Source organism: Chiloscyllium plagiosum, unplaced genomic scaffold, assembly GCF_037043375.1.
Source record: "Chiloscyllium plagiosum isolate Xiang-an unplaced genomic scaffold, Cpla_swu_hap1 HiC_scaffold_2, whole genome shotgun sequence".
Lineage (NCBI taxonomy): Eukaryota > Metazoa > Chordata > Chondrichthyes > Orectolobiformes > Hemiscylliidae > Chiloscyllium > Chiloscyllium plagiosum.
This window is the reverse complement of record NW_028270140.1, coordinates 46,453,605-46,525,693: the sequence shown is the minus strand read 5'-3', so window position 1 is coordinate 46,525,693 and position 72,089 is coordinate 46,453,605. Positions and strand designations below refer to the sequence as shown.

General features: G+C 42.9%; 1 long non-coding RNA gene across 3 annotated transcripts; it reads right to left on the bottom strand.

Annotated features, from left to right (window-relative positions):
• Positions 1-34,829: 34,829 nt before the first annotated feature.
• Positions 34,830-62,582, bottom strand: LOC148151887 (uncharacterized). 3 transcript variants are annotated; one of them, XR_015760171.1, is made up of 5 exons: positions 62,300-62,582; positions 61,948-62,028; positions 59,199-59,407; positions 39,678-39,762; positions 34,830-35,677 (listed from the first exon to the last, which is right to left on the bottom strand). It is a non-coding gene; the product is annotated as an uncharacterized LOC148151887 (long non-coding RNA). The 3 variants fall into 3 exon arrangements; XR_015760175.1 differs by lacking the exons at positions 61,948-62,028; positions 62,300-62,582 and adding an exon at positions 59,568-59,612; XR_015760172.1 differs by lacking the exons at positions 61,948-62,028; positions 62,300-62,582 and adding an exon at positions 59,552-59,597.
• Between the last annotated feature and the right edge of the window lie 9,507 nt (positions 62,583-72,089).

Below are 72,089 nucleotides of genomic sequence, written 5' to 3'. Positions count from 1 at the left end.
TGTCTCTACTCCCCTTCTTAAGCAAGGGAACAACATTTGTATCCTTCAGTCTTCTGGCACTTTTCCTGTAGATATTGATGACATAAAGATCAAAGCCGAAGGCTCGGCAAATCTCCACCCTGGCTTCCTAGAGAATCCTAGGATAAATCCCATCCGGCCCAGGGGACTTATTTATTTTTACACTTTCCAGAATTGCTAACACTCCTCCTTGTGAACCTCAATCCTATCTAGTCTAGGAGCCTGTATTTCAGTATTCTCCTCAACCGCATTTTTTTATGTGAATACAGACAAAATGTATTCATTTAGTGCTTCCCTTATTTCCTCTGACTCCATGCAATTCCCACTACTATCCTTGATTGGTCCTAATCTTACTTTAGTCATTCTTTTATTCCTGATATATCTAGAGGAAGCTTTAGGGTTTTCCTTGATCCTATCTGCCAACAACTTGTTATGTCCCCTCCTGACTCTTCTTAGCTTTCTCTTTAGGTCTTTCCTGACTAATTTGTAACTCGCAAGCACCTTAAATGAGCCATCATATCTCATCCTAACACAAGCCTTCTTCTTCCGCTTGACAAGATATTCAACTTCCTTAGTAAGCTCTGGGCTCCCGCACTCAGCAACTTCTTCCCTGCCTGACAGGTACATACTTATCAAGGACCCCCAATAGCTGGCCCTTGAATAGGCTCCACATTTCAATTGTGCACATCCCCTACAGTTTCTTTCCCCATCCTATGCAGACTAAATCTTGCCTAATTGCATCGTAATTGTCTTTCCCCCAGCTAAACTCTTGTCCTTTGATATACAGGGGAAACTCGACTATCCGAACGTGATGGGCGGGCACTATTTCGCTCGGATAAACGATTATTCGGTTAATCGATTAAATGCCTTTCCACTGAGGCTCGGAGTTTTTAAAATCTGCTGCCCGTTCAAGAGACTGCAGCAGCACACAGCGTGTCAGACCCTGTCCCCAACATGACCCACCGCCCCCAGAACCCTGTCCAACACCGCTCTCCGCCTCCGACACTGCCCTCCCGACCCCAACACCGCCCTGGCCCTGACACTGCCCTCACCCCCAAACGCATCCGACACTGCCCCACCGCTCAAACCCCTTCCAATATCGCACCCCCACCTCCTACCCCATCTCATACCGCCCCCGCTCCCAACTTGAAGAAAGGATTGCGAGGATGATTCAGGAGAAGTGTGAAAGTAATTGAGTGGTTATTATGGGGGACTTTAACTTTCCAGATATTGACTGGGAAAGCTATAGCTCGAGTTCGTTAGATGGGTCGGTGTTTGTCCAATATGTGCAGGAGGGTTTCCTGACACAATATTTAGACAGGCCAACAAGAGGTGAGGCCATACTGGATTTGGTTCTGGGTAACGAACCAGGCCAGGTGTTAGGATTGGAGGTAGGTGAGCATTTTGGGGACAGTGACCACAATTCGGTGACTTTTACTCTAGTGATGGAGAGGGATAAGTGTGCACTGCAGGGCAAGAGTTATAGCTGGGGGCAGGGAAATTAAGATGCAGTGAGGCATGACTTAGGATGCGTGGCTTGGAAAAGTAGGCTTCAAGGGAAGGGCGCAATTTATATGTGGAGCTTGTACAAGGAGCAACTATTGTGTGTCCTTGATAAGTATGTACCTGTCAGGCAGGGAGGAAAGGGTCGTGAGAGGGAGCCGTGGTTTAATAAGGAATTGGAATCCTTTGTTAAAGGGAAGAGAGCCGCCTATTTAAAGATGAGGCGTGAAGGTTCAATTGGGGTGATTGAGAGTTATAAGGTAGCCAGGAAGGATCTTAAGAGAGAGCTAAGAGCAGCAAGGAGGAGACATGAAAAGTCCTTAGTTGGTAGGATTAGGGAAAACCCAAAGGCTTTCTATAGGTAAGTCAGGAATAAAAGAACGACTAGGGTAGGAATAGGTCCAGTCAAGGATAGTAGTGGGAAGTTGCATGTGGAGGCTGAGGAGATTGGGGAGACACTGAATGAATATTTTTCGTCAGTATTCACTCAGAAACAGGACATTGTTGCCGATGTGAATACTGAGTCACAATTAATTAGAATGGACGGCTTTGAGGTATGTTGGGAAGAGGTGTTGGAAATTCTGGAAAGGGTGAAAATAGATAAGTCCCCTGGGCCTGATGGCATTTATCCTAGGATTCTCTGGGAAGCAAGGGAGGAGGTTGCAGAGCCATTGGCCTTGATTTTTATGTCCTTGTTGTCTACAGGAATAGTGCCAGAAGACTGGAGGATAGCAAATGCGGTTCCCTTGTTCAAGAAGGGGGGTAGGGATAACCCTAGTAACTATAGGCCGGTGAGTTTCACTTCTGTTGTGGGCAAAGTCTTGGAGAGAATTGTAAGGGATAGGATTTATGAACATCTGGATAGGAATAATGTGATGAAGGATAGTCAGCATGGTTTTGTGAAGGGCAGGTCGTGCCTCACAAACCTTATTGAATTCTTTGAGAAGGTGACTGAGGAGGTAGACAAGGGTAAAGCGGTACATGTGGTATATATGGATTTTAGTAAGGCATTTGATAAGGTTCCCCATGGTAGGCTACTGTAAAAAATACGGAGGTATGGCATTGAGGGTGAGTTGGAGGTTTGGATTAGGAATTGGCTGGCTGGAAGAAGACAGAGGGGAGTAGTTGATAGTAAAAGTTCATCTTGGAGTGCAGTTACTAGCGGTGTTCCGCAAGGATCTGATTTGGGACTATTGCTGTTTGTCATTTTTATAAATAACCTGGAGGAGGGGCTAGAAGGTTGGGTGAGCAAGTTTGCGGATGATACAAAAGTCGGTGGAATTGTTGACAGTGAGGAAGGATTTGTCAGGTTACAGTGGGATATAGATAAGCTGCAGAGCTGGGAAGAAAGGTGGCAAATGGAGTTCAATGTAGGTAAGTGTGAGGTGATTCACTTTGGTAGGAGTAACAAAAAGATGGGGTACTGGGCTAATGGTCGGATACTTGGTAGTGTGGATGAGCAGAGTGATCTTGGTGTCCATGTACACAGATCTCTGAAAGTTGCCAACCAGGTAAATAGTGCGGTGAAGAAGGCATATGGCGTACCGGCTTTTATTGATAGAGGAATTGAGTTCCGGAGTCCTGATGTCATGTTGCAGTTGTATAAGACTCTGGTGCGGCCGTATCTGGAATATTGTGTGCAGTTTTGGTCGCCATACGAGAGGAAGGATGTGGAGGCACTGGAACGGGGGCAGAGGAGGTTTACCAGGATGTTGCCTGGTATGGTCGGAAGATCATATGAGGAAAGACTGAGGCACTTGGAGCTGTTTTCATTGGAGAAAAGAAGGTTTAGGAGTGACTTGATAGAGGTGTACAAGATGATTAGGGGTTTAGTTAGGGTTGACCATGAGAATCTTTTTCCACGTATGGAGTCAGCTATTACAAGGGGGCATAGCTTTAAATTAAGGGGTGATAGGTATAGGACAGATGTTAGGGGTAGATTCTTTACTCAGCGAGTCGTGAGTTCATGGAATGCCCTGCCAGTCGCAGTGGTGGACTCTCTTTATGGGCATTTAAACGGGCATTGGATAGGCATATGGAGGATAGTGGGCTAGTGTAGGTTAGGTGGGCTTGGATCGGTGCAACATCGAGGGCTAAAGGGCCTGTACCGTGCTATATTTTACTATGTTCTATGTTCTATGTTTTATGTTCCACCCAACATCGCCCTCCCATCCCTTACACCGTCCCCACCCCAACCCAGTCTAACATCGCCCCCCTCCCCAATACCTACCCCCGCCCCCAACACGGCCCACAGCCCAAATCCACCCAACACCGCCCCGCCCCAACACCAATCCCGCCCACCAACCACATCCATCATCGCCCCCGCCCCTAACTCCATTCGCTGCCCCAACCCAATGCAACATCGCCCACCTCCCCCGCCCCAACACCACCCCACCCCCAGCACGGCACCCCGCCCCAACCCCGCCCAACATCACCCTGCCCCCAACATCACCCCGCCCCTAACACCACCCCTGCCCCAACACCGTCCAACACTGCCCCACCTCAACACCACCCAACACTGCCCCCCTGACCCAACACCAACCCCCACCCCCCAAATCCAACCAACACCGCCCCCCGCCCCAACCCAGTCCAACATCACCCCTCACCCCAAACATCACACCTGCCCCCAACTCCGCCAAACACTGCCTCCCGCCCCGACACCAACTCTGCCCCACAACACCGCCCAACACCGCCCCTCCACCCCGACACTGCCCCTGCCCCCCAACAATGACCAACACGGCACCCCCGCCCCTACACTGTCCACAACCGCGACACCGCCCAACACCGCCCTGCCCCAAAACTGCCCCCACCCCCAACAACGCCCAACACCGCCCCGCCCCGAAACTGCCCCCACCCACAACAACGCCAAACACCGACCCCTGCCATGACACCGCCCCGCCCCTTCACCGACACAGCCCCAACCTAAACCCTGCCCAACACCGACCCCTGCCCCAACAACGCCCCGCCCCCAACTCCGCGCAACACTATACCCCCCGCCCCAGTCCAACATCGCCCCCGCCCTCAACCCTGCCCATTACCGCCATACCCCCAACCCCCTCCAACATCGCCCCCGCCTCCGATTCACGGAAATTGGTATTCAGATAATCGAGGTTCCTCTGTATACCTCCCTCTTTCCATTGCTAAAGTAAGCATAACCGAATTATGCTCAATATAAATCGAAATAGAAAGCAGGAGACAACAGCTTCGCTTCACTTGGATGTCGCCACTGATTATATTACCTAGTCAGGTAATGAAACATCTGGATATCAAACCTACAGCTCAGTGAGCAAGCCAACACCCTAAACCTCAGCCTGAGCTCCAAACCTTCACTAAACCTTGCAATTATGCTCACTATCACGACAGTGATCACCTCCAAATCTAACACCTGGCCAGGTTCATTACCAAGTACCAAATCTAATGTAGCCTCACCCTTGTTGGCCTGTCTACATACTGTGTCAGAAAACCCTCCTGCACACATTGAACAAAAGTTGACCCATCTAAAGTACTCAATCTATAGTATTCCCAGTCAATATTTGGCAAGTTAAAGCCCCCATAACAACTACCCTGACACTCTCACTCCTATTGAGGATCATCTTTGTTATCCTATCCTCTATATCTCTTCAACCATTTGGAGGCTTATAGACAACTCCCAACAGGGTAACCTCTCCTTTCCTGTTTCTAACCTCAGCCCATGCTACCTCAGTAGACAAGTCCTCTCACGTCCTTTCTGCAACCGTAATACTGTCCCTGACTAACAATGCCTCTTTTACCATTTTCTCTGTTTTTACTGAAACATCTAAATACCGGAACCTGCAATAACCATTCCTGTCCCTACTCTATCTGTGTCTCTGAAATGGCCACAATATTGAAATCCCAGGTATGGGAAGTTCACCCACCTTATTGCAGATGCTCCTGGCATTGAAGTAGATACACTTCAAATCAACTTCTTGCTTGTCAGTGCCTTCTTGCAACTTTGAAACCTTAGTTCTAACCTCACTACTCTCAACATCCTGTATACTTGAACTATAATTTCAGTTCCCATTCCCCTGCTGAATTTGTTTAAACCCACCCGAAGATCATTAGCAAATCTCCCCTTTCAGGATATTGGTACCCCGTCACCAAACAGGTGAAGACCATCCTGTTTATAGAGGTCCCACCTACCCCAAATAGAGCCCCAATTATCCAGGAATCCAAGACCCTCCCTCCTGCCCCATCCCTGTAGCCACATGTTCAACTCCTCTCTTTCTCTATTCCTCGCCTTGCTAGCACATGGCACAGGCAACAAACTAGAGATAACATCTCTGTTTGTTCTAGCTCTAAGCTTCCATCCCAGCTCCCTGAATTTCTGCCTTAAATCCCCATTTGTCTTCCTACTTATGTTGTTAGTGCTTATGTGGACCATGAGTTGGGGCTGCTCCCCTTCCCCCTCAATGATCCTGAAAACACAATGAGAGACATCACAAACCCTAGCACCTGGGAGGCAACACACCAACTGAGAGTCTCTCCTGTTCCCACAGATCTGTTCCCCTAACTGTGGAGTCCCCAATGACTAATGCTCTGCTCTTTTCCCCCTTTCCCTTCTGAGCAACTGGGACAGACTATGTGCCAGAGACCAGTGCCCATTGCTTACCTCTGGTAAGTTGCTGCCCCAGCAGTATCCAAAACAGTATCCTTGTTGTTGAGAGGAATGGCCACGGCAGATCCCTGCACTGCCTGCCGATTCCCTTTCCATCCCCTAACGTTAGCCCATCTACCTTCTTTGTTTACCTGAGGTGCAACTACCTCCCTGTAACTCCTCTCAATAACCTCCTCTGCCTCTCAAATGATCTGAAGTTCATTCAGCTCCAGCTCCAGTTCCATAAGGTGGTTTTTGGTTATGGACTAGTGACCAATTGTCAATGACGCAGTCCTTTTGTCAGTACCTTCCCCTGCCACTGCAAGAGGTGTAAAACCTGAGGCCACACCACCCGCCTCATCCAAGGCCCCAAAGGATTCTTCCACATATAGCAGAGATTTTCCTGCACATCTAAACACCTTATCTACTGTGTCCGTTGCTCTCGATGTGGTCTCCTCTAGACTGAGGACATAGGACACCAACGTGGAACATTTCAGAGAATATGTTCAGGACACACACGCTAAACATTCCCACCTCCCTGTGGCCAACCACTTAACTCCTCCTCTCAAGTCCTGGGCCTCATTCACTGCCAAATCCAAGCCACCTGATGACTGGAGGAAGAGCACCTCATGTTTCACCTCAGGACCCTCAAACCACATGGAATCAACTTCATTTTTACCAGTTTCCTCATCCAACCTCCCCCCATCTTATCCTAGATTTAACCTCACAACTCGGCACCAGCCTCTTGACCGGCCCTACCTGTCCATCTGCCTTCCCACGTAACTGCTCCACCTTCCACTCTGACCTATCACCTATCACCAACACTCCCCCCACCTGCTGTGGTTGACTTAACAGACTAGGTAAGGCCAGCAGATTGCCTTCCTTAAAGGATATTTGAAAACAATGGGCTTTCATGACAATAAAGGATAGATTCACAGTTACGACTGAAAAATTGAGAAGGGTGGTCATTCAGTTCTACATACAATTTTACTGTTTTCTCTACAGATTTCATAATTTAGGTTTGAACTCAGGACAGAATCTTCCAATCACAGCAGAGGATGAAAAAAAATGATAAGCAGAGGAGCCGAGTTGGGTAAAAGACCAAAATTCAATGGCAGGGTGAAATTTTGCAATGAAATTCTCTGAAATTAAGAGTCTCATCGACTCTCCCAACAGCCAAAACTGAAACAAAAGCAAGTTGCTGAAAAAGCTCATCAAGTCTGGCAGCAGCAGTGAAGAGAAATCGAGTTAACATTTCAGGTCTCGTGACTCTGCCTCAGAACTGAACTGAACAGCCAAAACTGGAATAATGTTTCCATCTTATTAAAAGACCAGCTCACTGAGAGTATGTAAGCTTCTCAATTACATTCTGTCCACTCAAGAAATATGTGCCTTCAAATGCCCAAGAGCAAATGAGAGACATGCAGCTGGTGAGATATAATTCTTCTTAAACTTTATAGTGAGTATTTGTGGTTTTGTCCCAGTGATATATTTTCTTAACAATGTCTGTGATTGAGTTCCAGTGCAGCCATTCCAAGTTCTCAGCTGTGGAGACCTGATCTCCAGAGCAGAGTGGAGCAAAGGAGACAAAAAGAAGGGAGGGTCAATGTATAAGGAAGAAGCACTATCTGGGTACGGGTAGAACATTGACAGCATCAGATGGCTGTCATCCATTCAAAGCACATGTACCATATGGTGCTGATGCTTTCTTATGACTCCTCCATCTATCTTATCAATATGTTGACCTATCTCAACTGAGTGATCCCAGTATGATTGTCATTTTGCAGTGAGCAGAGGGTGCCACTGACCTTTGCACAGTTCAGAAGGTGGTTCATTCTTTCTGTGCACGAGTCAGATTCTTTTGACTGATCCTCTCGGCTTGTATTCAAGGTAAAGCTGATCCACTACAACATGACCACATGATAAAGAAAATTAGTTCCCATCTGGCAGAGACTCACATTCGGAATTGAAGTTTATGAATGCCCAGTAAGTCTGGGAGCATATTCATTTTCAGTTTTTGTTACAATAAGATATATGATTTTCACAAGTGGTTCCATTCTCGAGATTTGTTCTGACAATGATTGTTCAATTTGGAATTTTCCAGGCACTTGAGATGCCTCTGAGTTTGGCCAGAAATTGCTAAGCTTGCTTGAACCTTAGCAACAATTCCTGAAACCTTCTTGTGTCCATTTTTTAAAATGAAAGACAGTTCTAGACAAATTTATACTGAATGCAGATTGTTTTTAAACTTATGAATATGAAATACCAAAGAATGTTGAAGGGATTTAGTAAGTCAGCCTGTAGAAATGAATCAGGGTCTTCAGGGGGCTCAGTAAAGAGAGAAAATGAATGAAGAGAACACAAACTATCAGATTGTTAAAGGATAAAATGTGATCTGATTACAACCCACACACAACTTAAAAAGGTAGATGCAGGAATGATGTTATCCCTGATTGGAGAGTCTAGAACCAGGGTACAGAATTCAAAATAAGGAAGAAGCAATTTTAGACTGAAGTTAGGTGAAATTATGTGGAGTTTAGGGATAGTATGAGTGAAAGGCATTAAATTAGCTATGATTGTACTGGATAGTAAAGCATATCCAATGGATTGAATGGCTAATTCCTGCACCAATTTTGCAGTGTTCCTTAATGCCATGATCTGTATATTTCTGGTGGATATTTCCTGTTTAATAACCAAACAGCCTCACCCAGATCTTGAGCTGGGTATATCAGCCACACATGTCTTTTGGGAGGCAACGCAGCACATAAATCCCCAAAATATTTAAACAGTATGTATCCAAATTCCTAAGGTGGTTTAATGAACAGTGATTACATATATGCATTTCAAAAACTGAATGTGATGTGTCATAATGTTTGGGGTGGATTGTTGCTCGAACAGTTTTCTTCAGAAAATAAAGCAACACAAAACTTGTTGAGCTACGGTTTTTTATTACTCTTACCGTTGCTGTCTGGATGTCCTCAACATGAATACCACTAATATTATTTTACTAACATCTACATTTGAAGAAGTTATTCTCTGGTCACGTCTCATGTTGTAATTTGAGTACCCGAACACCAACTGCCAGATTTTCCAGCCATCATGGGTTGGAAAATCCTTCAGGATCTGCTGACCTCTGATTCCTGATTCTGAAAATTAGTTGCTGCAAGTTGAACATTCTTGTCAGGAGCCTGAAACCATAAAATGTAATGTTTTGCGTTGACATTTGACTCTCTGATTCCTTGTCTATAGATCAATTTGCAAGCTCAAAGGTAAAGTCAATGTCGATTTATGATTGACATTTTGCAAGTATTTTCACTGCAGTGCAGCTGCTGGAACAACATTTTTCAGCAAGTGCAGAACCTCTTCGAATCCTGTGGTGTAAACCTCTTTGAAGAGAGGACAGCATTGTGTCATCCTTCTTCGTCTTGGAGATGAAATCAGTAAAGGCATCAGCTAACTGCAGATTGTAGTCATTGTCAGTGGGTTCTTGTTTAAAATCCAACACAAACTCTTCAATCCTCGATCTGTCCAACAACATTTTAGATTAGATTAGATTACTTACAGTGTGGAAACAGGCCCTTCGGCCCAACAAGTCCACACTGCCCCGCCGAAGCGCAACCCACCCATACCCCTACATCTACCCCTTACCTAACGCTACGGGAAATTTAGCATGGCCAATTCACCTGACCTGCACATCTTTGGACTGTGGGAAGAAACCGGAGCACCCGGAGGAAACCCACGCAGACACCGGGAGAATGTGCAAACTCCACACAGTCAGTCACCTGAGGCGGGAATTGAACCCGGGTCTCTGGCGCTGTGAGGCAGCAGTGCTAACCACAGTGCCACCGTGCCGCCCAATCTTTGAGACTTCTTCATCTCCATTTTGTCGAGGTAGCCATATACGTTGTCAGATCTCATAAACTCTGAAAGAGATAGAATTCCATCTGTGAACACTGAGAATTGTTCAGATTGACCATGTACTTTTTGGGATGAGACCATTCGCCACAGCAGATTTGCTGCCGCCGATGAGCCACTGCGCTTTAACCACCGAGGACGCTTAGTGACTGCCCATTGGCCACTGAAGATGATTCACCACCAAAAATAAGTCGTATATTTTGAAGCACTCGCAGATGTTTTTGCTTCAAAAAAAATTGTTCTTGAATACGGTGAAAGAGATTGTTTGGAATATCTTAAAGGAATAGCGCATAACTATGAAAATAACTGAAATTTCATTGTTTAATATTAATGTGATATTTTACTGCCATTATAAAGATTTTTAAAATATATTTCCTTTTTCTAGTTAAAGTTTGTAACTCATTTTTATATGTAAGCCAATAAAATGATATTTATTTTACCTGTTTTTTTAATCAATATGTTGTGTGTAGTTGTATAAATAAAGGGCCTGAGAAGTATGAAAGAACAGGCGGGAGGGAAAACAATCTGTACATTTATATATTTCCGGTGGCAAATAGTCTCCAGAGGACAACCGACCCCAGTGGAGAAACGCTGATGGAGACATGGCAGTGGCTAATCATCGGCGGCAAATCTGCCGTGGCGAATCGTCACCAACCCGTACTTTTATCCCCCTGCCATACTGCACTCTCCCACTCTCTATATCAGAAGATGGGTTGTTGTGACCCTAACCCTGCACATGCAATTGCTCAAATACAAGACTTCACATCTTCAGTAAAGTGCTCAGTTCAGAAACCGACAGCCTGTTCTCCATTGTAAGCAGCTTGCTGTATGGAATGAAAAGGAATTTGCAGGTGTTGGTTCTTCCCATGCTATCCTTGTTCTTCCACATGATACAGGTTGTATGTTGTGAAATGTGCTGTCAAAGGAGCATTGTTAACTTGCTGAATTGCATCTTTCAGATGATACACAATGTGAATTGGTATTGGAGGTTTAATGTTGAAAGTGGTGAATAATTTTCTGTAATCTTCAGACCTGAGCAGTTTAATTCTAACTTGACTGACTGTGCCAGCCAGAATTTCATTAATTCGCTTTTTGGTGTATTGTGTATTCTAGTATATATTACTTCGATTCCAAATGGTATTTTGTTTTTAGACAGCTTTCCCGTGTTGAAGTGCAAGGTAGACATGAATGATTAGAAAATAAATTTGATCACTGTCAATGTCTTCTGATCAACCTGTTCAGAGGTATCATTACCTCCTCAGGAAAAATTGGGCCTTCAACCCAGGCCTCTAAGTTCAGAAGTAGGAACATTACCACTGTATCATAAGAGCTCCCTGATGTAGATTTTGATATAGTAATCAACCTGTCCAGAGATGTTATGACATAGTTCTGGAGCAGGTGGGACTTGTACCTGACCCAGAGGTCCATCCTGCTCTGATTCCCTGGTCCATTGATCAATAAAAGCTGTACAAATTAATATACGTAACAGATAAACTGTCACTTTGTGAGAGATCAATGATTATTATTTAACCCCAGAGGCAATGGAATGAAGTTCAGTACTCACCAAAGTCAGAGAATGAATGAGTAGTAACGATATTGCAGACACTAAGGAATGTTCGGAGACGATCCCGTCCACAGAGTTTTGTGAATATTTCAGTAAGAGTCTGGTCAGCAGCCTTAACACAGGTCTGTATCAGACCTATTGTCAGGAAGATCACCAGATTCTTCATTACAGCTCACAAGTATATCAGTTTCAACCTCTGACTCTGTGAAGGATCCTACAGACAATTGCTCCTCTCGCTCGTGAATAATTTCACTGTACAAATTATATGATCAGTTTTCATCTGATCTAAACTCCTTTTTTTCGCTTCAGAGTGGGTTCTCTGTATTTTTTCAGAGTATCATGCTGAATCCTCTTTGGCCGTAACTTCTGTTTCAACTGCATCTTCTTCCTTTTGTCGTAGCTTTTCTCCATCACTGAGAATCATTATTATCTTGCATTAACTTTTGGTAATCATTTACCGGTTGTAGGGCCTCTTTCTGTGCTACCGTATCTGCATCAAGCACTTATCCACTTGACTCCCATCTCCCTGCACTTTGCACACAGTCTTAGCCCCGTATGCCATGATGCTTCAAGTACTTACTGAAACACTTCTTCAAGATTGTGATGTTTCCTGCCTGTACTGTATTTGCACCCAATGAGCTCCACTGTCTCTTTTTCGAGTGGCTTTAGAATCTTCTCCAATATCTCAATTCCATAATATCGGATCTATACATAACTATAACCTTCTCTTGATGAATGTTATGCTTAACCCATTGGTGCTTGGATTTGATTGTTAACAGCTGTAACACCAGGAGTAGATGAACTCGCTCTTAAGAGGCATTATCAGGGATTTCATAAATATTACTGCATTATTGCTAGTTCAGATTTTCTTCATCATTAGAGTAAAATGTCAACCTAACATTATGGGCTACAATTTACCAGAAATCGGCTAAGTGTCAGTTTTGGGAGGTTAAAACAATGCCTGCAAACCAGATTCTGGATTAGTGGTGCTGGAAGAGCACAGCAGTTTTTAGCTCGTTGATTTTGACCCTACTGTGAATCCTCTTGCAAGGATGCCTGCCTTGAAGAAGTTTTCCTCCTCTCTCTACAAGAATCTCAGGGAGTCCCTCTCACACTGCAGCTCCCAGGTCCAAACTTCCAGCTCAGCACTGCCCCGATGACTTGTCCAACCTGTCTATCTTCTTTTCCACCTATCCACTCCACCCTACCCCCCCCCCCCCCACCCGCCCTTGACCTATTGTACTCTATGCTACTTTCTCCCCACCCCACCTTCCTCTCACTTATCTCTCCATCCTTCAGGCTGTCTGCCTGTATTCCTGATGAAGGGCTTTTGCCCGAAACATCGATTTTACTGCTCCTCTGATGCTGCCTGAACTGCTGTACTCTTCCAGCACCACTAATCCAGATAAGTATCAGTTTTGTCAAGTTTCCCACAGGGTGTCTCTCTGTGACCCCTTGCAAGCTTTTTCATGCTGTTCTCTGAAATTTGCCTCTTTAGTTATGCACCATGTCTCTATTGATGGAGCACTCATCCTATGCTCGCTTTTGGCAGAAGGGCAAGTACTCACCACTGAGAGGATCTGCGGGGATTCCTGGCATTAGCAATGTTTGTGAAGCCCAACTATTTACTTGGTCAAGCTTTTTCAATCTTGTGTAGCCCTTTCACTTTACACATAGTTGGGGTGTAACTGAAAAAAAACACTTCTGAGAGCACATAGATGACAGGGCCTACACTTCATTGTAAATATAAGTGCACATAATCTAAGAATCAAGTCACACAATTTGTTCGACCTTGGCCATCTTGGAAGTCTGTATAAGGGGGTGCTCCTCTCTCCCTAATGCCCAGTTCATCCTAACATCTTCTCATTGCTCAGTATGGGACCATCAAATACTGGAAAGCCTTTAAACAGGTGAAAATATTCACTTTTATTCAGTAACAGCGGATGCTACTCTGTTTTCAATTGCTTCTTCTTTCTTTTGAAATTATATTCCCCAACCAGAGGAAACATCTTACTGGCATGTATCTTGCGATCGCTTTAAGTATTTTGTAGGTTTCATCGAGGTAACTTCTCAATATCTGGAACATCAGAGAATACACAGCCTATTTGCTCAATCTCTCCTCATTGGACTCTTCCACCATCCTCAGCAGGGATCTGGTGAATATTCGTCACTCTCACCCAGTGACAAGAACATTGAGCTAAGGTAAAGGGATCAAAACTGCACAAAGTTCAACCATGGTTTTGTACAATTGAGCATGACTTTGCCGCTCTTCTACTCAATTCCTCTTGGAACAAAATTAAATACCATGAGCTTTCCTAATATCACTAGCCTTCCACACCTTCACATTAGCCTTCAGTGATTTATTGACAAGTTGATTCAGGCCCTTTTGTATATCTACATTTTCTAATCTCTGGCTATTTTTGAAATACTCTACACATCTTTACCTTTTGCCAAATTTGAAAAACTCAATTTGTGCTTATTATTTCTCATCTTCAACATTTCCACTCCTAAGCCTGTGCAAATCTGTTGAAGCTGCTTTGAATTTTCCTCACACCCAACATCTCACCAAGTTGTTTGTCTTCCTCAAACTTGGAAAAATTACATTTGGTGTCCATCGTGGAATCATTGATACATGTTGTCAACAACTGGGGCACATTGCTGACCCTTATGGTATCCCATTAATCACAGCTTGCCAATGTGACTCATTTATTCCAACACTTTATTTTCAGCCTGTTAGTCATTAATCTATGCCAGCATTTTATTTCTGTCCCATGTGCTTGGTTACTAACCTCCTGCAGGAGACTTTTCCAAAGGTCTGATGGATATCCCAATCATACAGCATCCACTGACGTGCCTTTATCAGAAAAGAGTACTTTCCTTTCATCCTGGAACTCCCTATTGAGCACATCAATACTAAACTGCCACATGTTCCCACATATGTTCTTGTATTCTAACTTCATCTTCTGACATCAACCCCTGAGGCTCAACCTTCATCTCAGTCATAGAATATCTTACTGGACTGTCCCTCCAATAAGGTCAGGGTGGCTGTGACCGTAGATGAACCTGTCCCACAATATCCCATGAACTCCATTGCGCTTCCATCTCACCCCTGTAAAATGTTGAGTTTCCACCCCTTCACAATTGTTATGCCTTATACATTCGAGCATCCTGCTCCCTATTCCGTGACTTTCCAGCACAGATGTGGTCCTGATAATCCCCTTGGCATTCAATGATCTAACCCTTGGGAGTAACCATGGTCACACTTTCGCCCTTTCCCTCTACACCTTCCCAAAGTGCTGGATGGAGAAGCCTGACTGATGTGTGTCAGGGTCCCATGTTGTAGAAACATAGAAAAATAAAAATTGGGAGCCTGCTCTACCATTCAACATGATCATGGCTGATCCTTTATCTCAATGCCAGCCTCAAGTCCCTTCGCTGTGTTGCCACTGTCGCCATTCTTCGGAGTCATCTTGGCTTGACCGCCACTGACATGAAACTGTGCTGGGCCGGTCTTAGCAACGCAAGCTCCACTGTAGCTGCTAGGTCCTGCGGTGGGCAATGGGCCCAAACCTGCCTCCCTCCACCACCATCGAAAACACAACATTGCCTCCTTCTGCTGCCAGGAACAAACCTTATCTCCACCGTGCTGGATGCCTTGGTACTATTTAAGCTGGGTGCTGACATACCGCTGCCGCAGTGCTGCATTTTGAGGGTGGAATCCTGAAAAGTGGGGGCGAGCGAGCAAAACCAAAACCACTTGAAAGCTGGCTCAGAATCTTGAGAATGACCACAGATTCTTCAGTTTCCCCCAAGTACTGAAGAGATTGTTCCTCATATCAGTCTAAAATCCCAATGCTGTACTCTATCCAAGCCCTTGACACAACTGCGAAAGTATAGCGTGGAAAACTAAGCACAATATTTCAGTTCAGGACTAACCAATGATCTATAAAGTTTTCACAGTCCTTCCACATATCCCCACCCGCTCCAACTATTTGGATGACTAACATCTTCTTTGCTCATCTATTGCGCCTTTTATCGTCAGCAATCTCTATAATACTGCCCTGTGAATTCAAGCTCAGTTTTCATGTAAGCCAAAAAGAGCAGAGTGGAGTAAGGCAGATTTTAACGGTATCTGACAAGAAATTTCAAAAGTTGACTGTTCGCAGGCAAAAGGATGTCTGACAAGTGGGAGGCTTTCGAAAGTATAATGACAAGAGATCAGAGTGATTGTGTTCCTGCTGGAGTGAAGGGTGATACTGTCAAGATGAAGGTACAATGGATGAACAAAAATATAGAAGAAAAATAGAATCTTGTGTTAGAGACAGACAACTTGGTTTAAATGAATATCTTAATTAATATAAAGAATGTAGAGGCATTCTTAAGAGAAAAATCAGGAAGGCAAAGAAGGCCGGTAAGATAGAATTATCAGATAAGTTTGTTGAGAATCCAAAGAGATTCTACAAGTACGTTAAGAGTAAGAGGATGTTGTGAGAGAGGGTAGGGCCCCTTAAAGATCAAGGTGGTTGTTTTTGTCTTGAACCTCAGGCAATGGGAGAGATCCAAAATGCATACTTTGCATCAGTTTTTAGTGTGGAGAAAGAAATGGATACACATGAATGCAGAGAAATAGATTTTGATGTTTTAAAAACAGATCATTTAACGTTGGATGCGTTTCTAAGGTCATGGAGCAGATAAAAGTAGATAAATCTCTGCAACCTGATCTGATGTGTTCCAGAATATTGTGGGAAGTAAGGGAGGAAATTGCAGAAATACCTGCACCATCTATAACTATGGGTGAGATGCCTGATGACTGGAGGCTGGCTAATGCTGTACCTTTGTTTAAGAAAGGTTGTAAGTAGAAACTGGGTTACAAGAGACCTGCATGTCTCACTTCAGTTATGGGAAAATTTATGGAGGTGATTTTTAATGGTCGGATTTGTGGACATTTAGGGATGCAAAAATTGGTTCAGTATAGTTAGCATGGTCTTGTGTGAGGAAAATTATATAATTGGCTGGACAGCAGGAGACAGAGAGTGGTGGTAGAAGGTTGTTTTTCAGGCTGGAGGACTGTCACCAACAATGTTCCACAGGGATCGGTTCTGGGTTAGATTAGATTAGATTACATTACAGTGTGGAAACAGGCCCTTCGGCCCAACAAGTCCACACCGCCCCGCCAAAGCGTAACCCACCCATACCCCTACATTTACCCCTTACCTAACACCAAGGGCAATTTAGCATAGCCAATTCACCTGACCTGCACATCTTTTGGACTGTGGGAGGAAACCGGAGCACCCGGAGGAAACCCACGCAGACACAGGGAGAATGTGCAAACTCCACACAGTTAGTCGCCCGAAGCGGGAACTGAACCCGGGTCTCTGGCGCTGTGAGGCAGCAGTGCTAATCACTGTGCCACCGTGCCGCCCATTTATGTTAATGATTTGGATGAGAGTATAGAAGGCATGGTTAGTAAGCTTGCGGGTGCCCCCAAAATTGGTGGCCTAGTTGACAATGAAGAAGCTTTTCTAAGTGAACAAAGGGATCTTGATCAAATAGGTCAATGGGCTGAAGCCTTATTTGGATGAGGGGCAATCAGGTGATGCTACCTCGCTCCTTGTTCTGGAGCCAATAAGGTAATGACATGCAACTAACAGATGAATGTGAGCCAACAGGAAACAGACACCACAACTCGAGAAAGATAAGGAAAGAGAATAAAAGAGGACCCTTGTGGTATACAGGCAGTGATAACTCTGGAGACTCACCAATACAAATCAGACCCTATGTCAGGCACGTGGAGATATGGAGAGAGAGAGAGAGAGAGAGAGACAGCAGCATGTGGCCAACATCAGCCCTCCTTGGCAAAGCAGAACAGTTGTCCAGATCCTTCTGTGACTGCTCAGGGAGTGTCAGTGGACTCGAATGGATGAAAATAGGTTTTTAATTCAGTTTGTGGGAAAATATATAAGCTCTTGTTTGTAAGAGAATGTATAAGAGATAAGTGCCTCATTTAATATATTAATAAAGTAACTTGTGTAGTTATAAGAACTGACTGTTCTCCTCTCTGCACACACCAGCAGCTGCAGTCGGCACGTCTCCACTCCAGCATGACATTTCTTTGGAAACAGGCTAAAATGACTCTTTGTCACTGAGTCAAATTTGTATTAATGTCTCTTTTGTCTCTAATGTTTGTTAAAAGCAAGCTGATAAATCATGACTGTTTTGGAAGGAGCCAGCCACATCAAAATTGCAGGTGCTGTCAGTTTTACAGCCACTGGGAGAGGGTAACCTCCCTCTCCAGCAGACCTCAGGTCCCATTCCTTCATCCAGCAGAGTTCCTTCTCAACATCACAAGACACTCAGAGCCTGTGACAGCACTGTATTTCACACATCCCCAAAAAAATGAAACCAGGGCCAGTAAACACTGGGCTTTCTGTGCAACTCACTGCATCTGCATGAGAGGGGAACTTCTGGTCCTTTATGTCGGCCTGCTGCTGCTCCTGGGCTTGCCAGCACCCCTGATCCTCTTGTATTTATTTTCACTTTTTTAGGAAGGCAATCAGAGTGTCCAGCTTCCCACCAGCAGCTGGGCACAAGACTCTTGCTGGAAATGACCTCTGTTAGGAACATGAAGAGCAGAAACGTTCCTTGTTCTCAGAAGAGTCAGTGATGGAATACACTGTGAATGAGGGCTGCATACTCTCCTCCACAAAGTGATTCCCCTGACTGCTGGTTGTGGAGCTACAGCACTGAATGTTATCCATTCTCCGATTTTAGTTGGATATATCTCTTAACTATAAGAGATCCAAGTGGATAAGTAAGTATGGCCGAACCCCTCAACGGTGTGTTGCCATTTCTCCATAACTGCCAATATTGGAACCCCCTAACAGATAAATGTTGAGATCACAGTGTGTAATTCATAAAGAGACCTTGGAGTGCAGATTCATAGTTCCTTGAAAATGGAGTCACAGGTAGACAGGACAGTGAATAAGGCATTTGATATGCTTGCCTTTATTGGTCAGTGCATTGAGTACAGGAGTTGAAAAGTCATGTTGTAGGTGTACAGGACATTGGTTAGGCCACTTTTGCAATACTGCGTTCAATTCTGGTCTCCCTTCTATAGGAAAGATGATGTGAAACGTGAAAAGGTTCAGAAAAGATTTACAAGGATGTTGCCAGAGTTGGTGGTTTCAGCTGTAGCAAGAGTTTGAACAGGCTCGGGTCACTTTCCCTGGAGGATCAAAGGCTGTGATGTGATCTGCTTGATGTTTATAAAATCATGAGTTGGAATGGATAAGGTGAACAGCCAGGGTTCTTTCCCCAGGGTAGTGGTGTCCAAAACTAGAGGGTATAGGTTTAGGTTGAGAGGGGAAAGATTTAAATGGGACCTGAGGGACAACTTTTTCACACAGCGGGTGGAGTCCACGTATGCAACAAGTTGCCCGAGAATGTGTTGGAGGCTGATACAATTGCAACATTTAAAAGGTGTCTGGATGGTTACATGAATTGGAAGTGTTTGGAGGAATATGGATAAAATACTGACAAATGCGGCCGGATTAATTTAAAATATCTGGTCAGCGTGGGTGTGTTAAACTGTTTCCATGACTCCATGACTTTATGTCACCTGCTCACCACCCCAACTCCTGGACAGATCTTTAATAATGAGATATCTCCAAAACATATCATATAGCAGTACTGATGGCTTCAGGCCCTGCCTGGTGTGCCAACATGCAAACAGACATGGCACAACAAGGCACAGCAAGGATGCTGTGAATATTGGGTAGATGCTGAGTGACCATGAAAAGAGCAAGTGAGTGGCACTGAGATGCAGCCTTGTCCAACCTGTGAGCTGGGTGCCTGTCTGTGAGCACAAAGTTTCTGCAATGCAACCTTTCAATGCTAGTTGCAAGTGCACCCTGGAATGCAAGTCTGGATTCCAGAGCACCCTGCCAGTGTATCAGAGAAGTGCCATGATGGTCATGTTGGGTTGGCAAATGTCAGATGCCAATATCTGTAGATGTGAGGTGTGTGCAGCTGGTGGCCATGGATTGTGCCAACATGGAAACTCCTCACAGTTTGCGAAGGTCACCAGGAATCCAATCTAATTTCCATGTTGAGATTTCTTGATGTCTAGCTTGTTTGGCACATTTGGTAATGTAGGAAGCTCAATGTTAACAAGGTGATTTGTACTGTTAGTAAGCTAGAATCCTGCTTCATTGACAACTCACCACTGCCTAGTAAGAAACTTTGCCACTGCCAAAAAGATTCTGTAAGTTTTTCCTGATTTCAAGATCGACCTCACCAGACTTCTTGCCAGATTGTTATTGTGAGTCCAAAACATAGCCCATTTTGCCTCGGCAAAATTGCTATTCCAGATGTTGTTTTTATTCATCTGGTTGAAATTCTAACAGGTATTGTGGTAGAATTTGAACTTGCCCTCAGGACATTAGTCTGGAGCCTCTAAATTTCTCATCCATTGGCTTTAGCATGATACCACCCGAGAACAAAGAAAGGTACAGCACTGGAACAGGTCCTTCACCAAGATTGTGCAGACACATGATGCATTTCTGATCTAAAAGACCTTTCCTCTTTATGGTCCATATCCCTCAATTCCCACCCAGTGCATATGTATGACAAGATGTTGTGTCCAGCTCCTCCACCACCTCAGGCAGCACATCTGAGGCACTTGCCATTCCCTGTGCTAAAATCATTCCTATCACATCTCCTTTAAACTTGTTCCCTTTTAACTTTAACCTATGAACCCTAGTTATAGATATTTCTACTCTCAGACAAAAGGCTCTTACCATCCATTCTATCCCTTGCATCACCTCAGGGAAAAGGTCACTTACCCTATCCATGCTCCTCCTGATTTTATAACCCTCTTTAAAGTCATCCCTCAGTCTCCAATACTCCAGGTAAAGCCACCCCAACCTATTCAGCCTCTCCCTATAGCTCAGACCTTCTACCATTGCATCATCCTGGTAAAGCTTTTCTGAATCCTTTCATGTTTCACAACATCCTTCCCTGAGGGATGGGAAGAGCTCATGGCCATTTTAGCAGAGGACATGTGCAGATGGGGAGACCAGGCTCTGATGAGAGCAAAGCCAGCAAACCAATATGCTGCATGGAGGGAATGGGAGTGCGAGACATGGTACAAACTGAAGAGCCGATGGCAGGCATCTCATATTACAAAGGGGACAAGATCTCCAGCATTTGAATCAAGTCTACTAATCAGATCAAATCGTCATGAATAATTAGTAACCTGCTACTGAGATGCAGCATGTACCCGACCTGGTCAATCCTGACCCGGGGCAAGACAAACAGAATAACTCTTATGGCATCAGGTCAAACATAGGCAAAGAAAATTCCTGCTGATGACCACTACACAACATTGCCTTACCTTGCCCTACTAAGGTGATGAATCAGTACTCCTCCATGTTGAACATTGCTGGAGGTTACATTGATGCTGAAAGGTTACACAAAGTAATAGAGTCATAGAGTCAGACAGCATGGAAACAGACCCTGTGGTCTGACTTACCCATGCCGATAAAGTTGCCCAAACTAAACTAGGCCCACTTGCTTGCATTATCTTGAAGGGGAACTTCAATTCCCAATCACCACACATGATCTTGTGTCACCACTACTGTTTGAGCTGGCTGAGTCCTAAATGGCTTAGATACTACATTGGGATTACAGCAGCTGGTGAAGGGACAAAGAAGGATAAACTTATTTGACTTTATCCTCACCAGTTGTTGAAATGTGTGGTCTCACTTTCTCCTAGTTTATCCTCACCAGACTACTTGCTGCTGATCCATCTGTCCATGGCAGTCTCAGTATGTGTGACCATCGGCCAGTAGTGTAGAGAAATTCCATTTTCATCCTGAGGATTCTTCCACGGTGTTGTGTGACACTAACATCATTCTGAATATTTTGGACAAATTTAGCAACTTAACAGAATTGGCTCAACCACAATCTGTAACATGGAAATAAAACAAATAACTATAGATGCTGGAAATCTGAAACCAAGGCAGAGATTGCTGGAGAAACTCAGCAGGTCTGGCAGCATCCATCGAAAGAAAGCAGAATTAATGTTCTGTTTCCAATGAGAGAATGTCAGTTAGACAGAGAAAGGGAGGGATTCTGGTAAGCCAGGGAAAAAGAAAAGGTGATAATGGCACCCATGTGTAGGTAAAAATAGATGGGCCGCGTGAAGAACTTTCCACGCATATCTCTCCTAAACCTTTCCCCACTCACTTTGAACTCGTAGCCCCGAGTAAATGAATCTCCCACTCTGGGAAAAAGCTTCTTGCTATTCTCTCTGTCTATGCCTCTCATGATTTTGTCGACATCAATCAGGTCCCCTCTCATTCTCCATCGTTCTGATGAAAATAATCTTCATCTACTCAACCTCTCTTTGTAGCTTGTGGCCTCCAGACCACGCATCATCCTAGTGAACCTCCTCTGCACCCTCTCCAAAGTCTTATGCATCTGTAAAATGACCTGCTAACTCTTGTACTCAATACACCGATGAAAGAAAGCAGACTGTATTCCTGACCAGTCTGTTGACTTACATTGCCACCTTCAGGGAACAATGCACCTGAACACCCAGATCTCTCTCCATCAATTTTCCACAGAACTTTTCCTTTTACTGTATAGTTCACACTTGAATTGAATCTTCCAAAATGCATTGCCCCATATTTGCCCGGATTGAACTCCATCCACTATTTCTCTGCCCAATTTGCCATTCTATCTATATTCTTCTGTATTTTCTGACAGTCCTTTTCACTATCTGCTACTCCACCAATCTTAGTCTCATCTGCAAACTTGCTGATCAGACCAGTTATACCTTCCTCCTCATCATTTCTGTATATCACAAACAACAGTGGTCCCAGCACAGACCCCTGTGGGACACCTCTGGTCAGAGTTCTCCATTTTGAGAAACTTCCTTCCACTCCTACTCTCCGTCTCCTGTTGCCCATCCAGTTCTTTATCCATCTAGCTAGTACACCCTGCACCCCATGCGATTTCACATTCTCCATCAGCCGACCATGGGGAACCTTATCGAATGCCTTACTCATGTCCATGTATCTGACATCTACAGACCTTCCCTCATCAATCAGCTTTGTCACTTCATCAAAGAATTTTATTAATTTGATAAGACATGACCTTCCTGCACAAAACCATATTGCCGATCACAGATAAGCCCATTTTCTTCCAAATGGGAATAATCCTATCCCCCAGTAGCTATTTTCTCCAGCAGCTTCCCTCCCACTGATGTCAGGCTCACCAGGCTCAATAATGATCTGGATTATCCCTGCTACCCTTATTTAAACAAGGGCACATTAGCCATTCTCCAATCCCCTCGTGTTCAAGGATGCTGCAAATATATCTCTTACGGTCTCAGGTACTTCTCCTCTTACTTCCCACACTAACCTGGGATAGATCCCATCCGGATCGGGGGGTTTTTCCACCTTAATGCCTTTTAGAATACCCAACACTTCCTTGTTCCATGTGCCAACTTGACAGAGAGTAAAATGGCATCTTGATTAACTGGGCCAAAGGGCTGAAGGATGGCAGATGGAGTATAATTCAGACAATACAAGTTGCTACATTTTGGTAAGACAAACCAGGGCAGGTTTTTGAAAATATTTGTAGCTTGGTGAATCTATATTTGAATCTATGTGATCTCACATAGATTCATTCACCTTGCTTGGTGTTTAAACGTCTGCAGAAAATCACTCGGCAAACAAATCTGTGACCTCAGTTAATGGTAGGATCCTGGGGAGTGTTCTTGAACAGAGACACCAGTGGGTTTGGCATGCTTTCCTGCATTTGTAAGAACATTTCATACAGGAGTTGGGCATCATGTTTCAGCTGGAAGGCCACATTTGCAGTATTACATACAATTCTGGTTGCCTTGCTATATGAGGAATGGTATTAAACTGGCAAAGGGTGCAAAAAAGATTTACAAAGATATTACTAAGACTAGAAGTTTTGAGTTATCAGGAGAGATTGGATAGACTAGGACTATCTTCCATGGAGAATAGGAGTCTGATGGATAACCCTCTTGAAGTTTATAACACCATGAGGGGCATGGATAAGGCATATTACCAAGGTGTTTTCCCCCAACATAGGGAAGCAAAAACTAAAGGGCATTGGTGAGATTAGAAAGATTTAGAAAGGACCTGCGGGCCAACTTTTTCACACAGTGGGTTGTGCACATATGGAATGAGCTCCTTGAGGAAGTGGAAGAGTCGGATACAACTAAAACATTTAAATGCCATTTACACAAGTATATGGACAGGAAATATTTAGAGGGATATGGGCAGGGAAATAGGTCCACTTCTGTTCAGGAAACCTGGTTGGCATAGACAAGTTTGTTTCCATGCTATAGAACTCTCCGACTCTCTGACTCTACGATATTGTCCTCACACATGTGATTAAAGTTCAAGCAATAGTGAAGGAAAACAGATTTGGCTGAAGACCATTTACGTCTTAGTGGTCAGGTTTACAGCTGAAAAGGAAGATTGCAAATTCAAGTCCAACTCCAGAGATGTTAAACAATAACGTTGGGTTGACAATGTACTGTAATACTGATGGGAGTCTGCAGCAGCAACAGTAATGTGTTTCCTCTGAAGACCCAGTCATGTAACATCCCAGCAGGCTAACTGACTATCCATCTACATCAGAGCCATAGATCAACTGGGGAGATCAAACAGTCATTGATAGAGTTGTTGATCTGTTTGTTTTGGATATGATGGAATTAAGGAGTGGAATGAAAGTTTCAAAAATCATGAGAAATAGTGACAAGGAAGACAAAGATGAGTAAATGAGTAAATCTGAAAACAAACAAGAAAAGCAGGCCAGAGAAAATGTTAGGAATTGCATATGTCCAACAAGGTATGCTGAAGAGATATGAAAAACAGTTCAGTGGAAGTTTGAGACAGAAACAAAGATATTTACAACAGCCTAATAAGGTTTGCCTCCTACTCCCTTGAATAAATCCTGACTCAACGACAGACAGTGCTTCCCCATTAACCCATTCCTTTCCCTTTCCAATTTCTCCAAACTTTTTCCTCTATGCTGCACAGCTAAATAATAAGCTGCAAGTTTCCCTGCTGGCTGTGTAAGAGTCAGCCACATTTAGGAGGAGAAAGTGAGGTCTGCAGATGCTGGAGATCAAAGTTGAAACTTTATTGCTGGAACAGCACAACAGGTCAGGCAGCATCCAGGGAACAGGAGATTCGGCGTTTCGGGCACCGGCCGAATGAGGAATGAGGAAGGGCCTGAAGAAGGGCCTGTGCCCGAAACGTCGAATCTCCTGTTCCCTGGATGCTGCCTGACCTGCTGTGCTGTTCCAGCAATAAAGTTTCAACTCAGCCACATTTAGGTTGGACTCATAGTTGTGCTAAAGAATTTAATGTGCACACTTAAGTAAATTATCCACACATTGCAAAAATAATTGGAAGGGGACGTTACTGGCAAGTTGCAAAGATAACGAAATATCCATACATCCACACCAAACGATGAAAACTTCTTTCAAGTAGCTGTATTATCTATTCTTAATGTTAATTAAAATATTGAACTTTTTGATCACCTTTCCCAAGGCTTGAGACTTGATGAAATGGAGGTGCCATTTTATAGGCATGAAAAGAAGATGATGATTGTTTGTCCATCATTGACATGGAGATGCAGCAGAACTGCAGCAGAGATTGGCAGTATCCATGGCCCATTTGTTTTCCACGAAACAAGTGCAACGTATGCATGAATTCCTTGTGTTTGAAGTTATATCCTGTGTGTCACTGAATGTATTGTCTACCAAGTGCAAATACATCAATGCAAGCTTGACGATCTTAAATCTGTTTCTACTGTACTTCTTAGCATAGTCTAAATCATTTTATAAACATTGTCCAGCAACAGAATTACATCTGATGTTGAATGTAGTGTTCTGAAGCTTGCATGTATGTGCTGCTTGAGCACACTGCCTGCACTAAATACCCATGGTCTTTGATATAGTCCATCTTTTCTCAGCACTTTCTGGTCTTGCTATATTTATTGGTGTGCCTTTATTTCCAAGTTATTACTTCCACTCTGGTCCTGGATTGAGACAAAGAGCTTTGAAATCTTAGCTCTTGAAAGCCTTTTAAATTCTGGACTTACTCTTTAATCACATGCTTATGACATCAATCTCTGATAGTGTGTCAGTGTTCCAATGCCTGTGGGATTGCACTGCTCTTTTCAAAGTGAAGGGAGGGATGAGGAGATCCTCCAGCCCAGTATCTCTGCATGACTTAAGATCTCTTGCAGAGCTTATTAATGAACTGCTAAGGTCGAGACGGCAATTTTGAAAATGCAGATAGGTGAACCCATGCAATCAGTGCACAGTTGTTGCCATAATGCAGGGAGCCACCAAATCATGGTATTGCTGAAGAAAAGGTTTTGGCAGAAATAATTGATTCTGTCAGAGTAGATCGGCCACCTTATCAATTGCCATTGGTCATTTCTTTGCACTGTGAGGCGGCTGGCTCTCTCATCCCCTGGATCCTCTATTTTGTAAGACAGTGCCAGGCACAGCATATAGAATCAGAATAAGATAGATCGTGGGATAAATCAAAAATAATGATCAGAAAAAAATTCAGAAACCATGGTTAACCACGATGATATTATCCTTTATGATGCAATCCTCCTTAGTGAATAAATGTTAATTTTAAATCAGCATTGGTGTGCTGGAAACGAGAGATGGAAATGTGTTGCTGGAAAAGCGCAGCAGGTCAGGCAGCATCTAGGGAACAGGAGAATCGACGTTTCGGGCATTAGCCCTTCTTCAGGAATGCTGGAAACAAGAACTGGCTCTGAGGATTGTACTCAGGAATCATTTTCTGTTTCCTGTCAACAGCCAATGTTTGTTTTTCTTTAATTGGTTTGTTGGATATGGGAAACGCATGATTTATTGCCCATCCCTACATTTCTTGAGAAGCTGGTGATGCGCTACCTTCTTGAACTGCGGCAGTTCATGCACTGGAGGTATGGCCAGAGCCTTTAAGGAGTGAATTCAAGCATTTTCACCCCATGACACTCAAGGAATAGTGATATATTTCCAACTTAGGATTGGAGTGGCTTGGAGGGGAATTTACTGGTGGTTCCCATGTATATGAGGGACTGAGCCCTTCTCAATGGCAGTAGTATGGTGTGGAAGGTGCTATCTAAGGATCTTTGGTGAATTTCGGGAGTGCAACTTCTAGATAGTGCACTCTGCTGCTACTGAGCATAGGTGGTGGAGTGAATCTATGTTTGTAGATGTGGTCCCAATGAAATGGGCTGCTTTATCCTTCTTGAGTATTATTGGAGCTGCATTCGCCCAGACAAACGGGGAGTGTTCCATTACTCTCCTATGATGGGCGGCACGGTGGCACAGTGGTTAGCACTGCTGCCTCACAGCGCCAGAAACCCGGGTTCAATTCCCGTCTCAGGCGACTGACTGTGTGGAGTTTGCACATTCTCCCTGTGTCTGCGTGGGTTTCCTCCGGTGCTCCGGTTTCCTCCCACAGTTCAAAGATGTTCAGGTTAGGTGAAATGGCCATGCTAAATTGTCTGTAGTGTTAGGTGAAGGGGTAAATGTAGGGGAGTCGGGATGGGTGGGTTGAGCTTTGGCGGGTCGGTGTGGACTTGTTGGGCCGAAGGGGCTGTTTCCACACTGTAAGTAATCGAATCTAATCTAATCTAATCATATCATGTGTGTTGGACAGTAACAGGAGGTGTGTGTTACTTGCTGCAGTATTCCTCGCCTTTGACCCACTCTTGTAGCCATTGTATGAATATTGCTGGTCCAGTCCAGTTTCTGGGCGAAAGTGGGGACTGCAGATGCTGGAGTTTAGAGTCGAGAGTGTGGTGCTGGAAAAGCACAGCAGGTCAGGCAACATCCGAGGAGCAGGAAAATCGACGTTTCGGGCAAAAGCCCTTCATCAGGAATCATGCCAGGTCACAGCTAACATCTGAAGCATTTGGATTGCTATGCTCGCAAGCTGGGGTGAGAATGATTTTCTTTCCTCACAATCCATTTCTCATACCCAAAATTTTGATTTCTCTCTTTGCAGAAGAAATGAGCTCAGAACTGCAGGGAGAGACTGAGAACCAGGGGCTGATACTTCAATCACAGGCACCTTGATCTCAACTGACAATGTATGTCCAGCTGGTCCACTGGGAAGGAGGACTTGCTGCTGGAAGTTGCAGATATCAGCATTGACCTGGAAGGACTGAGAGACATGACAGACTGAGCCTTCTGACACATTGGGAATTACACATGTTGAGAAAGCTAACCCTCTGTGTGTAGACCCTGTATTGAGTCTCACCACCTGCCAGCTGGATCTCAGTGCCTTTTGGAGTGCCATGTGGCTGTACCCACATGGTGGTGAATGCTCCACTGTGAACCTCTGATGAGGAGCAAGATATGTCGCAAAAACAGCACCACACAACACCAGCAGCAGCAGCAGAGGCAAAGCCAGCAGGATCAGCAGCTGCCTCCTCCTCAGCCACTATTAGCAGTGAAGTCAACTCTTCAGTGAACTCTGTGTTGTGTACACTTGTGTTTACCAACTGTAACAGTACAGAGGTATTGGTGATTAGCATGACATAAAAGCAATGTAAAAGAAAACTGTGAGCACTTCTTCACTACCTGTTCAAACTGTATTATGCCAAGAGAAATGAGGTGAGTATCATAGAGTTCCACTGAGGCTGAAAGAGGTCACCAAAGTTAGAGAAACATGTAGTGCTGTGGATGCTTGTCCGATATGTCCAAACTAGAAGTCAGCCAGTTTATGCAGACAAATTCCATTGACTGAGCAACGACGGCATCAATGCTGAGATCAAAGTAATGGTGGGGTCAAAGGTCACCAAATAATCTGTACCAATCAAGATAACATCGTCATTTTAGTTTGTAATCTGCAGGCAACATCCTCTCTGGCCATTTTAAGAGATCAAAACTAGTCAAGAATCTACCCATGCCCCGATTAAATTAGAGGGTGCCAACCCCTGGTATGAATGGATCCCTACTCCAGCCAGAAACAAATTCAGTCTTTAATCTTGCCGGAACATTAATGAGGCAAGCTTTCAAAAATGAGTTGGACATTTAGTCCAGAAGTCTAAAGTTCTTGGGAAAAGCGGGACCCTCCTAATATCTCGCACAGTCCGACTCTTACATAATTTGTGAAGGTGATTCTGGCATCTCAAATGAACTAAGTTGAAGCAGCTTTGTTTTCTCAAACTCAAACTTGCCCCTTCATACTTTCAGAAAACTCAATAAATTCACCACCTTCTAAAGTATTAGTCCTTGCAGGTCTTTGAGACTGTCTGGATCGCAAACATATTGCAATGCAGTAAGTAATCTTGTGACCTTCCCTGCACCCTTCGCAAAAACCTGAGTATCAATATGTGTGAGGAAGCTGAAACAGACCTCACCGTATTCTTACTGAGTCATTTACAAGGACATACTAGTGTTCTTTATCGTATATTGAATTAACCGTCTAACTGCAACTATGTACCCTCTTCTCTTTAATCGATTTCCGAATATTCCTCCTGATATTTTAGCAATGAATATACAAGAACATCCAGACCAATTTCTTTTACAGTTGGCCCTAGTTGTTTCCATTGAAGGGTGCAGACATGTTTAGTATCTGATCTGTCATGTGATTAACAAATGGGATTTCCAAATGCCTTCCCAGTGCCTTCTTCGTGAGAAGATTGTTAATATCGATGTAATGCAAGTACCGTTATATTTCTTAGCCTTTAAACTCACCTTCCAAGTGTCTGCACAGTGTACAAGTCTCTCACACCTGGATTATATTACTAACCTCCTCATTGCTCACAACATCTCTGCATTTTGGATCCTCGGCAAACATTGCAAATACACCCTATAACTTCAGGATTTAATGCATTTCAAATGAACTGTTTGTTGTGACATAGCCCCAGGGAGTAAAATAAACTTCCAGCCAGTTCAAGAAGCAAACGTTCACAACTGATCTCTGCTTTATGTCCCTTAACAGTTTTATATCAAATTCCCCTTTACCTTTTACTTTTGTTAACTAGTCAGTTTTTGTAATGATCTTTACATAGAATGATCAAAGGCAATAATGCCTGCAACTGGACGAGGGAGGGAGACAAATGGCACCTGTAGCAAATCCAAATGTTTTGATCTGATGAGCAACAAACACCATGTTCTTCAAAGCTTCACATGATTGCATTCAGCACTAGTTGTAAAGTAATGTAGTGCACTATTCCTCCAGTTCTCAGTACAGGAACACAATGAGTGAACCTGAACTAAAAAGACAGGACGTACCATGTCACCCACAACCACCATTGTGCTTTGTGTAACACTCCAGCATGTTTTCTCTCCGTGGATGGGATTTAGGGCATCATTGAGAAGGCCAGCAATAATCACCAATGGTGATGCTAATGGAAGGTTTATTGGGCCATTTCAAAGGACTGCTGGGCATCAACCATACTGTTCTCACATAGGAACAATAGTAGCCCATTCAGCTCATCAAACCTGCCCTGCTATTGAATACAATCATTGAACACTTCAATAACTTTTATTCACTCCATTCCAAAACCTGATATGCCACTGATAATCAGAACTCTATCAATCCATATCTTAAACACACTCAAAGACACAGCCCTCTGTGGTAGAGAATTTGAAAGGTTCACAACCCACTGAGTAAAATAATTTCTTCTTTTTCCAAACCCCTAATTGGCTTTGCCCTGTTTTTAAATTTTCTCCCCAGTCTACTTGTCTTCTCTTCTGGTTCCCAGTCCCCTGCCACATTAGTTTAAAACCTCCTCAACAGCAGTTGCCAACACTCCCCCAAGGACATTAGTTCCAGTCTGGTTCAGGTATGGACCATCCAATTTATAATAATCCCACCTTCCCCTGAACCGATCCCAATGTCCCACAAATCCGAACCCCTCCCTCCTACACCATCTCTCAAGCCATGTGTTCATCCTGCCTATTCTTTCATTTCTCCCCTGACTAGCACGTGGCACTGGTAGCAATCCTGAGATCACTGCCTTTGAGGTCCTCCTCTTTAACTGCTCTCCCAGCTTCCTGAATTCTGCTTTCAGGACCTCATCTCATTTTGTACTTACATCGTTGGTGTCTATATGCACCACGACAACTGGCCGTTCACTCTCCCGTTTCAGAATGCTCTGCAGCCGATCGGTGACACCTCTGACTCGAGCACTTGGGAGACAACATACCATCCGGGAGTCTCTTTTTCAGACACAGAACCACCCATTTGCTACCTTTACAATAGATTCCCCTGTGACTATGGCCCTACGAGTCTTTTTCCCACCCTTCTGAACCGCAGTGCCCACCACGGTGCCATGATCCTGGCAACTGCTCTCCTCCTCTGGTGAGCCATCTCCCCCAGCAGTATCCAAAATGTAACTGAAATCATTTATTGAAATTTTGTATTGAATTATATATTCAATATATAATTTCAGTTACATCACACTGTAAACTTTTGCACTAAATTCTGTGTCTTATGATCTTCTACTCAACAACCACCTTATGAAGGAGCAGCACTCCGAAACTTGTGCTTCCAAATAAATCTGTTGGACTATAACCTGATGTTGTGTGATTTTTAACTTCATTGGGCAGCTCTACCATTCTGGGAACACGCCTGGTGCCCTTACATCGTACCAATATTTAGTGAGTTACGGAGATCAGAACTGCACACCATACTCCAGGCACTGTCTAACCAAGGTATTATACAATTGAAACAAGACTTCAATAATCCTGTACACCGCTCTTCTTTCAGTGAAACTTAATGGAACATTGTCTTTTCCTGAAGGAGGAGCAGAGCACAGGATTCATTAGCTTTCATTAAAGTTCCATTCACTTTCCGATAGCTTTCTGCATTTGCATATTACCTTTCAGTGACTGATGATCAAGAATACCTGGATCCTTTCTTACAGTTACAATTTCTAGCTGCTTACCATTTGGAAAATATTCTGTTGATTTGGTTCTCCTCCCAAACTGGGTAACCACAAATGTTTACATATGACAATCCCTCTGTCATTTTCTTGCCTGTTCATTAAGCTTCTCCAAATCCTTCTGAAGCCACTTCAAATTTTCCTCACAACATACATTGCTACTTCGTTTTGTATTATCCACAAATTTGGAAATATTACATTTGGTACCTACCTCTAAATCTTGAGGTGTATTAGAGTAGTTTAGATTAGATTACTTACAGTGTGGACACAGGCCCTTCGGCCCAACAAGTCCACACCGACCTGCCGAAGTGCAACCCTACTTTTACCCCTTCACCTAACACTACAGGCAACTTAACATGGCCAATTCACCTAACCTGCACATTTTTGGACTGTGGGAGGAAACCAGAGCACCCGGAGGAAACCCATGCAGACACGGGGAGAATGTGCAAACTCCACACAGTCAGTCACCTGAGGTGGCAATTGAACCTGGGTCTCTGGTGCTGTGAAGCAACAATGCTAACCACTGAGCCACCGTGCTGCCCACAGTATTGTGAACACCTGGAGCTCAAGTGCTAATCACAGCCACACCCTTTTATTCCTATTCCTTGTTTTCTATCTGTTAAATGATCATTAATCCATGCCAGTACATTCTTTCCTATCCCTTGTGCTGAAATTATTATTGTGGGAGATTTATTCAAAAGACTTCTCAAAGTTTATATGTGCTCTAACCATGGGCTCTCCTTAATCAATTATGGCTCCATCAGCCAGCTCTTATGACACAGCGGTAATGTGCCTACTTCTGAACTTAGAGGATAGGTTTGAATTTACACGTTCTCCTGAGGAATGTAATGATACCTCTGAACAGGTTGATCAGAAAACATTGACAGTGATCAAATTTATTTCCAAATTACTCATGTCTACTAGTACTTAAATATGTGGAAAATGTCGAAAAGCAAAGACATTTGGATTCCAAAGACAATATACTGGACAAAAAAGAGATTTAATGCAATTCTGGCTGGCAAAGTCAGTCAAGCTGGATTCAAATTGCCCGGCCTGAAGATTACAGAAGACTATTCAACACTTTCAACATTAAACCTCCAATACCAATGCACAGTCACAGAAGCATATACCACCAGCATGTTCCAAAAAACACAGCCAATATCATGTGGAAGGACAAAGGGAACCTGGAAAGAACCATCACCTGCAAGTTGCCTTTCGTTCTGCAGAGCATCCTGACTGGGAACCACATCATGGTTCCATCACGTATTTGTCAAAATTCTGAAACGTGCGTAACAACCGTATTCTGAATGATTATATAAGTTGCAGTGACTCACGAAGGTGGCTCTGTACCCTCAACTCAAAGGTAATTAAGGATGGTCACAAATACATCATGAAATCAAGAAAAGGCTTAAGTCGGTGCAAAATTGAATTCAATATGCAATTGGCCTCAGGAACCTTGGAAAAAGAGATTCCTCTTAAAGAGTGATACTTTTCCAGTCTGATAAATCAAATGTCACGAAAATAAAACAAAGAATTACACAGACTGAAGGTTGAAACCAAAACAGAAATTGCTAGAGAAACTCAGCAAATTCAGCTGCACTTTTGGAAAGACAGCTGAGTTAACTTTTAGGATCCAGTGACCTTTCTTCAGCACAAGGATCACTGGACTTGAAACATTAACTCTGTTTTCTATCCACAAATGCTGCCAGACCTGCTGAACTTCTTCAGCAATTTCTGTTTTTGTGTAAACTACAAGCCACCCTTCCTAACCTGGCAAAGTTGGACTTAATCCCAACTTTCCATACAGCGGGCAGGGCTACTCCCTTGGTATTAAAACCTGGCCAATGTTTCACACAAAATTACTCACAAAATACAGCACAGAAACACCCTCTGGGGACAATGGGGAAGGATAATGTTGATCTTGAGTGCCCCTCTACCTGTACTGGGAGTGTTGAATAAAACTCACAATGCTATCAGAGTAGGATTGTCCCAACAGCAGGGGAAGAGGGACAGAGACTGATGTCTTCACAGCAGGGTAAGTGAGGAACATGAGAGTGAGAGAAGGTCAGTACAAGGTCCTCTTCTCCATTGTCTTTACAGGAGAGTCCTGGGAAATTGTAGGAATTGGGTGGATGCAGAGATTCTGATCAGATGAACATTTGAGATGTGCACAAGCTCACATTCAACAGGATTCACTGGACAATATCTTGGAGCAGACACTTATTAATTTACCAGCCACATTTTGAAAAGGTTCCAGAGGCCAATTGTAGATCAATTTCAACTTAGCACTTCTTTTCTTTAAGTCAAAGATGTATGTTTGACAGGGTGAGTGTGTGAAGAGGGAATGTGGGCTGTCACTGCCCCAATCATTATATAATTCTGTTAGAATAGTGATGGAAAGCTTTTGTTGCCTGATATGTCCCTTGAGAACCGGTTTACTTCAGTGATGTGTGCAGTGTGTCTCACACAAACAGCAAGTTTTAATTTAAAATATATCAGGGCATTACAAAATGAACAGCCATTAACTCGAAGCCATGACTGGGCACTAGTTATGAGTCAGCTCTGCCAGGTCGGAATTCTCCATCTCCTCAAGTGAGCTTGCCCGTTGGGACGCAGGATTAGTTCATTCATCCTGCAGGTTAGAAAAACAGAAACTCTCAGATGTTTTATAAACTATATTGGCTAATTGGCCGAAGCTGGATAAAAGGCTTCAACAGTTGTAAGAATGGGCAAACTCTCTGGATGCATTTCGAAGTGGTTGAAGTGCATTATCTTCTCCAAAAACGTCATTTTGATTTAACACTCTCCCTTACTCTCAACCATTTCCTTTTGATATTTTTGATTTGCCCCTAGTGGGTAGTGCTTGGTAAATGTTTGATTTGTGACGTGGGTGATTTGATGGCTGTTGAATTCAAAGAAAACAGGGTAAAATCTTACTGATATGATTGTTCCAGTCTCACATAATGACATGAAATTGAAAATGCAAATATATGACTGAGACAGTTATGTGCTGCTTGCAATGGAAGACAGGTCATTGGTTTCCGAACTCAACACATTCAAATGGTTTACTGGAGATGTGAAGTGTTCTGTCTGAGCAATTGCATGTGTCGTGTTAGGATCACAACACCCTATTTTCTGATATAGGGAGCAAGAGAGTGCAGCTCTGATGGTGGGATTAAAGAATATGGTCAATCTCAACCATACTCAGTGTCCACAGGTAGAGTTCTATCTCTGTTTCAGAGCTTTTTATTCTTTTTTTTTCCTCTTTTTCTTTTTTTTTTCTTTTTTTTAAGTGCTTATTTTATCCCCAGCACCCATGGTGTGTGTGCGCAGGTGTGAGACACAGTGAAAGACACAATGTGCACAAATCTTTATTCAATTTCCACCACCAGGAAGATAGGAAAACACCCGGGTGGCCAGTGACAAACACTGCCCTTTCTGTTTCAGATCTTATGTGATCAGGCAATGAATATGATTACATCAGCAAGATGGATATGGGAAGGCTCAAAGAACATTGGAGAACTTTGGGATTCAGCAGTTTTAGTTGGATCACAAACAAGAACCTGTTGACAATGGCTCCAGCCAGTATGATCAATTAGCTGATGCATTTAACGAGTTTGTCTCTGAGACTGAGGGTAACGACACAAAGCCAATTTCTCTTCTAAGTGGTTTAATTCTCAAGATTCGAAGAGGGACTCCACTTGATGAAAAATGTTGTTCCAGCAGCTGTGCCGCAGCAGAGATGTTTGCAAAATGTCACAAATAAAATTATGTAGATTACATCTTTGAGCCGATATATTGTTCTTCACAAATGGAATGAGAGACTCTGATTTCAAAGCAAAAATTTAGTTTTTATGATTTCAGACTCATGATAAGAACCTTCACCTTGAAGCAGCTAATTTTCAGAATCAGGACTGAGAGGTCAGCAGATCGCCTGGGATTTTCCAACTCATGATGACTGAGAATCTCTGCAGTTTGATCTTCTGGTTCTCAAATTGCTACAGTGAGCATTGATTCTGAGAACAACTTCTTAAAATGTTGACAATAGTAAATAATTTTAGTAGTGTCCATGTTGAGGGCATCTAGAAAGCAATGGTAAAAGTAATTTAAAAATACTCTTTTACTCAGAGGAAGGTTTATGTGTGGAATGAACTTCCAGAGGAAGTGGTGAATGTGGGTACAGTTACGGCGTTTAAAAGAAATTTGGATAAGTACATGATAAAGAAAAGTTTGAAGGGACAACGGGCCAAGCACAGACAAGTGGGACTAGTTTATTTTCGGGATTATGGTCGCCATGGACTGGTGAAACAGAAGGGTCTGTTTCTGTGCTGTATGACTCTATGACTCAAAAATTCTTTGGAACTTAGATACATTTCTTTTTACCTTATTTTGGTGATTTATATATTGCCTTGTCTCCCAAACTGGCATGTGTGACTGATATGCCCAACTCAAGATCTGGAGGCATCTTGGTGAGGTTGTCAGTGAACAGGAAATTTTGACCAGAAATATACAGATCACAGCATCAAGAGACATTGCAAAATTGGCACAGGAATTCGCCATTGATTCCATTGTGTAAGCTTCACTATCCAGTACAATCAGAGCCAATCATAACACCTTTCATTAATACTATCCTTAAACTTCATTTAATTTCATCTACTCTCAGTTTAAAACTGTTTCTTCCTTATTCAATTACCAATGTGAATCTCTCACAGATGGGCGCTGATTTTGTTTATCATGTGGTTATGATGCTGTCAGTTTCATGCGCCACGATAGTAGTGGGTCGTGAAATAGCTTTAGCAATCAGAATTAAGGAAAATCCCAAAGCATTTTATTCTTATTTCAGGAGCAAGCGGGTAACTAGAGAAAGGATTGGTCCACCAAACGATAATGAAGGAATTGCTGCGTGCCGAACCTGAGAGAATGGGTGAGATTCTGAATGAGTACTTTGCATCAGTGTTTCCTGAGGAGATGAACATGATGAATCTTGAGATTAGAGATCAAAGTTTGATTCGTCTGGATCGCGTTGGCATAAGTAGGGAAGATGTGTTGGGTATGCTAGAGGTTATTAAGGTGGACAAATCCCCAGACCTGAATGGGATCTATCCCCGGTTGCTTAGGAAGGCGAGAGATGAAATAGCAGGGGTCCTGACAGATATCTTTGTGGCATCCTGAAATACAGGTGATGAGCTGGAGAACTGGAAGGTTGCTCATGTTGTCCCTCTGTACAACAAGGGTTGTCGGGATATTCCGGGTAACTACAGACCAATGAGCCTGACGTCAGTGGTGGGGAAGTTGTTGGAGAGGGTACTGAGAGATAAGATCTATTTATATTTAGAAAAGAATGGGCTTATCAGTGATATGCAACATGGTTTTATGCGGGGGAGAACTTAAAAGAGTTCTTCGAGGAAGTGACCAAGTTGTTAGATGAAGGAAGGACTGTTGATATGATATACATGGACTTTAGTAAGGCGTTTGACAAGATTTCCCATTGCAGATGAATGGAGAAAGTGATGTCACATTGTGTGCAGTGTGTTCTAGCTAGGTGGCTAAAGAACTGGTTGAGCAATAGGAGACAGAGAGTAGTCGTTGAAGAGAATTTCTCGAAATGGAGAAAGGTGACCAGTGGTGTTCCACAGGGATCAATATTGGGGCCACTGTTGTTTGTAACATATATAAATGATCTAGAAGAGGGCATTGTTGGTATAATTAGCAAGTTTGCAGATGACACAAAGATTGGTGGAGTAGCAGAAAGCATAGGGGACTGTCAGAGAATGCAGGAGGACATAGATAGAGTGGAGAGTTGGGCAGGAAAGTGGCAGATGGCTTTCAAACCAGGCAAATGTGAAGTGATGCATTTAGGCAAGTCTCCTTCTAGAGTGAATTATACAATGAATGGAAGAGCCTTGGGAAAAGTTGATGGGCAGAGAGATCTGGGAGTGCAGGTCTATTGTACCCTAAAGGTTGCTGCACAGCTGGATAGAGTGGTCAAGAAGGCATATAGTATGCTTGCCTTCATTGGACGGGTATTGAGTATAAGAGCTGGCAAGTCATGTTAAAATTGTACAAGACATTGGTTCGGCCGCAGTTAGAATACTGTGTACAGTTCTGGTCGCCACATTACCAAAAAGATGTGGACGCTTTGGAGATAGTGCAGTGAAGGTTTACGAGGATGTTGCCAGCTATGGAGAGAGGTTGAGTAGTTTAGGTTTATTTTCACTAGAAAAAAGGAGATTGAGGGGGCACCTGATTGAGATTTACAAAATCATGAAGGGGATAGACAGGCTGGATAGAGACAAGCTTTTTCCGAGGATGAGGGATTCAATAACGAGAGGTCATGCACCAAGGTGAGAGGTGGAATGTTTAAGGGGGATACACGTGGCAAGTACTTCACACAGTGGGTGGTGGGCGTTTGGAACGCGTTGCCAGCAGAGGTGGTAGAGGCAGGTATGGTAGATTCATTTAAGATGCGTCTGGACAGATGCATGAGTAGGTGGGGAGCAGAGGGATACTAATGCTTAGGAATTGACCGACAGGTTTAGACAGTACATTTGGATCGGCTCAGGCTTGAAGTGCCGAAGGGCCTGTTCCTGGGTTGTAAATTTTCTTTGTTCTTTGTTCTTTGAATCAACTCTTCATTGGCAACAAGCCAGGAGGATCAATCAAAATAATCTGATTAGTATATAGAAAGAATGAATTATTTCCTGCACTGTGCAAAGCTCAATGACATCATCTACTCACGACAAACTAACAATCATAGTGGCATCACTCAGCACAAATAGGTCAATGTACTGATAAGGGTTAGTAAACAATTATGAACGAATGAAGGGGAAACCAGTTTTACTGAATATAGCGAGCTGGTCCAAAGGAATATAGCGAGGCTACAAACCAATATCTCACACAGTTCAATCATTTTTGTTCATAAAATCTGTGACGTGGGTTTTTGATGAGCAGAAGGTTTTTTTCTCAGATTTCCTTTTCTGAATGCTTCCCATGATTTGCAGGAGGGATAGCGGGTTGGCCCCTATTCATATGATCATGTGTTCACAAGTCTCTGTGGTCGTGAATTAAAGAGAGTTACTCAAAGTCTGCGCGAGTACTCATTTTTCACGTAGCTTTGAGCTCGGTGAGTATTACATTCCATGCTATTAGCCCAGATGCAGTAATAATCATTGAACTCTGAACAGTGTCTGAGCCTACAATGCCAAAAAATGAATTTTTAACATTTTCAGTCAAACCTGTTAGTTAAACTCAGTGAGTAAGTGGAACATTAATTGGCCTCAGCAACCTTCAGTTGGAAAAGGAAGGCAAATAAATCAGTAGGTTTCTGTTCCTGACGTTATTCAGTGACTCTAGTTGATAATGAGCCTGTCTCACATGAGAGCAGAATTTTCCTTTCACATTGAACACAATTTAGTCCATTTCCCATGGTTGTCTTGTGAAGTCACTGAGGTCCACAATAAAGGAGTGAACACTGAACATTTTTCCCTCAATGGAGCTGTCACTCAGCCTCCTGTGAAGGAGTCAGTCTCTGTCACCTTATCCCCTGCTGTGTTGACAGGCCCACTATGATGGTATTGGGACTTTGCAACTATCCTCTTGCAGTCGAGGAAGGCGGCATGCTCAACTTAAACATTAGCCTCACCAACGGGCAGCTTTAATTACTGACCGTTTCTGTGCTTCTATGCAGCATAGAGAAGTGAAGCATTGTCTCGTATTTAATGCCATGATAGTGGTCCTGCCCACTGTATAGAATGCTGAGATTAAATCCAGCTCTGCTAAGTTGTGAAGGTTCACTGTCGATTTAGCTGATCTGAAAAATGTAACTGCAGTCAGGAGGAATCTGGTCTCATACCCTAGGGTTGCAGAGAGAGAATGTGGGCTGTTACTCCCCAAGTGATTACGTATGAAACATTCTGTTTGAAAGGGACTAAAAGCCTCCACTTAACAGCATTTCCTTCAAAAGTTTTTTCACTCCCATGGTGACGGGGTGAATTTTACACATTCAAAAAGTTTTAATTTAAAGTACATTAGGACATTGCAGAATGAACAGCCATTAACTACAAGCCATGACAGTAGCATTACTTGATGAATCAGCTCTACCATGTTGGAACTCTGAATCCATCCCTCAAGTGAGCTCCCGGTTGTGGCACAAGATCAGATCATTGCCCTGCAGGTTTGAAAAACAGAAAGATTAAGAATATCTTCAATTGTATTAGCCATTGACCAGAATTGAAATACAGAATGTGTAATCAATTGTAAGACTGGATAAACGCTATCTGATGTGAATGTCCCAGTCAAACACAATGATATTGGGAGATTTTCATATGTGTCTGAATGACATGGGCTATGATGGGAAATCTGTGATAATCGATGAAGCCTTGCTCAACATTAAGGCATCTGGCTAAGTTATGCGTATAAAGATAAGGTTCTCGCTAAGCAGTGGTGAGAGGTTTAGTAACCAGGATTATTACATTATTAATAGTCTCATTCACACTGAATTTAATTTCAGTAATTCACAGCTCACTACCCAATATGAGGAAACTAGACATTGACTATTCCAAATGAGAAACTATGAGTGGATTCTTGGTAACTCCAGCTTACTGCACGCTCCTCTGGGCAGCCATCTTGAACACTTGGCAACTCCGTCTCAGCAATTGCTCCAGGGCACCATCCACGCGCAACCTCATCCACAGATACTTGCATCCAACAGCTGCCACCCTAAGAGAACTTTATTGCTGGAACAGCACAGCAGGTCAGGCAGCATCCAGGGAACAGGAGATTCGACGTTTCGGGCACAGGCCCTTCTTCAGGAATGAGCAGAGAGTGTTCAGCAGGAGAAGATAAAAGGTAGGGAGGAGGGACTTGGAGGAAGGGTGTTGGAAATGTGATAGGTGGAAAGAGGTCAAGGTGAGGGTGATAGGTCGGAGTAGGATGGAGGCGGAGAGGTCAAGAAGAAGACTGCAGGTCAGGAAGGCGGTGCCGGGCTGGAGGGATCCGGCTGAGACAAGGTGGGGGGAGGGGGGATGAAGAAACTGGTGAAGTCCAAGTTCATCCCCTGCGGTTGGAGGGTTCCCAGTCGGAAGATAAGACGCTCCTGGTCGACGGTGCCCTCCACCGCATCTCCTCCACTTCCCGCTCCTCCGCCCTTGAGCCCCGCCCCTCCAACCGCCACCAGGACAGAACCCCACTGGTCCTCACCTACCACCCCACCAATCTCCATGTACAGCGCATCATCCGCCGTCACTTCCGCCACCTCCAAACAGACCCCAGCACCAAGGATATATTTCCCTCCCCTCCCCTATCAGCTTTCCGTAGAGACCACTCCCTCCGCGACTCCCTTGTCAGATCCACACCCCCCACCGACCCAACCTCCACTCCCAGCACCTTCCCTTGCAACCACAGGAGGTGCAACACTTGCGCCCACACCTCCCCCCTCACTTCTCTCCAAGGCCCCAAAGGAAACTTCCATATCCGCCACAGATTCACCTGCACCTCCACCCACATCATCTACTGCATCCGCTGCAGCCGGTGTGGCCTCCTCTATATTGGGGAGACAGGCCGCCTACTTGCGGAGCGATTCAGAGAGCACCTCTGGGCCACCCGGACGAACCAACCCAACCAACCTGTAGCACAGCATTTCAACTCCCCCTCCCACTCCACCGAGGATATGCAGGTCATTGGACTCATCCACCGCCAAACCACAACAACCCGACGGTCGGAGGAGGAGCGTCTTATCTTCCGACTGGGAACCCTCCAACCGCAGGGGATGAACTTGGACTTCACCAGTTTCTTCATCCCCCCTCCCCCCACCTTGTCTCAGCCGGATCCCTCCACCCCGGCACCGCCTTCCTGACCTGCAGTCTTCTTCTTGACCTCTCCGCCTCCATCCTACTCCGACCTATCACCCTCACCTTGACCTCTTTCCACCTATCACATTTCCAACGCCCCTCGTCCAAGTCCCTCCTCCCTACCTTTTATCTTCTCCTGCTGAACACTCTCTGCTCATTCCTGAAGAAGGGTCTGTGCCCGAAACGTCGAATCTCCTGTTCCCTGGATGCTGCCTGACCTGCTGTGCTGTTCCAGCAATAAAATTTCAACTTTGATCTCCAGCATCTGCAGACCTCACTTTCTACCCTAAGAGAACTCTCATGGCATCATTAATCCACTTGTTCGATGATTCATGGTTCACTAATGCATCTCAGGGGACACTGGAAACTAACTATGCAGTGTTGGTGTTAGGCCACCTGCGCACAGCGACAGGCATCCAGCTCACGGTTTGGATCATGCTGGATGCTTATACTCCCTATTTTGCCTTGCCTTACCTTTTTGCATTTTGTCTCCTGAGTTAGAGTTCCCAAGCATCCAAGACTTCTGTCTTGCCTTGCTGTGTGGTGCAAACTCAAAGCCAGGAAATGAGTAATGTTTGTTCGTAGAACTCAGTCAAGGGAGACAGCCTTCAGTCAGGGGTGGTGACACAATAAGTCAACGGCAATGTCCAATACACATCTAGAGGATTACATATGGTCAGTCAGGCATTTGAAACAATAAGGATCATGAATCCTTTCTTTAAGGGGTGAGGAGCCATATGTTGGGCAGCCCACAGCCTGCCTTGGTCATTCTGCCCGATTGTGAGCTCTTTTCCCCTGGATTGAGAGGAAGTGGGGAAATTGACTGAGGTAAAAGTGGGTGGCATAGCTGTTGGTACTGGTGTATCTGGGCAAAAGGGGTGAGTTGCCATGAGCAAGTGAGGGGTCAGTATAGAGGTAATGCAGGATTAAAGGTGTCGAGGTGGGTGAGAGTGAGTGAGAGAAGATATTACAAGCAATGGTGAAGATCATAGAACAAACACCTTGATGGATGGTGTGTGCAGAGGCAGAGATAGAAAAATAGAAGCACAGAGAGAAGATTTGTCTCTTAGCCTGGATGGTCAGAGAAAGTCATTCTTCCTATACTGCCAGGCATAACCGGAGACAATTGAGTCAACATTGACATGGTGGGAAGGGGGCAACCTCAGACCAATTGGCAGGATGTGGTATCATGCCCTTTACTGTCAAACTGGGAGAAGAGTACGACATTCCTCTGCATTACCCCACCCACCAGGACCCCCAGTTTCCTGTCCTCAAAGCTAATTTCCCACCTCTTCCATTTCTGGGGCAAATATTAGTGACCATGCAGGGCAGCTCCAGGCTGATGGTCCCTGTTCAGATGTAAATGGCTTTTTAAGGATAACATTGGTGCCAGGGATGATGGTGCATTATGGAATATCCAAATAGTAGCAAGTAACTCTGGGTACAGCAAGTGGTAGAATTGGCTTAATGTCAGGCGATGGGGTCACTACTGGGGGCAGAGTATATGTTTAATGAATTACATTTTGACCATATTTGACATTTATCAATGTATGACAAGTTTCACCGCAGAGACCCAGAATTGTAAATAGTTGACAGATTTTTCACATTTTGTTGCTGTTTGCGGAAGACTGTGTCATTGCTTTTTGCATTGAGTTCAACATTCAAATTGTTTTTTGGAGATGTGAAGTCTTATGTCTGAACAGTCACAAGTGCTGTAAAAAAGTCACAAAATCTCATTATCGGGTATAAAGAGTGCAGTGACAGAGGGAGGAAAGAAACAACAATCAATCCCAATAATCCTCAGTGTACACAGATGGAGTTCTCTCTCTGTTTCAGATTCTTTAATAAACTTCTAGATGATGTCCCATTCCTGGAGAAGGAGATGAAGAAGTCTCAAAGAATGTTGGTGAATGCTGAAATGGCGCTGTTTGACTCCGTTTCGCAACAGCATGAGCAGTTAGATGATGTTACTAACTGGTTTGTCTCTGAGATTGAGACAGACAACACAATGCCAGCTGGTCTTCCAATATCCAAGACAAAAAGACAACTCATTTCTCAATGTTGTAATAGCAGCTGTACTGTGAGAGAAATACTTGATACTTACTGTTGCTAAATACAATGATGTTGACTGGATCGTTGTGTTTGTAGAATATTCTACACACATGGAATCAGATTCAGTCTCTTTTTAAAGTAAAAAGTTACACTTTATGAATCTGGATTTCTGATTTCTGACAAGATTTCATCTTGCAGCAGCTAATTTTGGGAATCAGGGCACAGAGGTCAACAGACCCTGTAGGATTTTCTAATCCACAGTGAATGAAAACTCCATCACAATTTAATGATCTCGTCCTCAAATTCCCACAATGGGTGCTGACGAGAGCCGTACATTTGTAAAATGTCTTCTGTGGATGCTATTAAAATGAATTGAGTACTGTTGATGTCAATGACTTGTAGTAACATAGCAATGGTAAAAAATTTAAAAATGTCAATGGATTTGTATTGGTTCATTTCATAAAGTCATACTTACAAAATGTCTCTTTCATGAAAAATGACATATCACATTCAGTTTTTCTTTCAACAGTGTGTATTTTCACCATTTAGTGAACCATCTCAGGAGAAATTAATTCAAAATTCAGATCATTTTCTTTTGACTTAGCTGCCATCTTGCCTTCAACATGGCATCTGGTCTGATTTTCCCAGTTCAAGTTCTGGATGCCATTTTGTGAAGCTGTTCGTGAACAGGAAATATTCACCAGAAATATGCAGGTCACGATGTTTATGGATACGGCAGCATTAGAGCAGGAGATGGCCATTCAGCCCATTGCTCCTTATTCATCTTGCAGTGTAGTCATCGCTAATCATTCAGTTCAATAGCTTTATCCACATTATGACTTCAAAATCCCAACAATTTATCTTTATTTCTGTCTTCAATTGCTTCTTCCTTCTTATGAAATTATATTCTCCGAGTTGTAATCTCCCCAACCAAAGGAAATATCTTACTGACATTTATCTTGCTATCGCTTTAAGTATTTTGTAGGTTTCATCGAGGTAACTTCTCAATATTTGGAACATCAGAGAATACACAGCCTATTTGCTCAATCTCTCCTCATTGGACTCTTCCACCATCCTCAGCAGGGATCTGGTGAATATTTGTCACTCTCCCCCAGTGACAATAACATTGAGCTCAGGCAAAGGGATCAAAACTGCACAAAGTTCAACCATGGTTTTGCACAATTGAGCATGACTTTGCCACTCTTCTACTCAATTCCTCTTGGAACAAAATTAAATACCATGAGCTCTCCAAATATCACTAGCCTTCCACACCTTCACGTTAGCCTTCAGTGATTTATTGAGAAGTAGATTAAGGTCGAGGAGAAAGTGAGGGCTGCAGATGCTGGAGATCAGAGCTGAAAATGTGTTGCTGGAAAAGCGCAGCAGTTCAGGCAGCATCCAAGGAACAGGAGAATCGACATTTCGGGCATAAGCCCTTCTTCTTTCCTGAAGAAGGGCTTATGCCCGAAACGTCGACGCTCAAGTAGATTAAGGTCCCTTTGTATATCTACATTTTCTAATCTCTGACTATTTTTGAAATACTCTACACATCTTTACCTTTTGCCAAATTGGATAAACTCAATTTGTGCTTATTATTTTTCATCTTCAATGTTCCCACTCCGAAGCCTGTGCAAATCCATTGAAGCTGCTTTGAATTTTCCTCACACCCAACATCTCACCAAGTTGTTTGTCTTCCTCAAACTTAGAAAAATTACATTTGGTGTCCATCGTGGAATCATTGATATATCACAGAGAGATGTCTGATCTCTAACTTCCTGTTCCAGCTCTTCACACACATATCATTTCCATCTTTCTCTCCACCTCTCTCTCTCTCTCTCACACACACACACAATCACGCACACAAACACACACAATCACACACACACACACAAACACACGCGCGCGCGTACGCACACACCACTTCTCCACTCTAATTGATAAACTACATGAATCAGTGTGACCATACGCAGATGGCAGTGATCAGTGTGCTGATGCATTTGTGAGTGCATGACTGAGAGATTCCACATAAGTGACCTGTCACTCCTTGGAAGGAGCCAGTCACATTGAAATTGCAGGTGCTGTCAGTTTTGCAGCCACTGGGAGAGGATAACCTTCCTTTCCATCAGACCTCAGGTCCCATTCCTGCATCCAGCAGAGTTCCTTCTCAACATCCGAGGACACACAGAGCCAGTGTCAGCACTATATTTCACATGCCCCCAGAAAATGAAGTCAGGGTCAGTAAACACTGGGCCTCCTGTGCAACCCACTGTGTCTGCCTAAGATGGATACTTCTGGTCCTTCATGTAAGCCTGCTGCTGCTCCTGGGCTTGCCATCATCCCTGATCCTCTTGTATCCATTTTCACTTTTTTAGGAAGGTAATCACAGTGTCCAGCTTCCCAACAGTAGCTGGGCATGAAACTCCTGCTGGAAATGACCTCTGTTATGAACATAAAGGGCAGAAAAGTTATTTGGTCTCAGAAGAGTCAGTGATGACACACACTGTGAATGAAGGCTGCACACTCTCCTCCACAAAGTGAAACATGCAGCAGATCCTCCAAACCTTGAGACAGCTGCCCTTTGCACCCTCCTGAAAAATCAGCAGCTGAACTGTTCTGTTCAGCTGGAACAGAACAGGATTGCTTTTCCTGGTGTCCAGAACAAATTTGCAGAACAGAACATAGATATGACTGATCTGGACTTGACTGCAGTCTTTGTGAGACCCCACATAACAAAACACGATTCCACTGACAGCTTGTTCTGGAGCTACAGCACTGACTGTTGTCCACTGTCCGACTTTAGTTGGATATATCTCCTGACCGTAAGAGAACCAAGTGGATAGCGAGTATGGCCAAACCCCTCAACTGTCTGGAACCATTTCTCCATAACTACCAGTATTGGAACCCCCGACAGATAAATGTTGAGGTCTCAGTGTGCAATTCATAAAGAGACCTTGGAGTGCAGATTCATAGTTCCTTGAAAATAGAGTCACAGGTCGATAGGATGATGAAGAAGGCACTTGGTATGCTTGCCTATATTAGTCAGTGCATTGAGGAGAGGAATTGGAAAGTTATGTTTTAGCTGTGCAGCACATTGGTTGGGCCACGTTTGGAAAACTGTGTTCACTTCTGGTCTCCCTTCTATAGGAAAGATGGTGTGAAACTTGAAAAGGTTCAGAAAAGATTTACAAGGATTTTGCCAGGGTTGGAGGTTTCAGCTGTAGGAGGAGGTTGAATAGGCTCGGGTTATTTTCCCTGGAGCATCAAAGGCTGAGATGTGACCTACTAGAAGTTTATAAAATCTTGAGCTGGAATGGATAAGGTGAACAGCCGAGGTCCTTTCCTCAGGTAGTGGAGTCCAAAACAAGAGGGCAGAGGTTTAGGTTGAAAGGGGAAAGATTTAAAAGGAACCTAAGTGGCAACTTTTCACACAGAGAGTGGAGTGCACATATGGAACAAGTTGCCCGAGAAAGTGTTGGAGGCTGATAAAACTGCAACATTTAAAAAGCATCTGGATGGTTACATGAACCAAAAGTGTTTGGAGGAATATGGGCCTAACACTGAGAATGGGACTGGATTAATTTAGAATATCTGGTTTGACATTGATAAGTTGAACTGAAGGGTCTGTTTCCATGCTGTACAACTCTATGATTCTATGACTTTATGTCACCTCCTCACTCCCCCACCTCCTGGACTAATCTTTAATGATAAGGTGTGTCCTTTTGTCTTTGCAAAAAAAAACATGATGGCTTCAGGCCCTGACTGGAATGGCAACACGCAAACAGACTTGGCACAGCAAGGCACAGCAAGAATGCTGCGAATATTGGGTAGATGCTAAGTGAGCATGAAGACAGCAAGTGAGTAGCGCTGATATGCAGCCTTGTCCAACCTGTGTGTCTGTGAGCACAAAGTGTCCGCACTGCAACCTTTCAATGCTAGTTGCAAGTGCACCCTGGAATTCAAGTCTGGATTCCAAAGCACCCTGCCAGTGTATCAGGGAAGTGCCATGATGGTCATGTTTGATCATGTTGGTTTGGCAAATGTCAGATGCCAATATCTGTGGATGTGAGGTGTGTGCAGCTGGAGGCCATGGATTGTGCCAACATGGAAACTCCTCACAGTTTGCGAAGGTCACCAGGAATCCAATCTAATTTCCATGTTTAGATTTCTTGATGTCTAGCTTATTTGGCACATTCGGTAAGGTAGGAAGCTGAATATTAACAAGGTGATTTGTACTGTTCGTTCGCTAGAATCCTGCTTTATTGGCAACTCACCACTGCCTAGTAAGGAACTTTACCACCCCCAAAAAGAGGGTGGTAAAGTGAGTTGTGAGTTGTTCCTGATGTTATGATAGTCCTCACGAGACTTCTCGTCTGATTTTTTTACTATAAATCCAAAACATAGCCCATTTTGCTTAGGGACTTAGAAGATTATATTCCAGATGTTGTTTTTATTCATCTCACTGAAATTCTAACAGTATTGTGGTAGAATTTGAACTTGCCCTCAGGACATTAGTCTGGAGCCTCTAAATTTCTCATCCATTGGCTTTAGCATGATACCACCAGAGAACAAAGAAAGGTACAGCACTGGAACAGGTCCTTCACCAAGATTGTGCAGACACATGATGCATTTCTGATCTAAAAGACCTTTCCTCTCAATGGTCCATATCCCTCAATTCCCACCTAGTGCATATGTATGTCAAGATGTCTCATCAACTTTGCAATTGTGTCCAGCTCCACCTCCACCTCTGGAAGCACATTTGTGGCACTTACCACCCTCTGTGTTAAAATCATTCCTCTCACATCTCCTTTAAACTCGTTCCCCATTAACCTGAACCTACATACCCTAGTCATTGATATTTCTACTCTCAGAAAAAAGGCTCTGACTATCCATGCCTCATTTAATTGGTTAGACTTCAATCAGTTCATTCCTCATCCTCGGGTATTCAAATTAAATCAAATCAAAGTTTTTTTTCCAATCTCTCCTCACAGCTAATGCCTTCCATACAAGGCAACATTTGCCAAACCGTTTCTGTAACGTCTCCAAAGTCTCCACATCCTTCTTGTAGTGTTGCGACCAGAACTGTGCACAACATTCCAAACATGCCTGAACTAAAGTTTTATAGAACTGCAAAACGACTTGTGGATTGTCAACTGATTTTGCCTGGCTCAAGTTGTATTTAGAGTTATATAGTCATGGAGTTCTAAACTACAGAAATAGACACTTTGGTTCAACTTGTCCAGATATCCTAAAGTAATCTAGTCCCATTTGCCAGCATTTGGGCCATATCTTTCTAGACCCTTTCCATTCATATACCCATCCTGATGTTTTTTAAATGTTGTAATTGTATCAGCCCCCACCACTTCCTCTGGCAGCTCATTCCATGCGAGGACCACCCTCTGCATGAAGAAGTTGTCCGTAAGTTCTCTTTTAAACCATTCTGCCCCTCACCTTAAAGCTATGCCTTTTAGTTTTGAATGCTCTTAACCTGGGGAAAAGTCCTTGGCTTTTCACTCCAGCTGTGCACCTCATTATTTTAAAATCTTCTATACAGTTACCCATGAGCCTCCAATGCTCCAGGGAAAATAGCTGCATATCAAACAATGACGAGACAAAATACAGGAAAGAGATAGAGTGCTTGGTTGCATGGTATTAAGATAACAATTTCTCCCTCAAAGTCAGCAAAACTGAAGAGCCAATCATCGACTTCAGAAAGCAAGGAGGAGTGCACGCTCCTCAATAGAGCTGAGCTGCAGCCAATTCAGCTTCTTTGCTACTGTTATCACACTTCTGAATGGACCTCTCAAATTTCAAATCTAATGTCGATCTTGCTTTTTGTGCACCTTCTTTCCAGCCATAACTTTGTATTCCTCTCTCTGTTCAATCACTCTATGGTATTTATATGTTATGAACTGCCTGTACGACATGCAAATGTTTTCACTACACCTAGGTACATGTGGCAATGATAAACCAAATGAAATCAAGCTGTTTACTGTGTCGATTCAAATAAACAGCTCAACACCTCTGTTTGAAACCACTCTTCAAAAACAAACCAGAACAAAATACACCTCATAAAGTCACAGTATCATCATTCCTGCCCCGTTAAAAAAAATGAACCATCAATGTACAAAGATTTTGTTTCATTTTTATAAACCTCTGATAGCACACTGTATACATATACATTATGTTGACTCTAAGCATGCAAACATCACTACTACAGTTTCGTTCAGTCCAGTTTTATCCCGCCTCCATCTTCCTTCATCAAAGGTGTAACAACACATCAGCAAATACACTCACTCATCCTGCCACGTGTATAAATTTCAAATTGAATGGCTGTAATATTAAGGACTCCGCAAACAGTCTGGAATTTGTTTCCTTAAATATCTCCAAAAACATTAAAGGGTTATGATCAGTATATACAATTGTCTCAACCATATTACTGGTATTATAAATATTGAATTCTTGCAATGCCAACACCAAGCTCAAAGTCTCTTTCTTAATCATGGAATATTTCTGTAATTTTCTGTAAAAAAAACAGCCAATATGTTTTTCTACCTTCTTGTCATCTTCTTTCAAGAGTATAGCACTGGCACCCACATCACGCACATCTATAGCAACCTGAAGTGTCTTTGCATAATTAAGTGTTGCTAACACAGCTTTCAGGCTGTCAAATGCCTTCTGACATTTTGTCATCCATTGTCCTTTTCTGCACTTCTTCAACAAGTCAGTCAGTGGTGCAACCATGTTCCTAAAATTTGGTACAAACTTCCAATATAAACCACTCAATCTCAAGATTCGTAGTATTTCCCTCTTTATCGATGCCATGGGATACTCCCCAATAACACTTGTTTTCACATCCTCTGGGGCCATATGTCCACATTCAATAACATGGCCATGAACCTGACTTGGACTTTTGTGAACTCATTCTTAACCATTGAATAATTCTGACAGATGCTCTAAAAGTACTTTCCATGCGTGAGTAAAACTCACCAGGTCACCAATGTACACCACAAAATTGGGGAATTCTGAAATTACTTCATTGGTTTGTCTTTGAAATGGGACTAATGCATTTTTCATACCAAATGACTGGACTTTCAACTGGTACAATCCGGCAGGTGTCACGAAAGCTGAAATTTCCTTCGCTCTTTTGGCTAAATGTACCTGCCAGTATCCTCTGAGTAAGTCCAATGTTGAAATGTGAATTACTTTTCCCACCTTCTCAATGCATTCTTACACATACGGAATAGGATATGAATCAGATTTGGTAACTGCAAAGATTTGCGATAGTACACACATAATCATTGGGTACTTCCTGGTTTTGTCAGCATTACTCTGGAGGAGCTTCATTCACTGCGTCTCACTTTGATTGTATTGTCTTTGAGCAGGCATTCAATCTCTTTTTGAATCTATGACAACTTTGAAAGGTGAGGTCTGTGAGGGTGATGCCTAATTGAAACCACATTTCCTACATCTACATCATGCGTAATTAGATTAGTACTATCCATCTTATTCCCACGTAACTCCCCACATGATTGCAAAAACTCATTCAGGTCATTTTGATTTTCCTTCAGAAGGTCACTCAATAATTTATTCCAATTTATAAAAACCTCCTCATTGTCCAATTTAATGAGAGGAAAGTCCAATTCAGAATCCTCTTAACTTGGTTCTTCACTCAGTGTTGTTAACAGTAACACACTCCCCTTTTGCTTTCCTTCCTTATCAATGTACCTTTTGAACATGTGTTCTTGGAAAAGCACAGCAGGTCAGGCAGCATCCGAATCAGCCTGGCTCCCAGCCTGATTCCTGATGATGGGTTCTGGCCAGAAACGTTGATTTTCCTGCTCCTCGGATATTGCCTGACCTGCTGTGCTTTTCCCACAACACACTCTCAACTCTGATCTCCAGCATTTGTAGACCTCACTGTCTCTTAGTAACCTTCCTGCATATTCACGTGACACATTCTGTGAAATATATTTCTGTCTGATAATCTCATTAAATAGTTCACCTCATTCAATCTCTTTTTGATTGGACAAGGCCCGTAATCCTGGGTTTTCATGGTTCATCTTCTACTAAAAGTGATACTGAGAGTTAATCTGTACGTGTTAAGCGAATATGTACATTTTTGGTTTGTTTGCTTCCTGTTTCATCATTGGATGTGCTACTTTTAAATGCTGTCTCGCCAACTCATCCGCTCTATTCAATCTTGCCCTAAACTTTGACACAGATTTTAAAAGTGTGGGCTCTCAACTCTGACTTACCAATTTCTTCTGAATTGGTTTCAATGGTTCTCTCACCTCATGTTCAAAAACTAATTCAAATGGACTGTATTTTGTTGATTCATAAGGTGTACCTCAGGCTATTTCTTGGACATTAAACTCACCTTCCAAGTGTCTGCACAGCGTACAAGTCTCTCACACCTGCATTATATTACTAACCTCCTCATTGCTCACAACATCTTTGCATTTCGGATCTTTAGCAAACATTGCAAATAAACCCTGTAAGTTCAGGATTTATGTCCCTTAAACAGCTTTATATCAATTTCCCGTTTACCTCTTAGTTTTGTTAACAATCAGTTTTATGTAATGATCATTATATAGAATAATCAAAGGCAATAATGCTTGCAACTGGACGAGGGAGGGAGACAAATTGCACCTGTACCGATTCCAAATGTTTTTCTCAGCTGAGCAAAAAAACACCATGTTCTTCAAAGTTCCACATGATTGCAGTCAGCACTAGTTGTAAAGTAATGTAGTGTACTATTCCTCCTGTTCTTTGCACAGGAACACAACGAGTGACCCAGAACCAGAAAGACAGGACGTACAATGTTACCCACAACCACCATTGTGCTTTGTGTAACACTCCAGCATATTTTCTTTCCGTGCATGGGATTTAGGGCATCATTGAGAAGGCCAGCAATAATCACCAATGGTGATGTGAATGGAAGGTTTACTGGGCCATTTCAAAGGACTGCTGGGAGTCAACCATACTGTTCTCACATAGGAAAAATAGTAGCCCATTCAGCTCATCAAACCTGCCCTGCTATTGAATACAATCATTGAACACCTCAATAACTTTTATTTACTCCATTCCAAAACCCGATATGCCACTGATAATTAGACCTCTATCAATCCGTATCTTAAACACATTCAAAGACTGAGCTTCCACGGCCCTCTGTGGTAGAGAATTCGAAAGGTTCACAACTCACTGAGTAAAACAATTTCTTCTTTTACCGAACCTAATTGGCTTTGCCCTATTTTTAAATTTTCTCCCCAGTTCTGGCTTCCACAGCCAGTGGAAGCATATTACCTGCTTCTCCCCTGTCTCTTCCTTTAAGTGTCTGGTAGGTTTCACTGAAATCAAAACTCTAAATTCAAGAGAATACAGACCAATTTTGCTTAATCTTTTCATTCGACAGTCATGATTTGGAGGTGCTGGTGTTGGACTGGGGTGTACAAAGTTAAAAATCACACAACACCAGGTTATAGTCCAACAGGTTTATTTGCAAGCACTAGCTTTCAGATCACTACTCCTTCATCAGGTGATTGTGGAGTATAAGATCGCAGGACACAGAATTTATAACAAATGTTTACAAAGAACGAAGAACAAAGAAAATTTACAGTCCAGGAACAGACCCTTCGGCCCACCAAGCCTGAGCCAATCCAAACCCACTGTTTAAACATATCGCCCATTTCCTAAGCATCTGTATACTTCAGCTCCACACCTACGCATGCATCTGTTCAGACGGATCTTAATTGAATCTCTCGTGCCTGCCTCGAGATGACCTCTGCTGGCAACAAGTTCCAGTCACCGACCAGCCTTTTTACTCACCACGTGTTTGCCCCTTATACTTTTCACCTCTCACCTTGAAAGCCTTTCCTCTCGTTATTGAATCCCTCACTCAGGAAAAAAAAACTTATCTCTATCCACCCTGTCTATACCCTTCATGATTTTGTAGACCTCAATCAGGTCCTCGCTCAATTTTCTTTTCTCTAATGAAAACAATCCTAACTTACTCAACCTCTCTTCGTAGCTCGCACCTTCCATACCAGGCAACGTCCTCATAAACCTTCTCTGCACCCTCTCGAAATCATCCACATCCTTTTGGTTATGTGGCGACCAGAACTGTACACAGTATTCTAAATGCATCCCTATCACAGTCTTGTACAATTTTAACATGACATGTCAGTTCTTACATCAATACCCTGTTCGATGAAGGCAAGCATACCATATGCCTTCTTGACCACTTTATCCACTGATGCAACCCCCTTCAGAATACAATGAACTTGAACTCCCAGATGTCTCTGCATATCAACTGACTGAGGATCTTCCGTTTATAATATAGTTCACTCTAGAATTAGACTTGCCAAAATGCATCACCTCAAATTTGCATGTGTTGAACTCCATCTGCCATTTCTCTGCCCAAGTCTACAGTCTATCTATAGTCTCCTGTGTTCTTTTGACAGTCACCTATGTTTTCTGCTGCTCCACCAATCTTCGTATCATCTGCAAACTTACTGATCAGACCAACAATGCCCTCTTCCAGATCATTTAGGTATATCAAAAACAACAGTGGCCCCAAAACTGACTCCTGGGGAACAGCACTGGACACCTTTCTCCATTTTGAGAAATTCCATTCATCTACTACTCTCTGTCTCCTGTTGCTCAACCAGTTCTTTATCCAATTAGCTAGTACATCCTGCACACCATGTGACTTCACTTTCTCTCTTAGTTTACTGTCGGAAGCTTATCAAACACCTCAGTAATGTCCATGTTAATGACATCTACAGCCCTACTTTCATCTATCAACTTGGTCACTTCCTCAAACAACTGTATAAAGTTGGTAAGGCATGATCCCGCCCGCACAAAACCATGTTGTCTATCTCGGATAAGCACATACTTTTCCAGATATAAATAGATTTTATCCCTCAGTACCTTCTCCAGCAACTTTCTCACCACTGATGCCAGGCTCACTGGTCTGTAGTTACCTGAAATTTCCCTACACCCTTCTTGTACAGGGGGACAAAATGAGCAGCTCTCCAGACCACCGACACTTCACCTGTGTTTACAGATGCTACAAAGATATTTGTCAGTACCCCAGCTATTTGCTCCCTTGTCTCCCACAGCAACCTGGGATACGTCCCATCCGATCTTGCGGATTTGTCCACCTTAATAACCTTTTGCCTACCCAACACAAACTCCCTCCTTATCGTGATCCAGAGAAAACAAGCTTCTATCTCGAATCTCAAAATTCATCATGACCCTCTCCTCAGTGAACATTGATGCAAAGAAATCATTGAGAATCTCACCCATTTTCTCAGGTCCGACACACTACCTTCCTTCCTTAATCTTTAGTGGACCAACCCTTTCTCTTGTTACCCTCTTGTAACTTATATATGAATAAAAGGCCTTGCAATTCTCCCTAAGTCTCCTTGCTAAAGTTATTTCATAACCCATTTGAGCCTACTTGATTCCTGTTTAAAATTGGCTCTACTCGCCCGATATTTCTCCAAGGATTGTTCTGTTCTTAGCTGCCTGGACCTTATCTATGCTTCCCTTTTCCTTAGTCCAAGCCCTACGTTTATGTGCCCTACCCACTATACTTCTCGTATTAATGTATATGCACTTCAAACAGCCAGTTCTTTTGCATTCATCTGCTTTCTGCCTACTCTTGCCCTTGGTAATGCTAACGTTATGATCCTTACAGTCTCTAGGTTCCACCTCACTGTCCAGTAGTCTTTGCATCTAGTTCCCAGAGCCCTGCCACATCAGTTTAAAACCTCCCCAACAGCTGTAGCAAAAACTCCCCTAAGGTCAATGGTTCCAGTCTGGTTCAGATGTCGACTATCCAATTTGCAATAGTCCAATCTTCCCCAGAACAGGTCCCAATGTCCCACAAATCTAAACCCCTCCCTCCTACACCATCCCTCAAGCCATGTGTTCATCCTGCCTATTCTTTCATTACTACCCTGGCTAGAACGTGGCACTGGCAGCAATGCTGAAATCGCTACCTTTGAGGTCCACCTCTTTAACTTTTCTCCTAGCACCCTGAATTCTGCTTTTGGGACCTCATCCTGCTTTTTACTTACATCATTGGTGCCTATATGCACCACAAAAACTGGCTGCGCACCTTCCCTTTTCAGAATGCTCTGCAGCTGATTGGTGACATCCCTGAGCCGAGCACCTGGGGATGATGGAAGAGTCCAATGAGGAGAGATTGAGAAAATAGGCTGTGTATTCTCTGATGTTCCAAATATTGAGAAGTTACCTCGATGAAACCTACAAAATACTTAAAGCGATAGCAAGATAAATGTCAGTAAGATGTTTCCTCTGTTGGGGAGATTACAACTCGAAGAATATAATTTCATAAGGAGGAAGAAGCTATTGAAGAAAGAAATAAAGATAAATTGTTGGGATTTTGAAGTCATAATGTGGATAAAGCTATTGAACTGGATGATTAGCCATGATTACACTGCAAGATGAATAAGGAGCAATGGGCTGAATAGCCATCTCCTGCTCTAATGATGCCGTATCCATTAACATCGTGACCTACATATTTCTGGTGAATATTTCCTGTTCACGAACAGCTTCATCAAAATGGCATCCAGAACTTGAACTGGGAAAATCAGACCAGATGCAATGTTGAAGGCAAGATGGCAGCTAAGTCAAAAGAAAATGATCTGAAGTTTGAATTAATTTCTCCTGAGATGGTTCACTAAATGGTGAAAATACACACTGTTGAAAGAAAAACTGAATGTAATATGTTATTTTTCATGAAAGAGACGTTTTGTAAGTATGACTTTATGAAATGAACCAATACAAATCCATTGATGTTTTTAAATTTTTTACCATTGCTATGTTACGACAAGTCATTGACATCAACAGTACTCAATTCATTTTAATAGCATCTACAGAAGACATTTTACAAATGTACGGCTCTCGTCAGCACCCATTGTGGGAATTTGAGGACGAGATCATTAAATTGTGATGGATTTTTCATTCACTGTGGATTAGAAAATCCTACAGGGTCTGTTGACCTCTGTGCCCTGATTCCCAAAATTAGCTGCTGCAAAATGAAATCTTGTCAGAAATCAGAAATCCAGATTCATAAAGTGTAACTTTTTACTTTAAAAAGAGACTGAATCTGATTCCATGTGTTTGGAATATTCTACAAACATAACGATCCAGTCAACATCATTGTATTTATCAACAGTAAGTATCAAGTATTTCTCTCACGGTACAGCTGCTTGTACAACATTGAGAAATGTCTTGTCTTTTTGTCTTGGATATTGGAAGACCAGCTGGCATTGTGTTATCTGTCTCGATCTCAGAGACAAACCGGTTAGTAACATCATCTAACTGCTCATGCTGTTGTGAAACTGAGTCAAACAGCGCCATTTCAGCATTCACCAACATTCTTTGAGACTTCTTCATCTCCTTCTCCAGGAATGGGACATCATCTAGAAGTTTATTAAAGAATCTGAAACAGAGAGAGAACTCCATCTGTGTACACTGAGGATTATTGGGATTGATTGTTGTTTTCCTCCCTCTGTCACTGCTGCACTCTTTATACCCGATAATGGGATTTTGAGACTTTTTTACAGCACTTGTGACTGTTCAGACATAAGACTTGACATCTCCAAAAAACAATTTGAATGTTGAATTCAATGCAGAAAGAAATGACACAGTCTTCCGCAAACAGCAACAAAATGTGAAAAATCTGTCAACTATTTACAATACTGGGTCTCTGCGGTGTAACTTGTCATACATTGATAAATGTCAAATATGGTCAAAATGTAATTCATTAAACATATACTCTGCCCCCAGTAGTGACCCCATCGCCTGACATTAAGCCAATTCTACCACTTGCTGTACCCAGAGTTACTTGCCACTATTTGGATATTCCGTAATGCACCATCATCCCTGGCACCAATGTTATCCTTAAAAAGCCATTTACATCTGAACAGGAACCATCAGCCTGGAGCTGCCCTGCATGGTCACTAATATTTGCCCCAGAAATGGAAGAGGTGGGAAATTAGCTTTGAGGACAGGAAACTGTGGGTCCTCGTGGGTGGGGTGATGCAGAGGAATGTCGTACTCTTCTCCCAGTTTCACAGTAAAGGGCATGACACCAGATCCTGCCAATTGGTCTGAGGTTGCCCCCTTCCCACCAGGTCAATGTTGACTCAATTGTCTCCAGTTATGCCTGGCAGTATAGGAAGAATGACTTTCTCTGACCATCCAGGCTAAGAGACAAATCTTCTCTCTGTGCTTCTATTTTTCTATCTCTGCCTCTGCACACACCATCCATCAAGGTGTTTGTTCTATGATCTTCACCATTGCTTGTAATATCTTCTCTCACTCACTCTCACCCACCTCGACACCTTTAATCCTGCATTACCTCTGTACTGACCCCTCACTTGCTCATGGCAACTCACCACCTTTGCCCCAGATACACAAGTACCAACAGCTATGCCACCAACTTTTACCTCAGTCAATTTCCCCACTTCCTCTCAATCCAGGGGAAAAGAGCTCACAATCGGGCAGAATGAGCCAAGGCAGGCTCTGGGCTGCCCAACATATGGCCCCTCACCCCTTAAAGAAATGATTCATGATCCTTATTGTTTCAAATACCTGACTGGCCATACATAATCCTCTAGATGTGTATTGGACACTGCCCTTGACTTACTGTGTCACCACCCCTGACTGAAGGCTGTCTCCCTTGACTGAGTCCTACGAACAAACATTACGCATTACCTGGCTTTGAGTTTGCACCACACAGCAAGGTAAGACAGAAGTCTTGGATGCTTGGGAACTCTAGCTCAGGAGACAAAATGCAAAATGGTAAGGTAAGGCAAGGTAGGGAGTTTTGAGCATCCAGCATGATCCACACCGTGAGCAGGATGCCTGTCCCTGAGCTTTTAGTCCCTTTCAAACAGAATATTGAACTTGGGGAGTAACAGCCAACACACACTCTCTCTGTAATCATCGAGTATGAGACCAGATTCCTCCTGATTGCAGTTACATTTTTCAGATCAGTTAAATAGACAGTGAACCTTCACAACTTAGCAGAGCTGGATTTAATCTCAGCATTCTATACAGTGGGCAGGACCACTATCATGGCATTAAATACGAGACAATGCTTCACTTCTCTATGCTGCAGAGAAGTACAGAAGGTACAGCACAGAAACGGTCAGTAAGTAAAGCTGCCCGTTGGTGAGGCTAATGTTTAAGTCGCCTTTCTCGACTGCAAGAGGATAGTTGCAAAGTCCCAATATCATCATAGTGGGTCTGTCAACACAGCAGGGGATAAGGTGACAGAGACTGACTCCTTCACAGCTACATTGAGGGAAAGGTCTTCAGTGCCCATTCCTTTATTGTGGACCTCAGTGACTTCACAAGGCAACCATGGGAAATGGACTAAATTGTGTTCAATGTGACAGGAAAATTCTGCCCTCATATGAGACACACACAGGCTCATTATCAACTGGAGTCACTGGATAACAGTCAGGAACAGAAATCTACTGATTTATTTGCCTTCCTTTTCCAATTGAATGTTGCTGAGGCCAATTAATGTTCCACTTACTCACTGAGTTTAACTAACAGGTATGACTAAAAATTCATTTTTTGGCATTGTAGGCTCAGACAATGTTCAGAGTTCAATGATGATTACAGCATCTGGGCTAATAGCATGGAATGTAATACTCACCGCGCCCATGTGAAAAATGAGTACCCGTGCAGACTTTGAGTAACTCTCTCATTAATTCACGACCACAGAGATTTGTGAACACATGATCATATGAATAGGGGCCAGGCTCAACAGAGGGTAGCAGCAGTCCGACTGCAATGATGACCACCAGACACTTCAACACAGCTCACAAGTGATCAGCTTTAGCTTCTTCTACTCTGTCCAGGAACCTGGAACAAAATACTCTGATCAATTTCGAATAATTCTACTGCACAAATCGGATCTGCATTCAATGGCAGATCTCAATTTCTTTTCCTGTTTAAAACTCAAATTAAACTGGTCTCTCTATTGTTTCAGCAGAATAATTTCCAAACCTTCTCAGTCACTCACTTCATTCCAGCTTGCATCCTCTCCCTTTTTCGAGTGACCTTGCTCCCTTATAGGAACTTATCATTATCAGACATTAACTTCTGTCCTTTTTTCTGGAAACTTCTGAAACCATACTTACACGTCATTTTGCATAATGTCTGAATCAAGCATAACTATAACCCTTTAATGATTAATGTTTAGTTAAGCCCATTGTTAAATATTCTAGATATATATCGGTTGTGACTTGTTAATTCTTCAGTCAGAGACATTTTATAAGTGAACAACCCGCTATCCCTCCCGCAAATCATGGGAAGCATTCAGAAAAGGAAATCTGAGAAGAAACCTTCTGCTCATCAAAAACCCACATCACAGATCTTATGAACAAAAATGGTTGATCTGTGTGAGATATTCGTTTGTAGCCTCGCTATATTCCTTCGGACCAGCTCGCTATATTCAGTAAAACTGGGATCCCCTTCATTCGTTCATAATTGTTTACTAACCCTTACCAGTGCATTGACCTATTTGTACTGAGTGATGCCACTATGATTGTTAGTTTGTAGTGAGTAGATGATGTCATTGATGCACAGTGCAGGAAATAATTCATTCTTTCTTTATACTAATCAGATTATTTTGATTGATCCTCCTGGCTTGTTGCCAATGAAGAGTTGATTCAAAAAACAAAGAACAAAGAAAATTTACAACCCAGGAACAGGCCCTTCGGCACTTCAAGCCTGAGCCGATTCAAATGTACTGTCTAAACCTGTCGGTCAATTCCTAAGCATTAGTATCCCTCTGCTCCCCACCTACTCATGCATCTCTCCAGAAGCATCTTAAATGAATCTACCGTACCTGCCTCTACCACCTCTGCTGGCAACACGTTCCAAACGCCCACCACGCTCTGTGTGAAGTACTTGCCACGTGTATCCCCCTTAAACATTCCACCTCTCACCTTGGTGCATGACCTCTCGTTATTGAATCCCTCATCCTCGGAAAAATCTTGTCTCTATCCTGCCTGTCTGTACCCTTCATGATTTTGTAAACCTCAATCAGGTCCCCCCTCAATCTCCTTTTTCCTAGTGAAAATAAACCTAAACTACTCAATCTCTCTTCATAGCTAGCACCTTCCATACCAGGCAACATCCTCGTAAACCTTCACTGCACTATCTCCAAAGCGTCGACATCCTTTTGGTAATGTGGCGACCAGAACTGTACACAGTACTCTAAATGTGGCCGAACCAATGTCTTGTACAATTTTAACATGACTTGCCAGCTCTTATACTCAATACCCGTCCAATGAAGGCAAGCATACTATATGCCTTCTTGACCACTCTATCCACCTGTGCAGCAACTTTTAGGGTACAATAGACCTGCACTCCCAGATCTCTCTGCCCATCAACTTTTCCCAAGGCTCTTCCATTCATTGTATAATTCGCTCTAGAATGAGACTTGCCTAAATTCATCACCTCACATTTGTCTGGATTGAAAGCCATCTGCCACTTTTCTGTCCAACTGTCTAGGCTATCTATGTCCTCCTGCATTCTCTGACAGTCCCCTATGCTTTCTGCTACTCCACCAATCTTTGTGTCATCTGCAAACTTGCTGATTATACCAACAATGCCCTCTTCTAGATCATTTATGTATATTACAAACAACAGTGGCCCCAATATTGATCCCTGTGGAACACCACTGGTCACCTTTCTCCATTTCGAGAAATTCCCTTCAACAACTACTCTCTGTCTCCTGTTGCTCAACCAGTTCTTTAGCCACCCAGCTAGAACACCCTGCACACAATGTGACATCACTTTCTCCATTTGTCTGCAATGGGGAACCCCTTATCAAACGCCTTACTAAAGTCCATGTATATGATATCAACAGTCCTTCCTTCAGCTAACAACTTGGTCACTTCCTCGAAGAACTCTCTTAAGTTGGTAAAGCACGATCTCCCCCACACAAAACCATGTTGCATATCACTGATAAGCTCATTCTTTTCTAAATATAAATAGATTCTTATCTCTCAGTACCCTCTCCAGCAACTTCCCCACCACTGACGTCAGGCTCATTGGTCTGTAGTTACCTGGAATATTCCGACAACCCTTGTTGTACAGAGGGACAACATGAGCAACCTTACAGTCCTCCAGCTCATCACCTGTATTTCAGGATGCCACAAAGATATCTGTCAGGACCCCTGCTATTTCATCTCTCGCCTTCCTAAGCAACCGGGGATAGATCCCATTCGGGTCTGGGGATTTGTCCACCTTAATAACCTCTAGCATACCCAACACATCTTCCCTACTTATGCCAACGTGATCCAGACGAATCAAACTTTAATCTCTAATCTCAAGATTCATCATGTTCATCTCCTCAGTAAACACTGATGCAAAGTACTCATTCAGAATCTCACCCATTCTCTCAGGTTCGGCACACAGCAATTCCTTCATTATCGTTTGGTGGACCAATCCTTTCACTAGTTACCCGCTTGCTCCTGAAATAAGAATAAAATGCTTTGGGATTTTACTTAAATCTGCTTGCTAAAGCTATTTCACGACCCACTATTATTGTGGCGCATGAAACTGACAGCATCATAACCACATGATAAACAAAATCAGCTCCCATCTGTGAGAGACTCACATTGGTAATTGAATAAGGAAGAAACAGTTTTAAACTGAAAGTAGGTGAAATTATATGGAGTTTAAGGATAGTATTAATGAAAGGTGTTATGATTGGCTCTGATTGTACTGTATAGTGAAGCTTACCCAATGGAATGAATGGTGAATTCCTGTGCCAATTTTGCAATGTATCTTGATGCTGTGATTTGTATATTTCTGGTCAAAATTTCCTGTTCACTGACAACCTCACCAAGATGCATCCAGATCTTGAGTTGGGCATATCAGTCACACATGCCAGTTTGGGAGACAAGGCAATACATAAATCACCAAAATAAGTTAAAAAGAAACGTATCTAAGTTCCCAAGAGTTTTTGAGTCATAGTTTCTGCTTCACCAGTCCATGGCAACCATAATCTCGACAAGACACCCTTCCTAAACCGGCAAAGTTGGGCTTAATCCCAACTGTCCATACAGCGGGCAGGGCTACTCCCTTGGTATTAAAGTCTGGCCAATGTTTTCACTTTTCCATGTTGCATAGAATTACTCACAAAATACAGCACAGAAACACCCTCTGGGGACAATGGGAAAGGATAATATTGATCTTGTGTGCCCCTCTACCTGCACTGGGAGAGTTGAATAAAACTCACAATGGTATCAGAGTAGGATTGTCCCAACAGCAGGGGAAGAGGGACAGAGACTGATGTTTTCACAGCAGGGTAAGTGAGGAACATGAGAGGGAGAGAAGGTCAGTACAAGGTCCTCTTCTCCATTTTCTTTAAAGGAGAGTCCTGGGAAATTGTAGGAATTGATATGTCCCTTGAGAACCGGTTTACTTCAGTGATGTGCGCAGTGTGTCTTACACAAACAGCAAATTTTCCTTAGAAATATATCGGAACATTATAATATGAACAGCCATTAACTAGAAGCCATGACTGGGCACTAGTTATGAGTCAGCTCTGCCAGGTCGGAATTCTCCATCTCCTCAAGTGAGCTTGTCCATTGGGGCGCAGAATTACTTCATTCATCCTGCAGGTTAGAAAAACAGAAACTCTCAGATGTTTTATAAACTATATTGGCTAATTGGCCGAAGCTGGATAAAAGGCTTAAACAGTTGTTAGAATGGGCAAACTCTCTGGATGCATTTAGAAGTGGTTGAAGTGCATTATCTTCTCCAAAAATGTCATTTTGACTTCACACTCTCCCTTACCCTCTACCATTTCCTTTTGATATTTTTGATTTGCCCCTGGTGGATAGTGCTTGGTAAATGTTTGATTTGTGACGTGGGTGATTTGATGGCTGTTGAATTCAAAGAAAACTGGGTAAAATCTTACTGATATGAATGTTCTAGTCTCACATAATGACATGAAATGGAAACTGCAAATATATAACTGAGACAGTTATGTGCTGCTTGCAATGGAAGACAGGTCATTGGTTTCTTAACTCAACACATTCAAATGGTTTACTGGAGATGTGAAGTGTTCTGTCTGAGCAACTGCATGTGTAGTGTTAGGATCACAACACCCTATTTTCTGATATAGGGAGCAAGAGAGTGCAACTCTGACAGAGGGATGAAAGAACATGGTTAATCTCAACCATACTCAGTGTTCACAGGTGGAGTCGTATCTCTGTTTCAGATTTTATGTGATCAATCAATGAATATGACTACATCAGCAAGTTGGCAATGGGAAGGCTCAAAGCACATTGGAGAACTTTGGGATTCAGCGGTTTTAGTTGGATCACAAATAAGAACCTATTGACAATGGCTCCAGCCAGTATGATCAATTAGCTGATGAATTTAACGAGTTTGTCTCTGAGACTGAGGGTAATGACACAAAGCCATTTTCTCTTCTAAGTGGATTAATTCTCAAGATTCGAAGAGGGCCTCCACTTGCTGTTAAATGTTGTTCCAGCAGCTGTGCCGCAGCAGAGATGTTTGCAAAATGTCAATAATAAAATTATGTAGATTACATCTTTGAGCCGATATATTGTTCTACACAAATGGAATGAGAGACTCTGATTTCAAAGCAAAAATTTAGATTTTATGATTTCAGACTCATGATAAGAACCTTCACCTTGAAGCAGCTAATTTTCAGAATCAAGACTGAGAGGTCAGCCTGGGATTTTCCAACTCATGATGACTGAGAATCTCTGCAGTTTGATCTTCTGGTTCTCAAATTGCTACAGTGAGCATTGACTATGAGAACAACTTCTTAAAATGTCGACATGAGTAAATAATTTTTGTAGTGTCTGTTTTGAGGGCATGTAGAAAGCAATGGGGAAAGTAATTTAAAAATAACCTTTTACACAGAGGATGGTTTATGTGAGGAATTAACTTCCAGAGGAAGTGGTGAATGCGGGTACAGTTACAGCATTTAAAAGAAATTTGGATAAGTACATGATAAAGAAATGTTTGGAGGGGGCAAAGGGCCAAACACAGACAAGTGGGACTAGTTTATGGTCGGGATTATGTTTGACATGGACTGGTAAAACAGAAGGGTCTGTTTCTGTGCTGTATGACTCAAAGGAATCTTGGAAAATTTCAAGATGACCCCAAAATTGGTGGCCTATTTGACAGTGACGAAACCTTTCTAAGTTAACAAAGGGATCTTGATCAAACAGGTAAATGGGCTGAAAAATGGCAGATGGAGTTCAATCTGGATAAAAGCAAAGCATTGCATTTTGGTATAACAAAAAGTGGTAGGACCTAGGGGTTCAGGTACATCATTCTCTGAAGTTTGCATTGCATTTGGACAGGTTGGTTAATAAGGCATTTGGCATGCTTGCTTTCATTGCTCAGTGCTTTGACTATCGGAGTTGGGAAGTCATGTTGAAGTTGTAGAAGACATTGCAGAGGCCTGTTCTGGAATACTGTGTCCACTTCTTGTCACCCAGTTATAGGAAGGACATTATTAAACTGGAGAGGATTCAGAAGAGATTTGCCAGCGTGTTGATGGGTATGGAAAGTTTGAGTTATAAAAACAGCTTTGGATAAATTGGGACATTTTTCATTGGAGGATGTGACATTCAGAGGTGACCTTATAGAAGTTTACAAAATCATGAGGGGTATTGTTTGGCAGGGCTGCTGCACAGAGAGAAACAGGAGGACCAGTTGGCGACTACTCCTGAAAATAAGATGTTCGCCAGGAGGCTGCAGGGACACAGAAGTACCATCCACTGACAGGGACTTGGAACGCTCAGTATACCAAAAACTGTTCACACACAAGGGAGAACAGCTTGTGAACTGAGAATGTTCAGAGTCCAGATACTGCTTGGGGCCAACCATATTCTTCAGAAAAAAAGTAAGAAAGATGAGGCAATGCAGAAGCCTTATTTGGATGAGGGACAATGAGGTCATGCTACCTAGCTCCTTGTTCTTGAGCCAATAAGGTAAAGACATGCAACTAACAGATGAATGTGAGCCAACAGGAAACAGACACCACATCTCGAGAAAGATAAGGGAAGAGAATAAAAGAAGACCCTTGTGGTATACAGGCAACGACAACTCTGGAGACTCACCATTACAAATCAGACCCTACGTCAGGCACATGGAGACATGGAGAGAGAGAGAGAGAGAGACAGCAGCATGTGGCCAACATCAGCCCTCCTTAGCAGAGCAGAACAGTTTTTCAGGTCCTTCTGTGACTGCTCAGGGAGTGTCAGGGGACTCGGGTAGGTGAAAAATAGGTTTTTAATTCAGTTTATGGGAAAATATATCAGCTCTTTTTTGTAAGAGAATGTATAAGAGATAAGTGCATCATTCAATATATTAATAAAGTAACTTGTGAAGTTATAAGAACTGACTCTTCTCCTCTCTGCACACACCAGCAGCTGCAGTCGGCACCTGCTGGATTCAGACAGCAGCTGGCTGTGGCCAGACTCAAACAGGCATCAACCGTATCAATAGGGTTAATGGTGTGAGCCTTTTCTCTATGATGGGCGATTTCAAGACGAGCAAGGAACAATTTTAAGGTGAGAGGAGAGACCTTTAAAAGTGAATTAAGAGGCACATTTTTTTACGCTGATTGCAGGTTGCAAATGGAATGAACTTGCTGAGGAAGCTGTGGACATGGCGACAAATACAACGTTTGAAAGACATTTGGATCGATCCATGAATAGGAAAAGTTCAGAGGGATATGGGCCAGGAGTGAGCAGTTGGGACTAGTTTGGCTTGGGGTTATGTTTGGCATGAACTGATTGGACTGAAAGGTCTGTTTCCATACTGTACATCTCGATGACTCTACGACTCTTTGAAGCAAACACAGAAAATGTTGGAGATACTCTGCAGGTCTGTCACCTGTGGGGAGAGAAATAGACTTAATGTTTCCACTCCAGTATGACATTTCTTTGGAAACAGACTAAAATGACTCTTTGTCCCCGAGTCAAATTTGTATTAAGGTCCCTTTTGTCTCTCACTTTTGTTAAAAACAAGCTTATATATCATGACTGTTTTTGAAGGAGCCAGCCACATCGAAATTGCAGGTGCTGTCAGTTTTACAGCCACTGGGAGAGGGTAACCTCCCTCTCCAGCAGACCTCAGGTCCCATTCCTGCACTCAGCTGAATTGTTTCTCAACATCACAAGACACTCAGAGCCTTTGTCAGCACTGTATGTCACACATCCCCAAAAAATGACGTCAGGGCCAGTAAACACTGGGCCTCCTGTGCAACCCACTGCATCTGCCTAAGATGGGTACTTCTGGTCCTTCATGTAAGCCTGCTGCTGCTCCTGGGCTTGCCATCATCCCTGATCCTCTTGTATCCATTTTCACTTTTTTAGGAAGGCAATCACAGTGTCCAGCTTCCCACCAGCAGCTGGGCGCGAAACTCCTGCTGGAAATGACCTCCGTTAGGAACATAAAGGGCAGAAAAGTTCTTTGGTCTCAGAAGAGTCGGTGATGACACACACTGTGAATGAGGGCTGCACACGCTCCTCCACAAAGTGAAACATGCAGCAGATTCTCCAAACTTTGAGACAGCTGCCCTTTGCACCCTCCTGAACAATCAGCAGCTGAACTGTTCTGTTCAACTGGAACAGAAAAGGACTGATTTTTGCCCCGTCTCCAGAACAAATTTGCGGAACAGCATTTGGATATGATTGATATGATCTTGACCACAGTCTTTGTGATCCCCAGATAACAATAGAGTATTCTCCTGACTGCTGGACCTTGAGCTACAGCACTGACTGTTGTCCACTCTCTGACTTTAGTTGGATATATCTCCTGACCGTAAGAGATCCAAGTGGATAAGTGAGTATGGCCGAACCCCTCAACTGTGTGTGGCCATTTCTCCATAATTGCCAGTATTGGAACCCCCAGACAGATAAATGTTGAGGTCTCAGTATGCAATTCATAAAGAGACCTTAAAATCGAGTCATGGGTAGACAGAATAGTGAAGGCATTTGATATGCTTGCCTTTAGTCAGTGCATTGAGTACAGGAGTTGAAAAGTCATATTGTAGCTGTACAGGACATTGGTTAGGCCACTTTTGCAATACTGCGTTCAATTCTGGTCTCCCTTCTATAGGAAAAATGATGTGAAACGTGAAAAGGTTCTGAAAATAGTTACAAGGATGTTGCCAGAGTTGGTGGTTTCAGCTGTAGGAAGAGTTTGAACAGGCTCGGGTCACTTTCCCAGGGGCATCGAAGGCTGAGATGTGATCTGCTTGATGTTTATAAAATCATGAGTTGGAATGGATAAGGTGAACAGCCAGGGTTCTTTCCCCAGGGTAGTGGAGTCTAAAACTAGAGGGTATAGGTTTAGGTTGAGTGAGGAAAGATTTAAATGGGACCTGAGGGGCAACCTTTTCACACAGAGGGTGGTGTCCAAGTATGGAACAAGTTGCTCAAAGAAGTGTTGGAGGCTAGTTAAAAATAAGGACTGCAGATGCTGGAAACCGGAGTCTGCATTAGAGTCGTGCTGGAAAAGCACAGCAGGTCAGGCAGCATCTGAGTAGCCGGAAAATTCATGTTTCAGTCAAAAGCCCTTCATCAGGAATAGAGCTGTTCCTGATGAAGGGCTTTTGCCCGAAGCCTCGATTTTATTTCTCCTCGAATGCTGCCTGACCTGCTGTGCTTTTCCAGCACCACTCTAATCCAGTGTTGGAGGCTGATACAATTGCAACAATTAAAAGGTGTCAGGATGGTGGCATGAAGAGGAAGTGTTTGGAGGAATTTGGGCCAAATACTGGCAAATGGGACTGGATTAATTTGAAATATCTGGTCAGCATGGATGTGTTGAACTGAAGGATCTGTTTCCATGCTTTACAACACTGTGACTTCAAGACTTTATGTCACCTCCTCACCAACCCAACTCCTGGGCAGATCTTTAATAATGAGATATCTCCTTTAGTCTGGGCAAAAAATCATACCATATAGCTGTACTGATGGCTTCAGGCCCTGACTGGAGTGCCAACATGCAAACAGACTTGGCACAGCAAGGCACAGCAAGGATGCTGTGAATATTGGGTAGACACTAAGTGACCATGAAGAGAGCAAGTGAGTGGCACTGAGATGCAGCCTTTTCCAACCTGTGAGCTGGGTGCGTGTCTGTGAGCACAAAGTATCCGCACTGCAACCTTTCAAGCTAGTTGGCAGTGCACCCTGGAATGCAAGTCTGGATTCCAGAGCACCCTGCCAGTGTGTCAGGGAAGTGCCATGATGGTCATGTTTGATCATGTTGGGTTGGCAAATGTCAGATACCAATATTTATGGATGTGAGGAGTGTGCAGCTGGTGTTCATAGATTGTGCTAACATGGAAACTCGTCACAGTTTGCGAAGGTCACCAGGAATCCAATCAACTTCAAATCCAATTTCAAATGAACCATCAATGTACAAAGATTTTGTTTCATTTTTATGAACCTCTGATAGTACACCACATACATATAAAATATGTTGACTCAAAGCATGCAAACATTCACTACTTCAGTTTAGTTCAGTCCAATTTTTTCTCACCTCCATCTTCCTTCATCAAAGGTGTGACATCAGCAAATACACTCACTCATCCTGCCATGTGTATAAATTTCAAATTAAATGGCTGTAATATTAAGGACTCTGCAAACAGTCTGGAATTTATTTCCTTACATATCTCCAAAAACATGAAAGGGTTATGATCAGTATATACAATTGTCTCAACCATATTACTGGTATTATAAATGTTGAATTCTTGCAATGCCAACACCAAGCTCAAAGTCTCTTTCTCAATCATGGAATATTTCTGTAATTTTCTGAAAAAAAAAGCCAATATGTTTTTCTACCTTCGTGTCATCTTCTTTCAAGAGTATAGCACTGGCACCCACATCACTCACATCTATAGCAACCTGAAGTGTCTTTGCATAATTAAGTGTTGCTAACACAGCTTTCAGGCTGTCAAATGCCTTCTGACATTTTGTCATCCATTGTTCTTTTCTGCACTTCTTCAACAAGTCAGTCAGTGGTGCAACCATGTTCCTAAAATTTGGTACAAACTTCCAATATAAACCACTCACTCTCAAGATTCGTAGTATTTCCCTCTTTATCGATGCCATGGGATACTCCCCAATAACACTTGTTTTCACATCCTCTGGGGCCACATGTCCACATTCAATAACATGGCCATGAACCTGACTTGGACTTTTGTGAACTCATTCTTAACCATTGAATAATTCTGACAGATGCTCTAAAAGTACTTTCCATGCGTGAGTAAAACTCACCAGGTCGCCAATGTACACCACAAAATTGGGGAATTCTGAAATTACTTCATTGGTTCGTCTTTGAAATGGGACTGATGCATTTTTCATACCAAATGACTGGACTTTCAACTGGTACAATCCGGCAGGTGTCACAAAAGCTGAAATTTCCTTCGCTCTTTTGGCTAAATGTACCTGCCAGTATCCTCTGAGTAAGTCCAATGCTGAAATGTGAATTACTTTTCCCACCTTCTCAATGCATTCTTACACATACGGAATAGGATATGAATCAGATTTGGTAACTGCAAAGATTTGCGATAGTACACACATAATCATTGGGTACTTCCTGGTTTTGTCAGCATCACTCTGGAGAAGCTTCATTCACTGCATCTCACTTTGATTGTATTGTCTTTGAGCAGGCATTCAATCTCTTTTTGAATCTATGACAACTTTGAAAGGTGAGGTCTGTGAGGGTGATGCCTAATTGAAACCACATTTCCTACATCTACATCATGCATAATTAGATTAGTACTTTCCATCTTATTCCCACGTAACTCCCCACATGATTGCAAAAACTCATTCAGGTCATTTTGATTTTCCTTCAGAAGGTCACTCAATAATTTATTCCAATTTATAAAAACCTCCTCATTGTCCAATTTAATGAGAGGAAAGTCCAATTCAGAATCCTCTTAACTTGGTTCTTCACTCAGTGTTGTTAACAGTAACACACTCCCCTTTTGCTTTCCTTCATTATCAATGTACCTTTTGAGCATGTGTTCCTGGAAAAGCACAGCAGGTCAGGCAGCATCCGAATCAGCCTGGCTCCCAGCCTGATTCCTGATGATGGGTTCTGGCCAGAAACGTTGATTTTCCTGCTCCTCGGATATTGCCTGACCTGCTGTGCTTTTCCCACAACACACTCTCAACTCTGATCTCCAGCATTTGTAAACCTCACTGTCTCTTCGTAACCTTCCTGCATATTCACGTGACACATTCTGTGAAATATATTTCTGTCTGATAATCTCATTAAATAGTTCACCTCATTCAATCTCTTTTTGATTGGACAAGACCCGTAATCCTGGGTTTTCATGGTTCATCTTCTACTAAAAGTGATACTGAGAGTTAATCTGTATGTATTAAGCGAATATGTACATTTTTGGTTTGTTTGCTTCCTGTTTCATCATTGGATGTGCTACTTTTAAATGCTGTCTCGCCAACTCATCCGCTCTATTCAATCTTGCCCTAAACTTTGACACAGATTTTAAAAGTGTGGGCTCTCAACTCTGACTCACCAATTTCTCCTGAATTGGTTTCAATGGTTCTCTCACCTCATGTTCAAAAACTAATTCAAATGGACTGTATTTTGTTGATTCATAAGGTGTACCTCAGGCTATTTCTTGGACATTAAACTCACCTTCCAAGTGTTGGCACATAGTACAAGTCTCTCACACCTGGATTATATTACTAACCTCCTCATTGCTCACAACATCTTTGCATTTTAGATCTTTAGCAAACATTGCAAATAAACCCTGTAAGTTCAGAATTTAACGCATCTCAAATGAACTGTTTTTTGTGATATAGCCCCTGGGGAACACAATAAACTTCCAGCCAGTTCAAGAAGCAAATGTTCATAAAATAAGACTGCTTTATGTCCCTTAAACAGCTTTATATCAATTTCCCGTTAACCTATTAGTTTTGTTAACAAGTCAGTTTTATGTAATGATCATTATATAGAATAATCAAAGGCAATAATGCCTGCAACTGGACGAGGGAGGGAGACAAATTGCACCTGTACCGATTCCAAATGTTTTTCTCAGCTGAGCAAAAAAACACCATGTTCTTCAATGTTATCCACAACCACCATTGTGCCTTGTGTAACACTACAGCATGTTTTCTTTCCGTGCATGGGATTTAGGGCATCATTGAGAAAGCCAGCAATAATCACCAATGGTGATGCTAATGGAAGGTTTACTGGGCCATTTCAAATGACTGCTGGGAGTCAACCATACTGTTCTCACATAGGAAAAATAGTAGCCCATTCAGCTCATCAAAACTTTCTGCTATTGAATACAATCATTGAACACCTCAATAACTTTTATTTACTCCATTCCAAAACCCGATATGCCACTGATAATCAGAACTCTATCAATCCGTATCTTTATCACATTCAAAGACTGAGCTTCCACAGCCCTCTGTGGTAGAGAATTCGAAAGGTTCACAACTCACTGAGTAAAACAATTTCTTCTTTTACCGAACCTAATTGGCTTTGCCCTATT